Source organism: Anabrus simplex, chromosome 4 (assembly GCF_040414725.1).
Source record: "Anabrus simplex isolate iqAnaSimp1 chromosome 4, ASM4041472v1, whole genome shotgun sequence".
Taxonomy (NCBI): domain Eukaryota; kingdom Metazoa; phylum Arthropoda; class Insecta; order Orthoptera; family Tettigoniidae; genus Anabrus; species Anabrus simplex.
Window position 1 is genome coordinate 349,980,090 of NC_090268.1, and position 72,089 is coordinate 350,052,178.

Genomic DNA, 72,089 nt, shown 5'->3' on the forward strand with positions numbered 1-72,089 from the left:
TAGTTGTAGAGGATGATATTGATATATGCCTTTAAATCACTCCAGTAAAATATAAGTGTAAATATTCAATGAATAACTGTAGAAATAGTTTCCTTTCTACAGATTTCTTCACGTCGCACCAACATAGATAGTGGTGACATTGGATTAGGAAAAGGCCAGGAATGAGAAGTAAGCGATCGTGGCCTTAATAAAGGTACAGCCCTAGCATTTGATGGTATGAAAATGAGAAAACCACGGAAAACCATTTTCAGAGCTGCCAACAATAGGGTTCGAACATACTATCTGGCAAGATGGCCAGGCGTAGAGCTAACCACTGTATCTCACCAAGTACCGAGGTCGCACATAGTGGAAACCTTTACCTTAAACCCCTCCAATGGCCTTCAGGGGCTGTACGAAGATGGCTTGGCTGTGGTACACGAAATGTGTTCCACAGATGGCCGGAAACCGGGAGGAGCCATTATGGAGTTCTCAAGAGCGCCAATATTTTCTCACGGGACACTGGAGAGTAGTGAAGATACGGAAATTTTTGATCCACACAGGAATTACTATTAATGTATTTCAAAGCTTCATCGCTTCCAAACCATCTAGTCTATAAACGTCTCATGATAGTTTCGAAAGCTTTCAAGAAATGGTGCTTTTGCCATATGTGTTCTGTTTCAAAATGCGGTGTCTATATTCTGGAGCAGCTGTGGTTTATTGAAACACATACGGAGGGCAAATATTGTGCTCGCATTCTGTCTCCCTCCGACTCATGTTTTATTTAAACTAATATGTCTTCTGCACTCTCAGTCACACAGAACGACGAGGACAGTTTCACATGGTGGAGTAAATTGCACCATCAACTTACAAACTAAGGTATTTGAAGGGACTCGACAGAGCTCGTGCTCATCTCTGCTATATATGGAGGGATAAACCATTCTCTGCCTCATGATGCGTTAAACGAAGTTATATTTGACCTTTTGCGCAATATCTCCCATCTCCCCAGATATTTATTACCACAAGAACACATGAAATTCCATTTCTCAGCACGCCCATAGATTACATTCCTTTTTCTATGAAGTGGTTCTGAGTTGTGGCCTATAGAATATTATAATTATAATGACGTATTTATTTAATCGGTTACCCTACAGGGTTGTTTTCCCCCCAAACTCCGCGAGAAATCCTACCTCTACCACCTCAAGGGCAGCGTCCTGTATCGTGAGATGTTTTACCTGGGATAAAACTGAGGAGGAGGACCAGTACATCGCTAAGGCGGCCTAAAATGCTATGCTGAACAGGGGCTTTGTGTGGGGGATGGAAATATTGGATGAGACTGACAAGGAAGAGGGAAAGAAGAGGCCGTGGCCTTACGTTAGGTACCATCCCACAACTTGCCTGGCGAAGAAGTCGGAAACCACGGAAAACCACTTCGAGGATGACTGAGGTGGGAATCGAATCCTCCTCTACTCATTTAGATTCCCGAGGCTGAGTGGACCCCGTTCCAGTCTTCGTATTAGTTTTAAAATTTCGAGGCAGAGCCGGGAATCGAACCCAAACCTCCGGGGTTGGCAGCTAATCACAGTAATGATTGTACCACAGAGGTAGACTAGATTATAATATTTATTTATTTCTGGCTTACATTTGCGGTGACGTTAGGGCTCATGGCCGTCTTTTACACTTAACCATTATCAAAAATATAATTTAAAAGTGTAAACATAGGTGAAAGTAAGGTATAGTAATTCTACAAAAAAAAAAAAAAAAAATGCTACGGACAGACCAGTTTACAAATCAGTAAGGCAATAACAGTTCTAATAATAATAATAATAATAATAATAATAATAATAATAATAATAATAATAATAATAATAATAATAATAATAATAATAATAATAATAATAATAATCATAATATTAATAAAAAATCCACAGCCTATTTCCAGTCATTCTACAGGGTCAGGAATGGAATGAATGGAGCCCCCGTCTAGCGGCGAGAATTATAATTGTGCCGGCTGCCGAAGCCTGTCGCACTCCTCTGGGACAATAATTAATGAATGACAGATGAAATGAAATGATATTGGAGATTGTTGCTGGAATTAAATATTACAGGGAAACCGGAATACCCGGAGGAAAACCTGTCCGGCCTCCGCTTTGTCCAGCACAAATATCACATAGAGAAACCGGGATTTGAATCACGGAACCCAACGTTGAGAGTTCCGCGCTCTGCCACCTGAGCCACGGAGGCTCTCAATAATAATAATAATAATAATAATAATAATAATAATAATAATAATAATAATAATAATAATAATAATAATAATAGTAATAATAATAATAATAATAATAGTATTACTTGAGAACAGACAGTATGCTTTCCCCATTCAGGGATTGCCAAAATACAAAGCCTACGGGACACTTATGTTTTTTTAATTTAAAATAAGACAGTTTGGAAAATCATTTTTTAAAATTTCTTTGTAGTTTAGGGTCCGTTGAATGATAGCGTAGTATTGCAATTGAGACTTTTTGCTATTCGCTTTACGTCGCACCGACACACATAGGTCTTATGGCGACGATGGGATAGAAAAGGCCTAGGAATGGGAAGGAAGCGGCCGTGTGTGAAAATGGGAAACCACGGCAAACCATCTTCAGAGCTGCCGACAGCGGGGTTCGAACCCACTATCTCCCGGATGCAAGCTCACAGCTGCGCGCCCCTAACCGCACGGCCAAATCGCCCGGTGCAATTGAGCCCTTGATAGTAGTAATTGCAATTCTTAGAACAAAGACATTGTTCAGATGGAAGTCCTTGAAGAACTTTACGAAGCAGCCTGCGATCCTACGATTCGCACCGACCATTAAACCGATGACTTCGTGTACTTCATAAAGACATTTTTAACACATAATCTCTGTAGTGCAGGCCTTTCCACCTCGGCCCCTCGGCACCGTTTCCCTCCTTCCTCGCGCAGCAACCGATACTATTTTGCTACTTGCTAGTTGCTTTACGTCGCACTGACATAGATAGGTCTTATGGCGACGATGGGACGGAAAAGGGCTAGGAGTGGGAAGGAAGCGGCCGTGGCCTTAATTAAGGTACAGTCCCAGCATTTGTCTGGTGTGAAAATGGGAAACCAGGGAAAACCATTTTCAGGGCTGCCGACAGTGGGGTTCAAACCAACAACCGATGCGACTGCATGTGTGCGTGAGAAACAGTAAAGTAACATATACTTCGTTGCAAGGGGGTAACAAGTTGATTATCACATGTGTAGTACAATTGATGCCTTCAAAATGCAGAGGTTTTAGTTTTTAAATCAGCTTAAAGGCAGGAAATTTTGACAATGTTCGGTCATTAAAATCATAACTTATTCTACTTACAAAAATCTTGGAAAATACCAGACGTCATTACATATATTTACACGATGAATTCAACAACGCCCGATTCAAACAAATTACCGACATGGCACCTCAACATTAAATATGGCGCAATTTTCAGCGCGTCCCGAAAAAATCACCATCATATTTTCAAACAGAGCTGATACAGTGTGACGCAATCCAAAATGACAGGAACTAGCACTACAGCGGTGATTTAATTTCAATTTACAATTTAGGAATGCGAACAGATGTGTTAATGTATGAATTTAAATACAAGTATAACCAGGTTTGCGAATCCTAGACAGTCTTTTATTTATTAGCCCTTCGTGGTCCTTGAAATTCTTTGGCCGTTACCTTCATTTTTCGAAGTGTCTGACTTTTACACGTTTTCCCTCTGATTAGCGTTAACTGTCCGGCTCCATGGCTAAATGCTTAGCGTGCTGGCCTTTGGTCACAGGGGTCTCGGGTTCGATTCCCAGGAGGGTCTGGAATTTTAACCATAATTGGTTAATTTCACTAGCACGGGGGGTGGGTGTATGTGTCGTCTTCATCATCATGTCATCCTCATCACGATGCGCAGGTCGTCTACAGGCGTCAAATCAAAAGACCTGCATCTGGCGATGCATCTCCCGCCACTAAAAGTCATACGCCATTTAATTTAATTTTGTACTTCCTCTTAAACAATAATCATCACCACTGCCACCCTCTTACCAGATAAATAACAAACAAAATATAGCATGTATATCTAACAATGAGCCATCCAGAGCAATAAAGAATGGGTATAGCAAAATGGTGAAGAGCGAAATCAGTAAAAAGGGTATTAATTATGACAGATAAATGAACACTTGCAATTTTATACAAAACAATAAGGTAGGAAGGATATAAACGTTTCTCTTAATATACATACTGCATATTAGAAAATGTATTTCATTATGCTTTCTGGAAAGCCTTGTTTGTGGTGATTGCCCTGGCTCCTTTCATTAAATCAACAACTTCTATTTCGTTGTGGTGATAGTTATGTTTGTAGTTGGTTTGTTGGTTGGTTTTTAGTTTGTTTGCTTGGTATAGGTTTTTAATCCCTTGAGAATGTGAAAAATATGCCTAGAAAAACCGCTATGTGACAATATTTCGGCTTAGAACTCTGACCAGAAAGGTTCTGTCATCTGTGATTCAGTACTGCATAAAATACAACCTGTGACAATAAAGTGACAATGAAGTCAGAACGGTCGTTTCGGCAACACTGGCGACACACAACGATGCACTTGCGTAGCAGCAGGTTTCGACCACCTGCTCCCAACGTTGTTGAGTTGAGCATCGTGTTTGTCCCGTGTACGATCTATTTGACACAGTGCGTGTTTAGTGCGTTGGTTCTGAACGGCGAACAGGAACATGAACGACCAAAAGATCAATGTACAGTTTTGCTTTAAGCTTGGCATGACACAGAAAGAAACGCATGCGATGTTTGTACGTGTTCATAAAGATAAGGCACTGTCCTTGAAGTGTGTGTACCAGTGGTTCGCCCGTTTTCGAGGAGGCCGGGAAAGTATTTCTGGCAACCCCCGTAGCGGAAGACCGGCGACCGCCGTCAGAGACGAAAAGTTTGAGAAGGTGAGGACATTAATCACGATCGATCGGCGATTAACTGCACGCATGATAGCGGATGAACTGCAGATTAACCGTGAATCCGTACAACAAATCGTTACCCAGAATTTAGGGAAGAGGAAAACGTGTTCTCGTCTTGACTGACTATCAGAAGCAGGCACGTTTAGAGGCTTCACAGGATTTAGTCGAAACGGCGGATGTGACACCAAATTTCTTGAACTGAGGATGAAACCTGGTGTCTCAGATACGACCCTGAAACGAAACGGCAAAGCATGGAATGGCGTTCTCCGGAATCTCCTCGTCAGAAAAAGGTTAGAGCCGAAAACTTACGCATCAAAAAGATGCTCATCACCTTTTTCGAAATTCAAGGCATTATCCACAAGGAAATTTTACCTGAGGGAACGACGTTGAATGCTGCATGGTACATTGAAATTTTGACCCGTCTCATGAAACGTCTACCCAAGTACGCACAACAAGATTCATGGTTTTTTGCCCATGACAACGCTCGCCCACAGACAGCCAATATCGTAAAAAAGTTCATGGCAAAAAAGCGGGTGGTGCAACTCGAAAATCCCCCATACTGGCCAGATCTCAATCCTTCAGGCTTCTTCATATTCCCACGACTCAAATTCGCTTGAAAGGGAAGGAGATTTGGCGATATTCCTGATATCCAACGAAACGTGACGAGGCTTTTGAACACCATCCCAACGGAAGCCTTCTTCCAATGTTTCCAGGACATGTATCGCCGATCTCAGCAGTGCATATTTACGGGAGGGGACTATTTCGAAGGACAGTAAGGTCACTGTCATGCGTTGTCCATATATATTGATAGTACAGGACTATTCACCGAACTTTATTGTCAAAGGTATCAACGATTTTTCGTCCTGAGGGATACATGTGCTGCGGGCCAGTATTTCTTCCCTCAACATTGTCACATAACGGCATTTCGTGGCGCAGCAACGATATACAGTATTACATGCTTCGTTATCTGATTGTGGATTTTAAGCACTGTTGGGTCAAATAATAATTGTCTGTTAGAATCTAATAGCAAGAATTGTAATAACTGTAAATAGTTAAGTGCCGAGCTCGATAGCTGCAGTCGCTTAAGTGCGGCCAGTATCCAGTATTCGAGAGATAGTGGTTTCGAACCGCATTGTCGGCAGCCCTGAAGATAGTTTCTCGTGGTTTCCCATTTTCACACCAAGAAATGCTGGGGCTGTACCATATTAAGTCCACGTTCGTTTCCTTCCCACTCCTAGCCCTTCCCATCGTCGCCATGAGACATATCTGTGTCGGTGCGACGTAAAGCAACTTGCAAAATAAAATATAGGCAATATTAGAAAACAATAACATCCGAGTTTGATCCCTCAGTAGTTGATAGATGGGACAAATGAAAGTTCACACTAAATACTAAAGAGTTTCTAGGAAACACTTACATGAGGAATACGTTTTTATTACATCGAAACGTCACAAACATGCAAACTAAACGATTTATTATATGAATTTTTATTTAACAACAGTATCAGCTACCGGGAAAGTTGGCCGTGTGGTTAAGGGCGCGCAGATGTGAGCTTGCATCTGGGAGATAGTTGGTTCGAACCCCACTGTCGGCAGCCATAAGGATGGTTTTCCGTGGTTTCCCATTTTCACACCAGGCAAATGCTAGGGCTGTACTTTAATTAAGGCCACGGCCGATTCCTTCCCACTCCTAGGATTTCCTATCCCATCGTCGCCGTGAGACCTATCTGTGCCTTTGTGACGTAAAGCAAATAATAATAATAATAATAATAATAATAATAATAATAATAATAATAATAATAATATCAGCTACCAATGGATTATGCTGAGATATTAGTGCTTTATTAATATTGCATTAGCATTTCATTTTTATAGATAAATTTTGACATTTTTTGACATAACAATGCTATTTGTTCGGGGCGTCGACCTACGAAGATCTTTTGCCCCTACTTGCACCATACGTGAGAAACTTTCGAGTATTACGTAAATGGCGGAAGTGTTAAGTGTTGAATGTGTGAAAAGGAACGTTAAGGACGACACAAACACCCAGTCCCCAGGCCGGTGATATGAATCATTTGCAATTAAAAAACCCTGACCCGGCCGGGAATCGAGCCCGGGGCCGCTGGGTGGCGGGCGGACACCTTGCCCCCTACACCGCGGGGCCGGTCTGTAGATTATTTAAATTTAAAAAAAATATGTAAAGTTTACTTCAGATTCACCGATCATTATAATTCAAAAGTAGCACATATTGTGATAAATCCTGAACTTGCGCATACGACGTGATGAGATTGCAATAATGTATATTGTAATTCTCGTTAATTAAATCCAAGAAGAGCGGGCCTGTTAATTAGAGTTCGCTCCTAATGAGGGCCCCGTGAACAATGGTGAACGTCACATGACAGCGTTCGAACATCACTGGAGGTAAACCTACACCCAGCATACACGAGAATAACATAATTACGTCGAGGATTTTGCCCATTTGTAATACTCTCCTTCAAGCCTGAAATTTAAGATGATAAACATCCGTTGAAGGTTTCTGGAGCCAATTAAATTTCAGTTTCAGATTATCTAAAATAGCCTAATTTGGATATTAATGATAGTGGCGTGTGGCCGCCGGACAGGCCTGGTTCAGTCTTTCAAGTTGACGCCCTATAAGCAACCTGCGCGTATACGAGGAAGGGGCCCTACCTAGCATGAATTATAGTGTTGAATACAACACAAAATCCCAGCCCCGAACCAGAGGAATTCATCAATGAAAGTTAAAATCCCCGACCTGGTCAAGAATCGAACCCTGGCCATCATGGACGGAAGGCTAGCACGCTAACAATTTATCCACTGAGAATTTGAGTATTAAAAACGTTAAAAAAGATATGTGTTTAAGATTCACACTTATGGGCCCAAATACGGTTTCGAAACTCTAGACGTAGTCTATTGTATTCTTGTCAATCCTGCGGGACAGAGGTCTTTTTTCTTTCTTTCTTTCTTTCTTTCTTTCTTTCTTTCTTTCTTTCTTTCCTTATTCGTATCAGAACATGGCAATATTGAAGTATATAAACGTAACATTTTAAGTACAGCAATTAAATATTAGCATAATACAAATCTGGTCCGCCTCCGTGGAGTAGTGGTTAGGGTGATTAGCTGCCACTCGTAAGATAGGTTTCTCCACATGTAAAGAGTGCAGTTTCGTTCTCTCCCAGATATCCCCATTTCTGAAAATTTAATTTGCGTCTTCCCAGTCCTATTCGAAGTCAGTTTAAGATTTTTCCAGTTTTTCCAACAAAATTCATGACCTGGAGGATTGTTGTTCTGCCAGTAGTAACCATGCAGATATTTCTGCAGACTGGGCGTTTTAACGTTCCATTTTGGTTCTTTTCGAGCTTTTGTTGAGAACTAACTTATTATGGAAGAAATTCCTTTCTGTTATAAGTTCGCATGTGACGGAATATATCTATACAAAAGGGCTTTTCACTTGTTATGACCGAGCTCGATAATTGCAGTCGCTTAAGTGCAGCCAGTATCTAGTATTTGGGAGATAGTGGGTTGGAACCCCAGTGTCGGCAGCACTGAAAATGGCTTTCCGTGGTATGCCCTTTTCACACTAGGCTAATGCTGGGGCTGTACATTAATGAAAGCTACGGCCGCTTCCTTTCCACTCCTTGTCCTTTCCTATACCTTCGTCGTCATAAGACCTATCTGTGTCGGTGCGACGTAAAACAATTTGTAAAAAGAAATGAAAAAGAAAAGTATCACTTGCTATGGCCTTGGTTTCCTCCTGACACGCTGAAACTCCCCTTCTAGCCAATCGTTGCCTTTTGCCAATTGCCTTGCCTTACAGCGGGCTTGTCAGTTGGCATACCCCACCTATTCAAGATACTAACTAGAACAATGTTGACACACCACTGCAAGCCCATTTGGAGTACTGAAAAGTATGCAGGAAATAAACGTATTAATCACTACATCACAGCGGCGGCTTAATTTACGAATTTCAATATTATATGTTAATGTCAGAAATGAAAAAATAATATCTAAAGCAACAGGAAATGAGTTTACCTTTCGTTTGGGATCAAATCAAGAGCTGTATGAAAAATGCGAGAGCATTTCAACCTCGATTAGGAAAAAGGTGACTGACTTTCTATTGACATCTGAGAAGAATGGGACCGGAACGCCTGGCAAATAAGATCCTCATCTTCCAGGAAAGAATAAATTCCGAAGTACCATTGGTGAACGAAGTTCATCAGGATCTTAAAAAATGTGGTATTGAGGAGGGAGACATTAAAAACAGAACAGTGTTCAGAAGGAAAATTGCGGAGGTGACGGTTCTGTTCGTAGATAAACCCAAGAGAATAAGAAGGGTTTTCTCGGATGAAGAACGAGCAAAAGCGAGCCAGAGAATGAAGGAGTATTGACGTAAAAAGAAAGAAAGTCAACAGTCAAGAAAGTTGTGTAATCGTAACCCCTGGGATGTTGAAACGATCCTAAATAAATAAATAGGAAATCATGAGGAGAGTAAAATGTGTAATAACATGAACCTTGACCTTTTAATCCGTCAGACCATACCGGGATCATTCCTCCAGTGCTTTTTAATCAGGAGTAACTTAAAGCTATCCTCTCCGATAGATTATTAGGTGATAGTCCAGATGCCCCCTCACTTTACGACGAATGTTTCGATTATTCAGAAGGCCACAGGGGTGGAAAGCACAATAAGCTGGTTGAATAAAGGGATGCTTCACCTTGTTGATGCAGGAATTGAAAAGAGAGATCAGTGAAAATCGACGCATAGAGAGCTGTTAAATCGTACCAACCTAGCTGTATACCTGCATATTTGCTAGTGGTGATCTATCTTTCCTCCATCATTTCTCCTGTACGATTAAAGTCATGTTTTGATCCCTACCTTCTTGCCTTAACATAGATTTGGGTTCAACACATCAACCTTTTTTTTAATTTTCTGAAAAATCATTAAGCCTAATAAATTGCTGTCAACGTCTTTGCAGACTTTGTGCTAATGATTTTAGGTCGCATTACCCAGGCAGATTTTAGGGTTACGATGTATCAGGACAGGTCCATAAATGTGAAGGACGCGACCGTAGCCCCAACTAAGGTACAGCCCCAGCATGAGCCACAGAAAACTTCACGGCGGCCGACAGCCGGTACCCCTGTGGGTGGGGGCGGTAGAATAACACCCACGGTATCCCCTGCCTGTCGTAAGAGGCGACTAAAAGGGGCCTCAGGAGATCTGAACTGTGGAGCGTGGGTTGGCAACCACGGGGCCCTCAGCTGAGTCCTGGCATTGCTTCCACTTACTTGTGCCATGCTCCTCACTTTCATCTATCCTATCCGACCTCCCTTGGTCAACTCTTGTTCTTTTCCGACCCCGATGCTATTAGGTTTGCGAGGGCTAGGGAGTCTTTCATTTTCACGCCCTTCGTGGCCCTTGTCTTCCTTTGGCCGATATCTTCATTTTCCGAAGTGTCGGACCCCTTCCCCTATTTCCCTCTGATTAGTGTTAGATAGAGGATGGTTGCCTAGTTGTACTTCCTCTTAAAACAATAATCACCACCACCACCGACAGCCGGGTTTAAACCCACAATATCCCGAATGCAGTTTCGCAGCTACATGACCTAAAGCAGCCATCTTGCTTGATGCGGACCTTTCAATAATAATAATAATAATAATAATAATAATAATAATAATAATAATAATAATAATAATAATAATAATAATAACAATAATAATAATAATAATAATAATAATAATAATAATAATAATAATAATAATAATTTGCGCTTTTTTACTTCACACAATCGTGGGATCGTGAGTCCTATCTATGTCGCTCGTGTGGATAATTTTAGTCAGATGCTAACGGCCGGGCTGAGTAGCTCAGGCAGTAGCCTACTGGTTTTCTGAGCTCAAGTTGGCGTGTTCGATCCCGGTTCATTCCGGTGGTGCTTAGATACGTCAACCTCATGTCAGTAGTTTTACCGGCATGTAAAATAACACCTGCGGGACAAAATTCCTGCATTTCAGCATTTCAGAAAGCCGTAAAATGTAGTTGTTGGGACGTAAAACAGATGGTAAATATATGTGAAGGGATAAATTCAGTATTGCGAATTTGTAATAGGTTGGTGTGCAGTGTACAAATAAAGAGTTGCATATCGAAATCAAGGAATAAATCCAGAGGAATTTACCAGCCGTGAAATAAGACCTCCGGCATGGTCAGAAATCGAACCAACGGCCACTACGCTTACCGTTCAGTCAGCGGTATGAACAGGAATAATAATAATAATAATAATAATAATAATAATAATAATAATAATAATAATAATAATAATACGAAGAAGAAGAAGGAGGAGGAGAAGAAGAAGAAGAAGAAGAAGAAGAAGAAGAACCAATAATATTTTTGGTATTTGCAAGTTTGATCACGCCCTGTCTGAGGCAACGTCAGCAAGACAACCGAGAGTAGCTTTCTTCCTGGAAGTTGTTTTGCTAATGGACTTACGATTGAAGGAGAAAGAGGAATACAATTCTAATACTCACATTCCTTGTTAGGTTTTACGGTAACAAGTAAGTGTACTGTGAAGTAGTTATTTAAGCCAAAAGGGTGTTTATCTTTTACGAGGACTGATGAAATATCTATCACTCATAAATGTTAAATACATTGCATATTATTTAGTTTTTGATTAGTCTTTGCATGTCGTGTAATTTGGACCGTTGAAACTTCTTATTCTTATCCTTCTTTATCTGGTTACCCTCCAGAGTCGGTTTTTCCCTCGGACTCAGCAAGTGATCCCACCTCTACCGCCTCAAGCGCAGTGTCCTGGAGTTTCAGACTCTGGGTCGAGGGACACAACTGGGGAGGATGACCAGCACCTCACCCAGGCGGCCTCACCTGCTGTGCTGAACAGGGGCCTTGCGAGGGGATGGGAAAATGGGAAGGGATAGACAAGAAAGAGGGAAGGAAGCGGCCGTGGCCTTAATTTAGGTACCATCCCGGTATTTGCGTGGAGGAGAAGTGGGAAAACCACTTCCAAGATGGCTGAGGCGGGAATCAAACACACATCTACTCAGTTGACCTCCCAAAGCTGAATGGATCCCGTTCCAGCCCTCGTACCACTTTTCAAATTTCGTGGCAAAGCCGGGAATCGAACCCGCGCCTCTAGGGGTGGCAGCTTATCACACCAACCACTACAACACACCACACAGGCGGACACCGTTGAAACAGTTGTAATAATTACGTTTCTTCATCGTTTTACTGGTCATTCTAAAATGACATGTTTTATAATTTGAGGTCGTCCCCGCGGTGTAGGATTAGCGTGTCTGGCTCATAACCAGAAGCTCCGGGTTCAATTCCCGACCAGGTCAGGAATTTGTACCTGGATCTGAGGGCTGGTTCGAGGTCCACTCAGCCTACGTGATTACAGTTGAGGAGCTGTCTGGCGGCACTGTATGTGACAAGTATTATGATGACGACTGGATTCAGTACAATAGTTGCAAAAGGTGGGCTTAATGAAAACTATGCCAGACTTCAGGATGAATTTTTTTATCATTGTCCTGCACCCCAAACATAACGATCACATTTCATAGTGTCGTACTTTATTGCTTAATATTAAATAATAAATTCATTAAATAACTGGCGCGCGGCTGTGAGCTTGCATCCGGGAGATAGTAGGTTCGAATCCCACTATCGGCAGCCCTGAAAATGGTTTTCCGTGGTTTCCCATTTTCACACCAGGCAAATGCTGGGGCTGTACCTTAATTAAGGCCACGGCCGCTTCCTTCCAACTCCTAGGCCTTTCCTATCCCATCGTCGCCATAAGACCTATCTGTGTCGGTGCGACGTAAAGCCCATAGCATTAAATAACTCACAAGTGTTTATTTTTACGAGTCCAAATTATACAATAATAAATGTAGAATAAATATTACTTTATTTATTTATTCTCACCAAATCATTTGATAAATTGTACCAAATTATCGTGTATAAAAGCTGAGAAATTTTCATTAAGGTCAATAGAGTTATGGACGTTTAAATTTAAGTGGTCGAAATTACACGGTCTTCCCCTATTAATACGAATAATTTATGTTTTCGGCTCCCGAGTATTGGGCCTTCTGAAATGATGCCAGGTGAGTAGTTTCCCATCATGGCATGGTACATACTACTGTGATCCTCTGAGGCAGCGTCTTTTACTACGGGAGATGAAACCTCTACATCATGCCGCGTTATTAACACGCAAACAGGACGGAGAAATCAATAGAGATGTTTGTTTCCAGCTCTTCTTCTTCGCGGTCGATTAAGAGTTCTCGTTCTTTGTCTTCTTCCTTTACCCGCTTCGTGCTATCGGATTTCTTTTTCATTAAAATGAGAACCTGACGTGTCTCATACCCAGCACTATCAGTACTGATTTCCAAATCACAGAAGTTTAGATTGCTTTTTCAAACAAAGATGAAGTGCTCACTTAGATACTTTTAAGGATTGCACATCTTCACTTCAAAACAAAATGTTTGTCAGAATAAAATTTTCATTTCCGAAAAGAACCTAGAATTTCCGCGTCCTTCGCTTTGGAACTATTCTATAACAATTACTGCTGTCAAAATAAGAAACAATATTAATGTACCGTGCTGAAACAATCAGCAGCATTTTATTTTCAGTACTAATTGAAATTATCTGACTATAATAGATGACTGAGTGGGTTGCTTCTGCGGTCTTCGTCACATAGCCCTGAGCTTTCAAACGCCTCAGTCGTCAGCCTTGAAAATGGCTAATCGTGGTTTCCGATATTCATGCCAAGCAAATGCGGGGCTTACATTAATCAAGATATTATTATTATTATTATTATTATTATTATTATTATTATTATTATTATTATTATTAAATATTTTTAGTTCCGTTTGGGCCTGCTATGGACCACGTGGTTCTTATCTCCAGCAGCTTTCTTCTTTGACCAGTACTCCTTCATTCTTGCACTGTGAATGCCTTTTCGCTCCTGAGTCCATTCCACACCTTCTCGCGGACGTTCTGTTTTTTCTTTTAGTGACTGGAGAGATTCTGATGTTCTGATCAACGTTCTGTACCTATTCCTGTCATAAATTTCACTGGGAGCAATGTCTAATTCTTGAAGGTCTTTTCTGACGAGTCTTGCCCACTTGGCATTAGTCGCTTTCCCTCTAGAGATGGTGTGGAAAATTCTGGAGGTGAGCCTCTGATTGTCCATTCTCATGACATGACCATAGAAGTTCAATCTCCTGTTCCTCATAGATGTTGTAATGCTCTTCAATTGTTGACTACGTTGCCAATTACCTACAAATAGTTTATATAGGGTTTCTTATGTCAGAAGCTATTACTAGAAAATTTGGATACGTAACATAGCAGACACAGACTGAAATATTGTACAGAAAGTTCCTGAATCGTCAGGAATACGATACGACGTTCCAGATTTCTTAACAATGATTTAGAATGCTCAAAATACTCTAGTGTGTTCGAGAATTTTCTTGAATAATACTCAAAGTACCAGAAGATTCTCGAATCGTCTAGAATGCCGCAGAATTTATTAAACATTTATACAATGGTCCATAATATTCCTGATTTCCGTAGAATATTTAGGAATGGTCACGAATACTCTGTTATATCAGTATAAGTACCAAATGTAATTTTTATATTGATATATACTATTTGAAGTAGGAAAGATTTATGCTATTCAAGAATTCCAGGAATTTTAGTTCCTGTTTTAAAATTTATACTGGATGGTATACCCATACTTTGTTTCTTTTTTTCTTATTCTTTTCTTTTTTGAAGCCGCGCAACGCAACGAACTCGTATATAGGAACCAACCTAAGAATATTGGTACCAGGTCCTATACTGCCTTAGTACAACTGTACCATTTTCATGTTCGAAATTATAGATGAACTCAAAAGCGCCGGTGTTATTTCAATGACGTGAACATGAATATTTAAAGTGCTCACAGCTCTGAATAACACTACCTTACTTTTGGACAGGAACTGTTTATTAGGACTTCAAACAGATTATATACGTGCCAGTCATACGCCACAGACTTCTGTAGTTAAAGTGGCAAAATCATGCATTTTAAGGAGACAAGTTGCCGAGAAACAGGTTGAATTTCCAGGCTGAAAAACATTTATGTTTCGCTTTATGCCTATTTACAGTAGGTGTGATATGTACATATCGATGGCCTAGATTGAATACCTCGTATCTCACGAAGTTCTTTCTATCCAATATTTCTCTTAAGACTGGTCACGCCTTCCAGCCACATTTGGGTACGCAGTCCATCAGAACAATGTTCGTTGGATTTATTTTCCTATGCTGACGAGTAAAGGAAAATGAACCTTATGAAAATTATACTCTAGGAGTTAGTAAATACGTCACGCAAACATACTTTCCTATAGTATGGTACGGTAAGGTTCATATTCCTTCACACATCGGCGTAGGAAGAAAGAACACAACGAACATTCCTCTGATGGACTGCATATCCATGTGTAGCTGGGAGGCGTAACCAGTCTTGAGGGAAATAATGGATAAGAAGAACTTTGTGAGATACGAGGTGTTCAGTCTAGGCCATCGATATATCTACTTGTTCCAACTAGGTAAATTATTTTGTTGGTCATGAAAAGGACCGTTTTTAACGGATGTTGGGTGGCCGAATTGGTCTACGACAGATATATGTAGATAAGATGCATGGTACTCTGCATATTCAGCGTAGCAAATGCTCAAAATGTTTATCACTTTGGTTATAAAGATTTTCCATGGCTTATTTTTATTGCTGATACACAGGCAGGATGCAGAGCCATATCGACCTGGAGAAATTTGATGCTGGCCGAGTTTCATAAAATTAAATAATAAGAAACGGACCTGGTAAAAAGGAGCTAGTCCAGCGTTTGAACTGTACAAGCAATGAAAGGTAAATGCTTCAGAAGTACGTAAATGAATGTCAGAGTTCAGAAAGTTGTGTAATTTTCGGTTGAGCACGTTAACGACTGAAGGTAGTAAATTGCCGTCATTTTTCAGCCTGCTTCGGGAAAAATTAAAATAAATACAACTGGATTCCTATTCATAATAGACTAAAGAAATTTCACCACATACAGTTCATTGAGAATGTTCTTAACTGGCATTGTAAATTTTAATTCTATTGCAATTTTTTGGAAAACACACCAAATTTCAGTTTTCAGATAGTCACGTATACTTTTCTCAGCAACTATTTGAGACAGAACGATGATTTTTGGTGGTGAAAAGGAATTTATATTATTTATATTGAAAGTAGCTTATTTCGATTATATAAAGTTATATTAGCAAGCTTACATGCGAAATAAATGAGTTAAATACAAACAATTACTAAATAATAGGTTATTTTAAAAGTACTTTTTTCTTTATTAGATCACATATTTTATATTATATCCCATATACAATTTAGTAGATGTAGGTTTGTAATTTTAGGGGAAAATTGTACCTAAAGGATAGCATGAGTGGAAAGAAATTAATGTTAGGTATTTTTTTAAAATCCATTACAGGTGAACTAATTGTATTATGATATTTAAAATGTACAATGACAGTTAAGAATATCGTCGTTGCCGGGACAAAACCTCTTATGTGATAATATGTTTTGGAGATATACTGACCCGCAGCACATACATTGCGAAGAGCGAGAATGCGTTGACAATATGCACACGATATTGCACCTTAGATGACAGAACCTTACCAGCCAAAGTTCTAAGCTAAAATTATTTCACATAGGAGGTTTTGTCCCGGCAGCGACGATAATCTACATATACAGTACGTGGTGAAAATTTAATTGGGCTATTGTGAATAGGAGCCCAGATGTATTAGTTAGAATTTGGCCCAAATCAGGTTGCAACGTGACAGCAATTACCCACCTTCTGTCCTTAAGTTACTGAAAATGTGGAAAGACAATCCACAGAAGTGTATAAAAGCTCCTTGACTCTATCCCATCGAGTTGTGCTGCTATAATGAAGCCAAAGTTCTATAGTACAAGTGCCAAGTTCTGAGAGTCAGAAGCCAATATTTATTTCTGTTTTCTTTCTTTTCTTTGTATATAAGTAATTTATTTACTACCCTGACCGGACTGAGCCGGGTCAGTCAGCCAAACTCAGGCCAGAAAATCAGATATCAGCCACCTGAGCCACTCGCCCAGCATAAACACATCTCACCGAGGTGAATGTGGGATGAGTAGAATATGAGGGTGTTCAAATACATCAGCCTCGTACTAGGGCATAAAATGATTTCTGCGCGAAAAGAATCAGTCACCTCGGAATTTTTGAAAACCGCAAAAGTAGTTAGTGGGTTCTAAAAGCAATGACATCATTAAAAATTTTCACTGGGTTGAAAACTTCTTGCAGAAGCAGTTCAGACAGCAACACACATGAAAACATTCCTTCGGTCTTGTGTCCAAATGACTGCTTCATTATGTGTTTGTCAGTATCATGTTTACAATGCATGAGGAGTTCGTATCCTGGCTGAGTTGTATCATGGTGCTCAGGTTCACTTGGTCGTTAAGCACGAGACGAGTTTATGCTACAAGCTTGTCCCGGCGCCTCATTGGAATTCTCCGCAGCTCTACCACACCCTGGCCTCCCTGTCTCCCACCCACTATACTTGAAAAGAACGTGCAGAAACTGAATTGAAAAGAAAGAAATAAAAGAAGATGTGCAGAAGGCCAGCGAATAATCCCAAGGGGAGAAAGAAACAAGATTGGATGAGCAGCGTCTGCACAACGCTCTCTTGCACTAATTTCTGCAGTACAATCCTGTTTTCTGTCTGCTACAGAGCGCCACAATAAGACACCTTGTCACAGAGGTAATACAACATGAGTTACTGTAGATAGAAAGAAAGAAATGGAGATACGTATTAGTTATCCAAAACTTCTTACGTCATGAAGTTCATATCATCTCCAGTTGAAGTGGTGGCGGTTGTTTCTAGGGTGAATATTACACGATTACTGGTCTTCCTTCACGAAGAGCTCTGACACATCGAAGAAAGAAGAGATAATTACCTCATTGGTTTTACGTTCCACTAATTACTTGTACGGAATTTAGTGACACCTAGGAACCGCAAGTTTGTCCCACAGAAGTTCATTCATGTGCCAGTAAATCTACCAAAATGAGGCTGGCGTAATTGGGAACCTTCATTATTTATTTATTTAGCGTATGGATAACACATCACATTACATATAAATACAGTAGTAATACATAATATTTACGGTTTGAAGTATTTACAGGTTCAAATTATTTACATGGTCAACACACAAGGGTGAGAGCAGAAGGGTTTCCCAGGTAGGCAGTGAGATGACACTGCTCCACAATGTGCCGAACTGTTTGCTTCGCAGCACCACAACTGCACGCTGCCGAATTAAGTATTCCCCTTTTATGGAGGGAGTCGATACATCTGCCATGGCCAGTGCGAATCCTGTTGATGGTTGTTCAGGTCTTCCGTGGAAGACCAAAACCCTCTGGTTTGTTTTTTCAGCCATGGTAGATTGTGATATTCAGTTGGAGCACTGTATATCCATACTTTCATCCAGGCCTGAAGCAGATTAATGTTAGCGTCTGCTAGGTTTCTGGCTGTTCTAACTGTACCGGGCGGTACACCTCCACGCCGCTAATTCAAATATTGCGCCAATTAAAACTTCTCTACTGGAGAAACTTGGAACTTTAACCACTGAACTAATTCAACGGTTATTCAGAAGATGTCACTACTGTAAATTTGGTAATTATGAAGTGTTCTGAACTGTGTCTATTTTGATTTGTGTTTGTTTGCTCCGTATCAAGAAGTTTGGACAATCTCTAACAGATGTCTCTACCAAAACTATAATATAGCACTCTGGAGTAAAGGAATGTATTCCCCTAAAGAAATGTCGTATTCCTAAGTTTTGTTTTTACTAAATTTTGTTCTGTGGTTTGAGGGTTGGCAATATAAATCCTTTCTTTCCGCCTGCTTTGAATGTAGCCAATCATGAATTTCTGTAATTAATCTCCCACCAATAAGGTGTTTCTTCATCGTCTTGTGTATTAGTTTTTGCTGTTAGCCAATAAAAGTTTGTGGGCGGGTTGCTATCATTCATAAAAGGTCTCGAATTTTCCACGAGGGTACAAAAACGGCTGATTTTCTTGTCTCGGGGCCACTCCATCGACATCTTCCTTAGTGTGTGAATATGTAGCAGGGGGCGGGAAGCGCCTCTTTCTTCGGGCAGCAGTTCATCAACAAGGTAATGGCCGTTTATTAACTTTATTTCTTGTTAACTCAGCAGTTTAACCCACGGGGCAGGTTCGAAGTTTTTCTCATGTAAACTACCTTTAAAATGTAAAAGACATTTGGTAAAAATTCCGTCTCTTTAAGTACAATTTGGGATAGAGAGTGCCAAACCCTCTCGAGCTCCCACTCATATTGTTTTGAGGTGACTACGTTTTCATAACCATTTTTCTTCTTTTCTTAATGTAATAAAGTTTTCGTATACGAGTCACCTCCTTAGTATGGGATTAGCCCTTGTGTATGCGGCCTAGTGCCAAGTAGGTTTTAAAGGTGTATTAGGAGTGCAAGCTTCGCCTCCAGTCCATTTGGTATTTTGGGCCATGTAATTAACCTGTTCCTTTCTGAATAAGCCCAGTAGGTTGGGTATTAATTACCCCTGTTTCCTTGTGTGCCTTGAGGGCAGATTGAAGTGGAGTTTGTTGTGGCCTTTGAGAGGCTTGTAAAATTGAGAGCGGGTCTGCTCTTTTCATTGTAATTAGGAGCTGGTGCTCCTTGGCATGATAGGGTTCTCTGCCCCTTTGTTAATTTGGTAACTGGGTAAAGTTGAGCTAATCGCTCAAAGATTGTGAGTGTGGGGCTCGAAGCCCAAAACTTGGTAAAACAAAATCCTGAACGGGAAAAATCATTTTGTACCTGCCTTTCGTTGTTATTTTCACCTGGTGGAAATTGTTGAATGTTGTTATCTGTTATTTGTTGATTTTGAAAAGAAAATATAAACTTTGTTAAAAATGTTAAATTAACTTCAATTTGGTAGTTGAGACCTATTCCAACCCGCACCTTCTTTCACCTCTGATTACCACGGATATCTCCGTAACACTAACATGTGGGTGTCTAGATTTTAGCCTGTTAATAAGAGCATCATTCATGTCACCATGGATTCGAAACTGACTATTGTTAGTTATTATAATCTCGTAGGAGAGTATTTTCCTGACGGAAGTGAGGTGGTGGAATATGGGATGGAACAGGTAGCCAGAAAGTGGGAGTAGATCTAATTGTCCATGATATCATACGCATAGTGTGATTCAGCTGAGTGTCAATTAATATGGCGTGACTGCTGTTGAGCCATATCGATGAGCAGTATTCTGCAGCAGAGTACACAAAACGAAGAGCTGAAAACCATAGGGTAGATGCTAATGATCCCAAGGTGGTTCCACACAGCTTCTGTAAGATGTTCCTTGATCGTAACTTAGCAGCCGTATTCTGAAGATGTTTCTTGAAGTATAGAGTTCTATCAAGAGTAATCCCTAGATATTGTGGATGTCTGTTGTGGGCAAGACAAGTGTTCTCAAACTGAACTTTCAGTTCACGATTGGCCATTTTGTTACTAAAGTGAAAACATGTAACTTCACTTTTATTTGGATTCGGTTGCAATCTCAATTTGCGAAAGTACTGTCCCAAGGTGGTAAGATCACCTGTCAGTGTTTTCCATGAATTTATCTTGTACTGCCAAAGCTCCATCGTCAACATATCCGAATTTCCTAGAGCTAGTTTCAGGAACCGTCAAATACCAACGGACTGAGCCGGCGTCAAGCCACCAACTTGGCTCGGAAAACATCATTTTGCTTTCCTGATCGACTCAATCCGGCAAATGGAGTGGGGACAGGGTCATGCAGAGAGAGAGAGAGAGAGAGAGAGAGAGAGAGAGAGAGAGAGAGGGAGAATGAAATGCTTTCTATAGTCATAATGATGATGATGTTTGTTGTTTGAAAAGGCCTAACAGCTAGGTCATCGGCCCTTATGGTAATAATATTATAAACCAATTTTTACAGTTTTTAGAGACTCCAAGGTGTTCTTTTACGTGTAGATGAAAGAGAGTCTGGCTGGCATGTCTTAGTACTTTTAAATTCCACCGGATTTCGTGCGGGTCGAACACGACATCTTGGGCTGAGTAAAACAGTGTACTACCTGCTAAGACTTCCTGTGTCTTGCTGTTGGGCCCAGCAAAGAACTTCTCACCTAGTGAGGTCAAAATGTGGTATGTGACAACCAATTGGCATCCCATTAAGCTACCGTGGTTTGAATTGGAATTCTCGTCAATGCATATAGATTTCTTGATATGGTCCAGTAGACTGGATTCCATTTAAAATTGTACGTCGCCAAAGGGGGATTTTTAGGAAGAAAATGTCACAAGCATGCTAGAATACTTCTCAGTATATGGGACAGATCATCCATGAAAACTAAAAAGGGGTCCACCAAACGCTATTTTTTTGCTACTTGTTTTACGTCGCACCGACACAGATAGGTCTTATGGCGACGATGGGATAGGAAAGGCCTTGGAGTTGTAAGGAAGCGGCCGTGGCCTTAATTAAGGTACAGCCCCAGAATTTGCCTGGTGTGAAAATGGGAAACCACGGTAAACCATCTTCTGCCGACAGTGGGATTCGAACCCACTATCTCCCGGATGCAAGCTCACAGCCGCGTGCTCCTGACAGCACGGCCAACTCGCCCGGTCCACTAAACGAGTCAGGTATGCAGTATGGGTGGTGTACTTGGAAACGTGCATTCAGGAGGTGGTAGTTTGAGCCCCACTGTCGACAGCCTTGAAGATATTTGTACATAGTTGCTCATTTTAAAAATCAGGGTATTGCCGAGGCTGTCCCTTAATTATGGTCACGGCCACGAATGTGACAATGCTCTTCCTAACCATTATTTCTCTTAAGACTGGTCACGCCTCCCAGCCACATATTGATATGCTGCTCATCAGAACAAATTTCGTTGAGTTCATTTTCCTATGCTAACCTGTGTAGAGGAAAATGAACCTTACTATACCATACTGCAGGAATGTATGTTCGCATTACATATTCACCCACTCCCAGAGTATTTAAGGTTCATTTTCATTTACAGTACACAAGCGCATAGGAAAATGAACTCAACGAAAATTGTTCTGGTGGATTGCAAATCAATATGTGGCTGGGAGGCGTGATCAGTCTTAAGAGAAATAATGGACTGAAAGAGCATTGTCACATTCGCGATTTTGGCATAGGAGTGAAGATGTGTGACAGTGTGACGTTACACTATATGAGCATAAAAACGAATAAAAAGATCATGGGAAAAAATTGATAAATCCATCAAATAATTATTAATTCCTTCATCTATGCCAACGGCCGTAGCCGTGTTGAAATACCGGATCCCGTGAGATCTCCGAAGTTAAGCAACATTGGGCGTGGTCAGGAGTTGGATGGGTTTCCACGCGCTGTTGGTGGGGGGTAAGGGAATGGAGGAGCGGAAAGGAACTGGCCACCCTACCGCACGTAAACTCCGGCTCAGGAACACCTCTGCGGAGGTTCGGACCTGCCTTCGGGCAGAATAACCCTTACCTTACCTTCATCTATTCATTCATACAATACCATTGATGTGCATTTAGGACTGTAGCCGATGTGTCAGATTTCCTAGCAGCTGTTTACCAAGTCACTTCTTAAATTATTTGAAAGAAGTTCGAAGTTTATCGGACATCTCCTTGGTAAATTTATCCAATCTATAATTCCTCGTCCTAAAGACGAATATTTGCCGCAGCTTGTACCCTTGAATTCAAACTTTATCTTCACTCATTTATCACGTCTCTGCTAGATGCAAAACCAGTCACCCTGTTCCATAGAATACGGAGGTTACGTATAATGGGTGCTTTTAACTTCCATTGCACCAAGCGCTTTCATTGGCTTATACGGATATGACTTTACTCAACTCTGTATATTATGGGCGACTGATCATTACATATGGAATCCTTATGGGATCCATGAATGGAAAAGCATTATTCTTTAAAAACACTGCAGTAGATATTTCGAAATAACAGGGGGAATTTATATACTGAAAGGTGAAAGGCTGGCATTTATTCCTATGGAATATGACCTTCAGAAAACTGCATTTCTTCCAAGTTTTCGGTTTAAAGCCAGCCATATGATTTAGAATTAGCCTTCCTGTTGCTTAAACGCATACCCCAGTTTCGATTCTGTCCACTCGAGTAATATCAGTTCTGGACGGAGTGATGAATTTGGGTTCACACAATTTCCAGAGATTAACTGAGACGCTGTCGGGTTCGGTAGGCAGCTGAGCCGTTCAGAAAAGACAAGCAGTACTGTTCAACACGTAGCCGGTATCTGCAGCCCTAATGTGCCCTTAAGTTCCGAGGGTTCAGTTTAAAGTAGTTTCTTAATAGCATGACAATGTGCTGTATGGTGTACATAAACAAGTGAGCTTACTTTTGTTATTTAAACAACTTCTTCAACTAGTCCCATATATTTCTGGGCTTTCTGGAGCAACTATGGCTTTTTTATTTATAAAAAAATGCTATTTGTTCGGGGCGTCGACTTATGAATATCTTTTTCCCCTACTTGCACCATATGTGAGGAACCTGCGTGTATTATGTAAATGGCGGAAGTGTAAAGTGTTGAATGTGAGGAAAGGAACATTAAGGACGACACAAGCACCCAGTCCCCAGGCCAGGGATATTAATCATTTACAATTAAAAAACCCTGACCCGGCCGGGAATCAAGCCAGGGGCCGCCGGATGACACGCGAACACGTCCCCCCCCCCCCTACATGAAGCCGGACGCAACTATGGCTTACGTTGGATTATAACCGTTATTCCAAGTTGAAAATTCTAACCTGGGATCGACAGGGAATCTAAACCTCCACCTTTAGGGTAGAAGCCAGGAGCTAAACTACTACAGAAATCAGGTCCCTTGAGCTTGCTTTTCACATTTAATCCTTAGTAATGTTCCTTGCGTTACATTAGCGTAATGAAATAATACATTACCAAGATTGTTAAGACAGTTGTAGCGTTTTCATTTTCCCATTACTTACAGAACTTGTCAACGACGAGTGAGTCGGCTGAATGGTATTAGTCACCTACCTGTGAATTTGTATTCGGAAAATGATGGGTTCGAACCCCACTGTTGGCAGCCTTGAAGATGATTTTCCGTGTATTCTTATTTTCACACCACGACAATGCTGAGACTGTACCTTAATAAAGAGCACGGTCACTTCCTTCCCCGTCTTAGCCCTGTTCTATTTTATCGCCGCCGTAAGACCAGTATGTGTCGGTTGATCATAAAACATATACAGTGGACTGATGATGATGATGATGCTTGTTGTTTAAAGGGGCCTAACATCGAAGGTCATCGGCCCAATACAGTGGGCTCTCTTTAATTCGACCTCCAATAAGAATCAGATAAATCGAATTATAGAAAATTCGAATAAACCTAGAATGCCTATTTTAACGAAAATATACGAGTAGTACAGTGCTTTCTTGTATAAATACATAAAATAAATTGATTGTAATGAATAATTGTTACTGTACTATGCATTCTACCGTAACATAACAACTGCTATGTTGTCCTGTACTATAGATGAAAGTTTTCGCTTGAAAGTTTACTGCAAAAGCACTAGTAAAATAACAGAATTTACACAAAATTCAGCGCACGTAACATATAACAAGTTAGTGATTGTTTCTTTGTACTGTACGCACAGAGTTTTGACATTTTGAACACACTGAGGAGAGAAAGGTTCAGAGAACTTTTCCGGTGGCCAATTGCGGATGCCCGTAGACAAACGATGGTCAAGGCCATGCCAATTCTACACTCATTGACAGTTGTGGAGATAAAGGTTGAGTCTGTTAACAATACCAACTACCTGACCATAACTAGGAAAATGCAATAAAAATAGAGAATTCCTGGGACTTACTTGAAAGTTTCAATTGGAGACACCGTTACAAAATTAACTTGCGATAAAACCTTGACTGCGAGTTATCCAAATTTAAGCTTCGAAAATTGGAATGAAATGCAATTTTTCTTGCATTGATTAGAATGGAAGTCCGCCTCTGTGGTGTAGTGGTTAGCGTGATTAGCTGCCACCCCCGGAGGTCCGGGTTCGATTCCCGGCTCTGCCACAAAATTTGAAAAGTGGTACGAGGGCTGGAACGGGGTCCACTCAGCCTCGGGAGGTCAACTGAGTAGAGGTGGGTTCGATTCCCACCTCAGCCATCCTGGAAGTGGTTTTCCGTGGTTTCCCACTTCTCCTCCAGGCAAATGCCGGGATGGTACCTAACTTAAGGCCACGGCCGCTTCCTTCCCCCTTCCTTGTCTATCCCATCCAATCTTCCCCATCCCCCGCAAGGCCCCTGTTCAGCATAGCAGGTGAGGCCGCCTGGGCGAGGTACTGGTCGTTCTCCCCAGTTGTATCCCCCGACCAAGAGTCTGAAGCTCCAGGGCACTGCCCTTGGGGCGGTAGAGGTGGGATCCCTCGCTGTGTCCGAGGGAAAAAACCGAACCTGGAGGGTAAACGGATGATGATGATGATGATGATGATTAGAATGGAAGTTTCAAGGAAAATATTTTATTCAAATTAGCCTATTTTAGAATTATCCAGTGTCGAATTAACCGGGTTCCACCGTTATTCGTACTTACATAATGGTAATGTGAAGGATGTTGAAAAAATCTGGGAACAAGTTTCACCCATGGCTTCCTTTAGTGTGAAAAAAAAGGAAAAAATATCTTACGTTAATATGGAACCGAAATTCTATATCTTCAACGTCATACTGTCAAATAGGATTCTTGTGTTCGTCAATACGTCCATATGCCAGAATTAATCCCCGGACACTAATGTACACCTACACTACGTTTTGTCCATGTTGCAGTTACTCTCGTTTATGGAATTGTGAAGCCCTGAAGAAGGTTGTATTCAACCAAAAAATTGACGCTTCGAATATTTTGAGACGGAAATGTCAAATGCCTCACACACGTGTTTGATATAGGGCTATTCAGTGAATCAAAACAGAAGCTGAAGGAAATGTATCGGGGACTGGACATTTGCCCGCGGAGAAAGAGGACGCATGGGCAGGAGGAACCCCATCGAGATAAATAGACTCAGGTTCAAGGAAGTTTCTCACTTTTAGTACTTAGATTCTTGATTGAGCTTGATCGCGACGTCAAAGAGAGGACAGAAGTGGGGTGGGAATGCATTCGCACCGAGAGATGCTGTAATCAAAATATCATCGAAAACTAAGACAATAAAAAAAACCTTTCATTTCTGAAACAAACATTATGAGAAAAACTTGGGATTATTGTTATTCTTCTTACTGGGCAAGTTGGCCGTGCGGTTAGGGGCGCGCAGATGTCGCTCGAATCCGGGAGATAGTGGGTTCGAACCGCGCTGTCGCCAGTCCTCAAGATGGTCTTCCGTGGTTTCCCATTTTCACACCAGGCAAATGCTGGGGCTGTACCTTAATTAAGGCCACGGTCGCTTCCTTCCCATTCATATGCCTTTCCTGACCCGTCGTCGCCATAAGACCTATCTGTGTCGGTGCGACGTAAAGCAAATAGAAAGAAGAAGTTATTCTTGTTATTATTATTTATTTATCAATTCGAATTATTCTTACGATTTAAGTTTCTACCTGTCCATAAATACGGGATTTTAGTTGTCCTGTACAGGCACTATACGGGCCAAGATTTTCAGAGTTCAAACACGAGATATTCTGTACAATACGCGACGCCTCACAACCCTAGTCTGAAGCCACTAGATGTTCCACGGAATGACTGCATTTCGGAGCGTTATTCGCAACAGATGTAGCAGGGAGCATAGCTGTTAAAACTCCTCACTTCACATACATTCGCATTATGTCACATCAGGCGGAGCTGAAATGTCTCTCGTAACTTCCGTCACCTTTGGAGTGAAGTATACCGCTTATGAGGTCGCAACTTTACCGACACAGAGACCTACTCGGAAGATCATCTTGAAGTACCGTGAAGGGAAAATTTAATCAGAACATAGGTAAAGTATGTATACATAAATTTACCTTTTGTCCTATCTCAGTGAAATGTACGTGTCCTCCTGTTCTAAAGGTAATGGGTTCGATTACTACTGAGCTTGGTGGCATTTGAGTCTCCTCAGTTGTGACCACGCCTTACTGTAGTCCTCTCGTGATTTAAAGAACTACCGAGCGAATGGCTGCGCGGTTTGTACCACGTAGCTGTCAGCTTGCATTCGGGCGATAATGGGTTCGAATTCCACTGTCGGCGGCCATGAGTATGGTTCCCCGTGGTTTTCCACTTTCACACCAGACAAATGCTGGAGATGGACCTTAATTAAGGTTACGGTCACTTCCTTCCCACTAGCTCTTTCTTATCCCATTGTCGCCGTAAGATCTATTTGTGTCGGCTTGACGTAATGTAAATTGTAAAATATAAAGTAAAAATTAAAGTGAATGAACTTCTGCGGCACATAGTTCTGACATCCCAGAGTCTCGCTATGCCCACAGTAATCGAAGGAAAATGCTATTATTATTATTATTATTATTATTATTATTATTATTATTATTATTATTATTATTATTTATCTGTTTACCCACCAGGATTGGTTTTTTACTCGGACTCAGCGAGGGATCCCACCTCTACCACCTCAAGTGCAGTGTCCTGGAGCGTGAGAATTTGGGTCGGGAATACAACTGGGGAGAATGACCAGTACCTCGCTCAGGCGGCCTCTTCTGCTATGCTGAACAGAGGCCTTGAAGGGGGATGGAAAGATTGGAAGTCATAGACAAGTAGGAGGGAAGGAAGGGGCCATGGCCTTAAATTAAGTACCATCCCGGCATTTGCCCGTAGGAGAAGTAGAAAACCACGGAGAAACCACTTCCACGATGGTTGAGGAAGGAATCGAACCCCCCTCTACTCAGTTGACCTCTCGAAGTTGAGTGGACCCCGTTCCAGCCCTCGTACCACTTTTCAATTTTCGTGGCAGAGCCGGGAATCGATCCCGGACCTCCGGGGTGGCAGTTAATCACATTAACCACTACACCACAGATGCGGAGATTATTATCATTATTATTATTATTATTATTATTATTATTATTATTATTATTATTATTATTTACTTAGTTGGTAATATAGCACGTATTTCGATACATTACATATCTAAAATAGAGGTTAATCATAATTTACATAACTTTACAATGTACGCCTTCATTATTCTCTTCGTTGTAGAGGTTGCAGCCTTTCCAATTTATGGTCCGTACTGAGCATTTAGGAATGTCCTGACAATGTTGCAGGTCTTCAAAATTGCAGCCCTTTGTGCCACATTCTGAGTGTAGATGGGGAGATGCAGTATTAGTAAGTTTTCTGGAAATCATTTTGGTGTGAGTCCAGTGGGAGAAAGGAGAAAAGGAAGAATTGCCACTGTGTCCCGCTTCCCGATCCTTGCTACTTCCATAGTCAGAGGAGTATATTTATCAACTTTCTTCCTGTATTTCTGTTTCACCGGTCGAGTTGGCCGTACGATTAGGGTCGCGCAGCTGTGAGCTTGCACCCGGGAGGTAGTGGGATCGAACCCCACTGTCAGCTGCCCTGACGATTATTTTTGGTTTATCCCATTTTAACACCAGGCGAATGCAGGGGCTGTACCTTAAATAAGGCCACGGCCGCTTCCTTCCCACTCCTAGGCCTTTCCTATCCCACCGTCGCCATAAGACCGCTCTGTGTCGGTGCGACGTAAAGCAAATTGTAAAAAAAGAAAAAAAAGGGTTTCTCTTTCATATCATGGTCATTCGGGATAGTGATATCAATATGATATGTGTGTTGGTTCTATTTGTCAGTTAATGTTATGTCTGGTCTATAGTGCGGAGTTGTATTATCTGTTTGTATCGTTTGATTCCAGTAGAGTTTAAAATTTCCATTTTCCAGTACAGTTAATGGGGAGTATTGTAGTAAGAAACTCTATTGCGGATCAAAGATGGGGTCAAGGCAATTTCTTGATGTATAACTTCGGCTACATCATTATGTCTGTTAGTGTACGATGTTGGCGCTTGTTATCTGCATCTACCGATGATGTGCTCAATGGTTTCCGTGCATCTGTTGCATTTCCTGCACTCGTCATTCCCAGTAGTAGGATCTTTAAGGAAGAGTTTCCAACAACTTTCTGTTGGGATCACTTTATCTTGGAAATGTACCCGTGCTTCGCTACGGTATTCTACATTGTATTCGAATATCGAAATAAATACTGTTGTGATATAATGGCAGGCTCACTTGCCTACTGCCATTCACAATCGAGTTGGGAAGTTTACATTATAAATGCAGGCCCCATTGCCTACTGCACGGTCACAATCGATTTGGGGAATTTTCGTTACAATGGCAGCCCCCTTTCCTACTTCCAGACAGATAACAGTTGAGGAGTTTTTATTATAATGGCAGGCAACTACCCTACTATCAGTCGAAATTGAGTTGTGCAGTTATCATTATAATGACAGGCCCTTTTTACTGCTGCCAGCCAGCTTACTGCCAGTCACACAGAATTAGTGAGTTTCCATGAAAATAGCAGGCCACTATGCCTAATGCTAGTCAAATTTTAGATTGGAACATTTGTTTATAATGGCGGGCACCCTGGCCTAGAGCCAAACACAATAGGGTAGAGGACTTTCGTACAAAAGTGCATGATCCCTTGCCTTCTGCAAGACAAATCGAGAAGTGAATTATTCATTAAAATGGTACGCCCTGCTTACTAATGCCAGTTACACCGGAGTTGGAGAAGGACCCCATTCCTACTGCCAGCAGTCAAAGTCGATGTAGGGAGTACTGATTACAATAGCAGACACACCCTTTCTCGATCGCTACAAATCGACATCAGTGAATATATATAGATCGACATACGAAAGTATATGTGTGTTTACAATATTGCAGACCTTCAATTTCAGATTTTCTGCTGCTAATCGTACGTCATATCGACAAGGATTGTACCATAAGACGCCGGATTTAGTGGCCTAAATGGCTGGTCCTATGGTATCTCATCCATTCTTGGGTCATATTCAGTTAGAAACGTTGAACAGGGTAAAGTTTCCGTAAGATTATCTCACATTGCATTACTTTTCGGATAATTATGTGACAGCTACATACATAGCATTTGGCTCACATATTTCTACAGGGTGGGCCAATTTTCGTGAAGAGTTTGATGATTCTATATTTCCTATAAGTGATTGAAAGTATGAATTATGCATGTGAAAAGTCCAAATTTACTTAACATCGATTAACAGAGAAAAATCAAACGTAAAAAGGATACAGATACGGGCTACAAGATTGTGCAATCCGTTATGTGATAGGACTTCCCGAAAGTCTGCACCATCATTAAAATTGCCTCCATATTTCGATATTCTTCGGGGATAAAAAGTGAAAAATTTAAAGATCTTGGAAGTTTTCCGTTCATTACAGGATAAAAGGTATGATTTTGTCAAAATTCCATTTTCTTTTTCGTCTGGCAGATTATGCCGCAATCTGGATATTGGGCTAGGAGGGTAAAAATTAGGACTTTCAGGAAACTAAACCAAAAATATGCAGTTGGTCATTATTACCTCTTAAACGGGTAGCTGTGCAAAAATTTCGCCAAAATATTCAATGTAGAGGCACACAGTCGTTACGATTTTATTTATATAGATAGATGAGGAATGTGCTCCACGTACAACACCTTTTGGGCTATATCCGCTGGACTTAACCTGGAAAACAGACCATTCATGATATCTCCCTTATTAATCCTCCTGACGAAAAAATGCACATGAATATAAAGTTTTAGAGATGGAATTCCATCACGTTTGGTCGATTTCCAGTCAGGTTGGTCTTGTACTGTATATATTGTGGAAGAGTAAAATCACCATTTTGGTTCCCTATAAACCACCAGTCCTTTCCGGGGACATGAAATGTTATTGACCTTTAAAACCTACCTTTGGACAGGTGGATACTAAATATAAAGTTTGGTTCGAATATCTTCAGTAGTTTTCAAGTTGTAAGAAATGCGCTTTTCACGCACCTGCTCTTCAGTTAAGTCCGGTGGGACTTGTACCGAAAAACGGTCCGTTAATGATACCTCCCTTATTAATCCTCGTATCGAAATGATGCACATGAGAAAAAAGGTTTAGAAATTAATTTCCATGAAGTTCGGTAGTGTATATTTTGTGGTAGTGCAAAATCACGGTTTCGGTTTCATATAAACCCCCAGTCAGTTCAGGGATTTGGAAACAATATTTGCCCTAAAACGTACCCAAGGACAAGTGGATTCTAAACATGAAGTTTGGTGGAAATATATCTTGTAGATTCTAGCACTCGCGTACATACATAGTTAAGGAAGAAAACAATACAGTTAAGAAAGTTGAAATTAATAGAAAATGGATTATAACTGAGGACAGTTGTCTAACGACAAATATGTAAATGCCAAATGAATTTATTGAAAAATCAAATGCCCCTCAATAAATTATGCTGGTGTGAGTTATGGATATAATAAAGTGGTAACAGAGGAGAAATTTAGGCGCAGTGATTCTTAGGTAAACAGATAAGAAGATGACTAATGGTGTTATTATTTAATCTATTCGAAGGCGGTTATAACCTTCAACGATATTCCGCCAATATCCCGCAGATAGGCCGATTGACGCCTCTCTTGCCTTCTACTCAAGGGACAACCGCGATTTTAAAAGCATGACGAGGAAAATGTCAATACGTTACTTCCTTGCTGGCAAGCAGTCAGAGACTTTGCCATGGTAACCCGTAGGTTCGTTATCGGTCTCTCGTTCACTCAATGCAGAGCATGATAACCGCAGAAAATAGTAAATTTCTCCGTCATGTGAAGAGTAAGGTAAATTATGAACATAACAAAAGTTGTTCATAATGAAGAGACGTTTTACGTACGGTCATTGGAGTTTACAGAAAATGTATAGTGTAAGGGAAAATGGAGGAAAACCGTTCTGGTTTTCCTACAAACCCCCCGTTTATTCAAAGATTTTAAAATGATATGCATATCAAAATCTTTCCCTGGATGAGTATACTCTAAATGTGAAGTTTGGTTGAGATATATCCAGCCGTTTCGACGTGATGGTGGGACAAACAAACAAACAAACAAACAAACAAACAAACAAACACGAAAAGTAAGAACCACCGATTCGGTCTTGAGTTGACCTAAGGCGGATAAATATCTGAAAAATTGGCAAAACAAAAGAAATTACAGACTGCGGAACAACTACAACTATATTTATATAGATACATAGGTTGAATCCATCAGTTTCTGGAAATAACTCTCCTCTAGATAGCCATGAGTTTGAAGGTTGTGTTTGTAGTGCCTTCCATGAAGTTCTCTACTAGCCCATCTCTCTATCTCATCCCTGTGCAGGATGTTCATGTCTGTGATATTTATGTGGCGTTCGTCTAAATTCAGAGGGGTGTAGTTTAGATCTGCTTCAACCACACGTTTATGTAGAGTGCTGTCATCTGTCCGGCAGTTGAAGTCTTTCCTCAGGTTTATTACTTGTTGGTTGCATAGAGCTATAACATCAAGAATTCCACTGACCCCCACCCCCTCTTCGTGGCATCGTAACTCTCTCTATGCATGAATTAGGATGCATCATTTTGTGTTTAGTAAGCATTGCCTTTGTTGTGAGATTGATGTTTCGTAGATCTGTTTGAGCCCAATTTTGAATGTCAAATGAATGTGTCATTGCAGTTACAGCATATTATTATTATTATTATTATTATTATTATTATTATTATTATTATTATTATTATTATTATTATTATTATTATTATTATTATTATTATTATTATTAGCTCTTTCTGTGGATCAATGATTGAGTATTGGTCTCCAGGATCCAAGAATGACGGTTCAAACCTGGAAGAAGTAGTCGGATTTATTTTTGCAGGGCGGGAAAGTGTCCATTTAACACTGCAGGTCGTACGATGTCGGAATGAAAAGTACTTGTGGATGCACAGTTAGTGTTTACCCGACAAAATTAATTCAAACCCAGTTATAGATCGCCCAACGGATGTCTCATTTACTCTGTCATCTTATATAGTAACATCGAACGTCAAAACTGATGCACGAGCAGCTTATTGGTGTCTAATTAAAAGGTCTTAATGCGGTAGCTACGTTCTTAAAATAATAATAATAATAATAATAATAATAATAATAATAATAATAATAATAATAATAATAACCATCATCATCATCATCATCATCATCACCATCACATTTTTATTAGTCATCCCTCCGTCCCCATTCGTATGAGGTCGGTTCTCCTAATTTTTCAGTTCGTTCCGTCACGGGTTATTACTGGTTTTTATTAGGTGTCCCGCACGTTTTTATTTATAATTGTCATCCTGGTGTTACTAGATCTTTCTCGTCCTCTCATTTTGGTTCTTATTTTCATTAGTTTACGAATCATCTGGGCTTCTCATAAAGGTTAGCTGACGTTGAAACGGGGTGATCATTTTTCAGTTCGTCAAATAGAGTGATTACATCAGCATATTTCGAAATTTAAATCTCGGCATCATGTAACGTATCCACATGTAAACATTATCGTTAAAGTGCGACACCGTGGTTAGCTGGCTCGAGTCCCGTTGGTGGCCAAAAAAAAAAAAGAGAAACAACGTCAGAATGTTGGCTTTCAGGGTAGGGGTGTAGGTGGTGTGCAATTTCTAATCACTAGATTACATGCCAAACGCCTGAGTTCTTACCAAAACTCTCCGTAATGTTCATATAATATTGATTAGTCCGCCGGATGGGGATGTTAAACCCTCAGCAGACTTCTTGGTCTTCTTGGACAAGAATAGGCCATCACCATGTTTAAACACCCTCTTCCTACCTCATCATCGTCGTCGTCATCATCATCATCATCATCATCATCACCATCATCATCGTCATCATCATCACCACCACCACCACACGTTCATGCGCGCAGGTCCCTGATAGGTGTCAACTAGAAAGACCTGCAGCCGAACTCCCCGGAAGCAATACAGCAATGAATGAATGAATGAATGAATGAATGAATGAATGAATGAATGAATGAATGAATGAATGAATGAATGAATGAATGAATGAATCAATCAATCAATCAATCAATCAATCAATCAATCAATCAATCAATCAATCTCCGCCGGATGGGGATGTTAAACCCTCAGCAGACTCCTTGGTCTTCTTGGACAAGAGTAGGCCATCACCAGGTTTAAACACCTGCAGCAGTACTCTCCGGAAGCAACACAGCAACGAATGAGTGAATGAATGAATGAATGAATGAATGAATCAATCAATCAATCAATCAATCAATCAATCAATCAATCAATCAATCAATCAATCAATCAATCAATCAATTACAGATAGTGAGATATCGCTATGTTCTTAATATTATTTACATTCCTCCCCAACCATGGCATTATAGCCCTTACGGGCCTTGGCCTTTCAAGTGACAGCTGCTCAGTCCAAAAGCCTGCAGTTTACGAGTTACACGTGGTCAGCTTATGAATCCTGTCGGCTCTCTAGGCTTCGGCCTCATCCTCACCATCAGATATCTACTAAATAATTCTCACGTAGGTTGAGGTGGTCCTCGAATCAGCCCTCACGCCCAGATAAAAATTATGGGAATTAGGTAAAAGGCAGGGGCAGTACCTCTAACCCACGGACCTGGTCTTTAATATTTGTGCATCAAGACATAACATAATATTATCTAATGTACTTGGGTTGTGTTCTTGTTCTCTAGCGCAACTAACTTCTAAAGTTGCTTGGTAAATGTGGTGGGAGAAGTTTCGCACAGTAAGATTTGTATCTCGGCAGTCGCTATATACGATGTTATTAGTTCTGTGAGGTGATATGGTCAACATTCAAACATTGACAACGAGAGTTCAGGCTTCAGTTTGGTGACTGGAGTGATCGAACGAAGTATTTACAGCCTGCTCCCACATGCATTCGGTTGGTATAAAAGTAGGGAGAAAGTTTTGATTACATGTTGTTCGTCTCAGTATTTGAATTTCCATGCCATGTTATTGGAGTGTACAATCTTCTTTGTTAAAGGAGCACCGGCCTTTCCTTGAACTTGAAGTGCTTCTGTGTCCATCGACCTGTGTGCACTAAGCCTTCTGTCTGTTCAAGCTTCTGGAATACAACCTCGTTACTCATAGTAGAGGCATGATTTTTTCGCATTAATTTATGTTCGATTTCGCGAAAAGAAAACAATTTTTCGCGTTATTTCGCGAAATAGGGCTGACCTCATCGCTTTGATTTAACTTTAATTATTTCGCAAAATTATTCATAAAATGTTTAGTTCGTGAGATTTGTGAATTATGTATGTGAAATATAGATAGATAAAAAAATAAAGAGAAACAAAATTGATAATCATAAATTATGCCTTATGTAATCTTGATTAGAACTATAATATAGACCTTATCAAGACTAAAAACAAATTGCCCTAACACTATATATAGCCGCAGCTGTCACTCTACTGTATAATGCCATACCACTAAGGGATTTTACAATTTTAATTAATACGAAGAGATACTTCTGTCGAATTGAGGAGTCGTTATTCTGTCATCTGTTTCTCTTCATACACGAGATATTGGCATGGAATTTCAAGATCGTTATTTTCAATGAATTTCGCTGCATTTTCACACTTATCGCAAAATAAGTGCATTTCGCTTTAAACAGGCATTGCCGCTTTAATTCGCAGTAATTCGCGAGAAGAAGTCACTGATTTCGTAACCAGAATCATGATTCTTTAAAATATCTCAAAATCGCTTCAAAATATTTTTTTTCGCGTTTATCGTTAAAGCGAAAAAACCATGCCTCTACTCATAGGCGTTACCATAATTTTTTAATTCATCGAGTATGCAATATGTTGGGATTGACTGAGAGGCGCTCGAAATGCTCAGACCGAGCAAGTTGCCGCGCGGTTACTGTCACGTAGCTATCAGCCTGCAATCGGGAGATAGTGGGTTCAAACCCCACTGCCGGCAGCTCTGAAGATGGTTTTCCGCGGTTTTTCTTTTTCACACCAATAAAATGCTGGGGCTGTATATAATTAAGCCCGTGGTTGCTTCCTTCCTGACCCTAGCTCTTTCCTATCCCATCGTTCCTATAGTACCCATCTGTGTCGATGCGACGTAAAGCAGAGTGTGAAAAAAATTTGCTAAGAATAGGCAGGAAGACTGGCAGACAAGAATGTACATGTATAAGCAGACTTTGACGAAATTGCTTTCGACATTACTGGATTATCGGATATAACCACACAAGTCCGAACACTAAGGAAGATGGAACAACTTAAGACTACGCGCTACATCCACAGAAAATTACGATATGAAACTGTAATTGGAGAAAGAAATTGCTTCGTTGTTATCTAAAACATTCTTAACTAACCAGATTAAAAAAACCCACGGTACTACAGCCCTTGAAGGGCCTTGGCCTACGAAGCGACCGCTGCTCAGCCCGAAGGCCCGCAGATTACGAGGTGTCGTGTGGTCAGCACGACAAATCCTCTCGGCCGTTATTCTTGGCTTCCTAGACCGGGGCCACTATCTCACCGTCAGATAGCTCCTCAATTCTAATCACGTAGGCTGAGTGGACCTCGAACCAGCCCTCAGGTCCAGGTAAAAATCCCTGACCTGGCCGGGAATTGAACCCGGGGCCTCCGGGTGAGAGGCAGGCACGCTACCTCTACACCACGGGGCCGGCAACTAACCAGATTAACCGCGAATTTTTTTTTTGCTAGGGGCTTTACGTCGCACCGACACAGATAGGTCTTATGGCGACGATGGGATAGGAAAGGCCTAGGAGTTGGAAGGAAGCGGTCGTGACCTTAATTAAGGTACAGCCCCAGCATTTGCCTGGTGTGAAAATGGGAAACCACGGAAAACCATCTTCCGGGGTGCCGATAGTGGGATTCGAACCTACTATCTCACCGGGAAAAATATACCGGTGGCGGGTAAGTCAATGTCGTTAAGGCATCCATATGTCAGATGCGACTGTTAATAAATACTGTACATCAGTGTTGCCAGATGGAGGGAAATTTCCCTCGGTGCAGGAAACATCAATGAAAAATTGCAGGGAGTGAGCATTTTCTGAAAATATTTTGAAGTGTAGGGTGATTCCAGCGGTGTATTTTTAAATTTAGGATTGACAGATTATTTCCTGTGGTGCGAGAATAAAAAGGTAGCATTGATGTATAACAAATAGTGACGACATTTAGTCATTTAAAGATAACTCAGGGGTGAAAATGGGAAAGGGTTAAAGTGTCATAATGGTGAATGTACATTTTTCTGCCGAATTATAATCAATTTACGGCCTTTTGTAGATGGTATTATACTGTATTGAGTAGTAAATACAGGTTTGACACACGTAGCTATGAGCTTGCATTCGGAGTGGGTTCGCCGTAACCCTGGAGAGGCTATTCCGTGGTTTCCCATCTTCTCACCTGGAAAATACTGGGGCTGCACTTTCTCGCTTTCTTCCCAGTCGGGCTGAGTGGCTCAGACAGTTAAGGCGCTGGCCTTCTGACCCTAACTTGGCAGATTCGATCCTGGCTCAGTCCGGTGGTATTTGAAGGTACTCAAATACGTTAGCCTCGTGTCGGTAGATTTACTGGCACATAAACGAACTTACGTGGAACAAAATCCCGGCACCTAGCCGTCTCCGAAAACCGTCAAAAGTAGTTAGTGGGACGTAAAAAATACATTATTATTTGCTTCCTTTCCACTCCTAGCCCTTTCCTATCCCATCGCCTCCATGAGGTGAGACGAAAAGAACATTTTAAAAAGTTAACCGTTAAGCGTGTTGGTGTTTCTAGCGTTAACACGGCAGCGCTGTCTCAAGGGATTCTTGGATAATTTACTCGTCTTGTGTGGTGGGCAGCTGGAAAACAAGCACATGTTATTTTCTCCACGCGGTAAGAGGCCACTAAGAAGCGCTCTCCCTAGGCTTGTGGCAAAATAACAGCCTGACATTACCTTTGTAATGCACGAGTAAGGAATGTGGCTGTTCTCACGAGACGTGGACCAAGTTCTAAACTACATTCTGCCACTTTGACATCTTAAGCAAACATTTCTCCAGGCACTAGACCGCAGTTGATGGTCCTACAAAAGTTGTGCAGTAGACATCTACGTTTCTATTATGCTTCAGTGAGAATGTAGAGATCTTTCAAGTTGGTCAAACACTATTTAAAATTGATAACCTAAACAAAAGGTGGCCACATGGTCTAGGGGTAGAAAGATTACATCTAACATTGGGACCTTCGGTAAAAATTCTTGACCTCTTAGGAGTTGTTGAGGTCTATTCAGCCTGCGTGGAAATAATTGAAGAGTTATCTGATTGTTAGGCAGTGGCCCTGGTCTAGGAAGCCAAAGAATAACGGCCGAAATAATTTGTAATTTGCAGGTCTGCATTGTGGCCTTCGGTTCATAGAGCCCAGAGGACTTTAGTCTTGTGAGCTTAGTTCCTCTTGCTCGGGGTTGGGTATTCGTGTTCATCTTAATACATACTTTTATTTACTTATAACACACCAGATAACAACACAGAAACACATAATAGTTACTACATCTGTCCCTACAGAAGATTGGTGCCAGGAAGGGCATACAGCCGTAAAATTGAGCTTAACTGTCGTTAATACTGACTCTAGGTAATCGGGAAGAGGGTCAGGCAGAAGAAGAAGATAAAAATAACTGAATAATACTCCTATATTTACAAGCCCAATTTAAGACTAAACCCCAATATATTTTGTTTGTTCTTTTCTTTTACATTTAGCTTTATGTCACACCGATACAGATAGGTCTTATTGCGACGATGGGACAAAAACGGCTAAGAGTGCGTAGGAAGCGCCTGTGGCATGAATTAAAGTCTGCTATGAAAATGGGAAACCATGGAAAACTATCTTCAGGGCTGCTGACTGTGGAGTTCAACCCCACTATCTGCCGAATGAAAGCTCACAGTTGTGCGCCTCTAAACGCACGGCCAAATCGCTCGGTATTCTCCTTTTGCTTGTTTTTCTCAACTCATTGATAATCATGATTATATATCACGCCTGCATTTTTTAGACTTTTCAGGTGATAGGGAACGATTTCTTTCAATCAATTGCTCACTATAATAAAGGCAGATTTTAGAAGTCTCAGGCATTATTACTCATGCGATTCAGCCACCTACTGCTTTAGTAGGTAACATTTGGAGCGCTTTGAACTGATACCAGTATTTCACCATATTACGTGACTATTCTAGCGATTTGTCACTGGATAGATTGCAATTAATATGGACTATCGGAGTAAATGGATGCTCAACATTCAACACAGGTTACAGCAATATTGTTTCGTCCAATCTAACACTATTCACACACAGTAGTCTAAAATCTACGCACGTTCTGTACCAGGCACGTAGGGAGTAGGGAACCAAATTAGTGTGATATATCTATAACAGATGAGAATTGAGATAGACAAGGCATTGGGAAATCACTTATCAAGCAATTTAAGTAGACCCGAGTTGAAAATGTACGTTGATTTCTAAACAGGACACGGTGTATATTATTATTATTATTATTATTATTATTATTATTATTATTATTATTATTATTATTATTATTATTGGTAGTATTATTGTTGTTGTTGTTGTTGTTGTACCGGAGATACACCCAGTCCGTTTATTTAAAGTTAGCGCCTTTCAGAAGGCCATCTGTAATTTGAACAGTGAACTGTCTAGCTGAAGAATTTTCGAACTCTATCTTCAGGTGTGTCTACTGTCGACTTACGTGCCCCCTCTGGTGAGAGGACGGACAAGTAATTTCAAGAGAACTTTGGTATTTATGGGCTGCCTAAGCTGTAATGTTTGTGGATTGCATTTTGTGTTCTAGAACTGCTATCCCTTCCTTCTTCATGAAAATTTTCCACCAATCAGGAATTTTGAATACTTATTAAACTTGCCAATAGATATTAGGCGTGTGTACAAGGCTTCGGTCCAGAGAGTTCTGGAACCTTCCTCTCCGCTATAAAAGCTGGGACATTTTGGTCCATGTTGTCTTTACATCGCTCCAGTCTAGAGGTTTAGAGTGTATTCGTAGTGGCGGCAGGGGGTAAGCCTTGCCCGTCACCGGAAGGCCCACCAGCTCAAGGTAATGGCAGACATCTTTCAATCATGTAATAGTCTCAGAAAGCTAACTTGAGGGGAAGGTTTCAACATTCTTTATTAATGTAAATCTCAATATTTTCTATGTGACTGTCCAAACAAGTCTAAGGAATTCATTCTAACTTAGGGAATAAAGGTGTGAACCCTCTTTTAATATTATTCAACTTGGTTTTGGGGTGACGATGATGTTGTAAAATTTAAAATTTATCTCTTCTTTTAGAACTTAATGTTTTTCTCCACCTAGTCACCTCTGTAGTTTAGGCTTAGCCTCTGTAACTTCGGGCCATAAGCCCATATAGGGTTTTTAATAGCTTTTAAGTGTATTTTCAAAGGAAATCAAGGGTTCGCATCCTAGCCTTTTGATTTACGGGCAATAACTTTAACATTTTCTTTTTCTCTAAGGCCATATAGAATGGGCACTTTTTGCCTCTGTTAAAGTTTAACCATTCGCATTTAAATACAACTTAGACTGTCGAACGAGTAAGAGAGTGAAAATTGTTTGTATTGGATCTAATGCAAAATTTAGATTGTGCCTTGGAAAGGCTTGGTTGTGTACAGTATAAGTTTGGAGAGTAGATTATTAGGTAGTTAATTGTGTGGAGCAATGCCGCTCTTCTGAAATATTTAACTTGGGAGCTTCTAGCTGTAAAATTATTGTGTACCGTACTTCATTGTTCTAGGCTTTTCTAATATTGCTACTAGAGATCAAGAGCTAACCCTTATCTATCCAATCGTTATTTGATGTTGTTCTTCTAAGTTTCAATTCAGATAAAAAGGAAAAAGTAAAATTTCAAATTTTTAGTTTTAAAATATGCTTTGATCTTTTCTCTGTCCACCCATTCATACCCGCACCTTCTTACACCTCTGTAAACCAGGCAAATTCCGTAAAAATATTATTATTATTATTATTATTATTATTATTATTATTATTATTATTATTATTATTATTTTGCTTGTGGCTTTACGTCGCCCCGACACAGATACGTCTTATGGCGACGATGGGATAGGAAAGGCCTAGGAGTTGGAAGGAAGCGGCCGTAGCCTTAATTCAGGTACAACCCAAGCATTTGCCTGGTGTGAAAATGGGAAACCAAGGAAAACCATCTTCAGGGCTGCCGAAAGTGGGATCCGAACCCTATATCTCCCGGATGCAAGCTTACAGCCGCGCGCCCCTAACCGCACGGCCAACTTGCCCGGTTAAATTATGTATTATTATCATTATCATTATCATTATCATTATAATACTTCAATACATTGCAAATAGGAGATATCCCGGTGGTACTGCCTCGTTAAAGTGCAGTAGTACAGCAGCGAAATGAACTATTATTAAAACATATATAACAAGAATAAAATACACTCACTATACATCAAAATACTACAATGATTTGTAACAAAACATCTCAAATAACAAATGAAGGAATAAGATGAAGAATTAGAAGGAAATACATTGTAACTAAAGCAAGATTGTATCTTTAGGCTCTGTTGTTGTCATGATCAATGCCACGGACCCTCCACTTTATCTCAACTGCAGCGACGAGATTTTTATTTCAGAGATCGCGTATGCACTGACCGGAAAACGAACCACTGTCGCCTTGGTGAGAAATTGGTTTTAATTTCGTGTGGCTATTTCTATTCCGGTGCAACCTTTGGAAGGCAGACCCTCCGATGAGGGTGAGCGGCATCTGCCAAGTGTAGTTAACTGCGTGTTATTGTGGTGGAGGATAGTGTAATGTATGCTGCGTGAGTTGCAGGGATGTAGGGATCAGCAAAAACCCAGTTCCCGAGCCAAGGGAATTAACCAATGAAGAGTAAAATCACCGACCCGGCCGGGAATCGAACCAGGGACCCTCTGGACCAAAGGAACCATTTACCCATGGAACCGGATGTGAGAAGGTGGTGACAACGCCACATGGTCGATCGGACACGAAATACATTAAAACTATAAACGAAAAAATAAACGCATTGCTATTAAAAATAAATTGAGAGTATCTAGTATAACAGAATGGCACAAAGTAATAGCATAGAAATACATACAAAATTTCAGAAATAAAATGTCCTTACATGTAGTGTAACAGAAATACAATGCAGTCACTAAAAAGTTCACTCAAAATTTACATAATATAAAATATTGGAATTGTGTAGCATGATAATTAGAACGCGAACACACAAACAGACATGAACACGAACAATTGCACTTATATCAATTTAAGATGGGGAACACCTCAGTCACATTTTATACACCAGCGCCGGTTTTTGTAGGTTGCAGGTCTGTCAACACATGTGAGTGCAGCCCCAGTACACTTTTCAGACGCTACTCGCGAACACTTGAACCATACGTTCCCGGAGAAGTGGCTACGAATACGAAATCCTGATACGTGGCCACCTCATCCTCCCCCCCCCCCCTCCCCCCGTAGATCTGATCCCACTTGATTTCTTCTTGAGGAGTTCTGGGAAGAGTCTTGCCTGCGAGACACATTTAGATACTGAAAAAAGAGATCCCGGCAAGAATTCTCACTGCTAGTGACATCGCTACAACGACGCCAGAGATGTTCGACCAGATACACCACAATTTACTGCAATGTTGTGGAAGCTGGAGGACACTATTTTGAACAGCTGTTGTACATGTCCTTGTGGCGTATGTATACAGAGCAGGTAAATAAATATGATGCATCTCCACACAAAGATTATTAAGTTCATTTAAAATCCACGTTCATAAGCACCCCACAACGAACTTTTTTTATACGCAGCCACTGAGACGTTTCCCTATCTCGAACTGTTACATGTACACCAGCGTTCTGTATCATCAGAACGGAAATACCCTCTACATTTACAATGATATATTTCAATATCGTAACACTGATATATAGGTTGATTAAAAAATACATGGCAAAGTTGCAGAGTTGGGTTCCTCATATGTAGAGGAAAACAAAAAGAGTTTATAAACATGGGTCAGAAAATTGGTAATATCTGAAATATCAGACTGTCAAGTATCATGAACTGGAATGATATTTGCTGTAATTTAGTTTCAGTTTTCTGTATTATTGCATTGTCTTGATTACTTTACTGTGTGTATTCGAAATATCCATCCGTTGTCATACTCTAGGCTTCTGCTCATCATCGCATTGCGTTACGAACACACTCAGAAATGTCCGGTGTTGTACATATCACGTGACAAGTTTGCACAATTCTTCCATGAAGGTTTCCTTCATCTTCTCAGCAGCTGCGTAAATTATTTACTTTTACTGGTGGTGGTGGTGATTAATTTTTAAAGAGGAAGTACAACTAGACAACCCTCCTCTGTATAACACTAATCAGAGAGAAAAGTGGAAGGGATCCGACACTTCATACATACATACATACATTATCATTATCGACTGTTATGCCTTTCAGCGTTCAGTCTGCAAGCCTCTGTGAATTTACTAAACGTCGCCACAATCCTCGATTTGCAACTAGTGATGTGACCTCATTTAGTTCTACACCTCTTATCTTTAAATCGTTAGGAACTGAGTCTAACCACAGTCGTCTTGGTCTACCTCTACTTCTCTTACCCTCGATAACAGAGTCCATTATTCTCCTAGGTAACCTATCCTCCTGTATGAATGTATAAAATGTGGCTGAGGTGTTTCCGGGCCGGTGTTCCCCATCTTAAATTGATATAAGTGCAGTTGTTCGTGTTCATGTTTGTTTGTGTGTTAGTGTTCTAATTATCATGCTACACCATTCGAATAGTTTATATTATGTACATTTTCACGAAGGGCGTGTAAATGAAAGACTCCCTAGCCCTCGCAAACCTAATAGCTTCGGGGTACGAAAAGAACAAGTGTTGACCAAGGAAGATCGGATAGGATAGATAAAAGTGAGAAGCCTGGCAGAAGTAAGTGTAAGCAACACAGCTAAGGTTCCCGTGGTCACAACCCACGCTCCAAATTTTAGAGCCCTGGGGCCCCTTTTAGTCACCTCTTATGATAGGCAGGGGTGGGTGTTATTCTACCGCCCCCACCCGCAGAGGGATAATGACTTTTATGTAGCCTAACACCATACAAGGAAATCCAACGCAACATTACATTGTAGCAAATAACATATCAGTTTACGGTACTTGATAGTCCGAAATCTCTGATATAACTAATTTTCAGGCCCACGTTTATATAAACTCTTTTCGTCTGAACTATATATGAGGAAGACCAACATTGCAATTTTTCCGTGAATCTCTGAAACACCATGTATAGCAGACTGACAGGTACCATAACTTCCTACTACCTTAACATTCAATTTCAATACAATTGTATTTACGTCGCACCGTCACTGACAGGTCTTATGTCGACGATTGAGTAGGATAGGGCTAGGAGTGGGAAAGAAACGACGTGACCTTAATAAAGGTGCAGGCTCAGAATTTTCTTGGTGTGAAAATGGGCAACCACCGAAAAACATCTCCCGAACTGCCGACAATGGGGTTCGAACACAGTAGGCTATCTCCTGAATGAAAGCTGGCAGCTACGTGACCCGAGCCTTGCACAGGCTTAGCATTGTAATTACATCATGACATAGATATTTACACAAAATTTAGAGCAAGTAAGAGTATTCCCTTGAAGGATAAATAGGGACACCGGTTGCTGTTGTATTGTAGAATTCGACTTAAGAATTCAACTGACGTCACTCGAGACGACTTATATTTCTTTTTACTTCGTGAATTAAATTCATTCTTCTTACCACTGAGCCACTATTATTCCTTTCCGTCGCCTTTTTACGAATAAATTTGAATTGACGCCTATCGGCGTGTTTGTTTAAAAGAACACCACGCGCTTGAATCGCTGAAAGGAATGAAGGAAACTCGATAGAAATATTTGTTTGTGATGTAGGTGCTTATTCCAATTGTTAATTTTTTGCTATAAATTTCACGTCCCGCTAATGCAGGTAGATTTATGCAATGTTAGTATAGGAGAAAAATACTAGGACTTAAAAGGTTGTGAGCGTTGCCTTACTAAAGGTACATTTGAAATATTTACTCAATGAGAATGGGAAACTAGGGCCTTGATAGCCGAAAGACAGCGCCGTGGTTTAAATCCCGGGCAATACATGTAGGATGTTTGGAATGAAATATCACATCCATGTGCTTTTGTGTTCCTCATAATAAACTCTCAAATAAAACGAAAACTTTTCTTCCTGTTAAAACGGAAAAAAATGGAAGGTCCCCTTCAAAACTGCCGTTGGTGAAATTCGAAATTATCTTCTACCGAATGCTGTAGCCAGAAATCGTGTGTGTTGGTTACGATGCGGGCAGTGTAGCTGTAAGTTTTCGAGGGATGGTGGGTTCGAAACTCATCATCGGCAACCCTGAATGTGGTTTTCCCGTGGCTTCTTCATTTTTATATATCAAGCAGTTGCTGGTAATGTACAATTAATGTTATGGTCGCTACTTCCCATCCCTGCCGGCGCAGCTGAATAAGCTTTAACTGAAATGAACACAGATATTAGTTAAATAATTGCAAATATAAAAGAAATGTAATTAATGCAAAAAAATGTAATTTATGATTTATTTGCTGTATATAGTACATATAAACCATAATCAGTATTTGTCTAAAAATCAGGCACCAGAAATCCACTCATTCTCTATTTGTGCTTCTATTTACCGCTTCATTCCGGACTACGTGGTGTTTGCTGCTTTGAAGGTGGTGTTTATAATGAAGTCTCCTTTGGTTAATAACACTTCATTGTTAATAACACTTTATTGACATTTCACTACCAAATCTCACAGTTCATCTTCAACACCCTATTATAATGGAAGAATAGAGTGAAAAACTGGTACTTAAGTGTTGGACGCTGAATTCTAGGCTTCACTAGTGACAATAAACACTGGTTATAAGTATTTTCGAAAATACGAAACATGTGAACAACTTGCAGGTAGTAGACTAATTTGTTCATCCAGGGTCACTTATTAAAAACACCAGTGACTTTACTGCCTAAATAAATACAAAAAGGAGTAGTTATTGCCAAAACTGCTATCAGAGATAAACGATTCTAAGCAGATACTGCCACTGTGATATTTCCTAATTGCAATTTATCTCAATAATGACAACATCAATAACAATAACAAAGAACTATATGACTTTGGTCTAAGCCTAATGCCATACTTTGAAGGAATGTTCCGTCCAGCGAGTGAAAGTTGCAGACATTGTACTTTGACGTGCAAATCTGTCCGCACGAACGGACTACCTACAGACGAATATTTACGATTACCGAGCCAGGGATGCTTGTTCTGTAAGTTTTAAATTGCAATCAACAGATGCCATGAACTACCTGAACATCATTTCTGTATCATAAACGGTAACTCGCTCCTGGAATAAGAAAAATATAAAGCACCTCACCGCGTGTTATTTGTAAACAAATATGGCAGCGGCCTGGAGTGGAGCGGATGGGCTTATTCATGATTGGCTTGAGAATATTGATGTTGAGATTCACTATGAAAGTGTGTGAAGTGAAAATAATTCATCTTCACTTGATATTGGTGAAGGTGGATTTGATTCTATTTCCGAAGAGCGAGCGCAAACGGATAATTCAATAGTTACACAAGGTACAAGAACAGTAACAGGTAGGGACGTCAGTATGACTAGAATCGGGAACTTGTAGCTAATAAACTTTCTATGTCACATGTAAGCCAGGTTTGTGAAATTCATTCCGTGGTAAAGGTAATGTTAGAAGAGAAGGAAAAAAGATTATTCAGTAGAATTTTAAGTGGTTAATGTCTAACCACACAGTTCTGGGATCATGTGACAAAAAGAACCCATGCTTATGTCTGTAAATATCTTGTATCATTGCCAAATTCCCCTCACATTGGCAATATTCCCTTGAGGCCTCAGGGTTGATATACTGGCTACTACCAATCAAAAATGGCTCCAACTCAGAAGAAATTAGAGCTATCCAGGCGATGTAGAGTGGTAGATCACGGGGTCTCTGCAAGGATACCTCATTAAGGGTACCTCAAACGAGAGGTTGCTTTGCATGTAGACACCTGTTTGTCTTAGTGTAGAGAACTTCTTCAAACCATAAATGTATGGTGGAATGCAAAAGGGGTTGTTTATATGTGTGTAACATCCGTGTATATATTCGTTTGCTTTACAGTACCTTAAAATAACTGAAAAATTAAATAGTATGTAGGGGCACAATATTTTCCAAAAAATTGGCAAGTCAAAGGTTTCTCATCTCCTTCAGAAAGCAGCTGATGGCATGACAGCTGTCTTCCTTCCCACATAATTGGAAGGCATAGTGTAAAACAAATGAAAATACACGCTCATTTCCTGAAATAGAACTAATATTGAATAAACAGTACATCAAATAACACAGTCGTTGAAGAGAGTGCGTGATGTGTCATATCTTTTCATTTCTTATAATCTACGTATGAGATCAGAGTTCGAATGTCGTTGAACGCCCGCGTTGCAGTATTGGAAGGTTCTCGTCTTTCGGCGCTACTCCAGAGAGGGCGTTGCTCCCTTTACCCGCTGTTTGTATATCGCTCAAGGGATAGGGTTGAAAGACCTCGCTGCTGGGCTGACACAAAGGTCAAGAGAAGTTCTAGCACTGTAATAAAATAGATGGATTGAATGTGAGGTCAATGAAAGGATGATGAACTGTCCGGAAGTACGCTAATTATAATAATGGAGATAGCCCTGGAGATACGGATTAGTTTTTATAAACATAAAGGGAATAGCAAGACAATAATATTTTGTATATAAAAAATTAGTCATTACGAAAGTCTAACAAAAATATATCCACATCCATTAAAGATATTGACATTCTGTTTTCAATTTCTTAAATAATATTGATGTATGTTGAAAATAACACTGTCGCATTTTTCATGGAATTATTAATAACACAGAAATCGATACCAACTTCGTAATACTACACACATTTCATCTACCAGCATAACAGTGCTGAAGACAAACCAGTGGTTTTCATTGCCTTTCAATATACAGTTATTTTGGTAGTAGATCAGCACTGGCAACTACCGTATACCCTTTCATTCGTGGCGCGTTTCTTTCTTTTTAACAACTTCCTTTACGGCGCACCGACATAGAGATATCTTATGGCAACGATGGGACAGGAAAGGCCTCGTAGTGGGAAGGAACCGGGCATGGCCTTAATTAAGGTACCCCAGCATTTGCCTGGTGAGGGAATGGGGAAACCACGGAAGACCATATCTTCAGGGCTGCCGACAGTGGGGCTCGAACCCACTATCTCCCGGATGCAAGCTCACAGCTGCGCGACCCTACCTGAACGACCAACTCGTCTGGTAGGCGTGTATGTTGTATGCTACTCTGAAGCAATGGTTCTGTCGAGTAAATAAAAATGAAATGGCGTATGGCTTTCTGTGCTGGGATATCCCAGGAAGGGTTTGGCTCGTCAGGTGCAGGTCTTTCTATTTGACCGCGTCGTGATGAGGATGAAATGATGATGAAGACAACACACACACCCAGCCCCCGTGCCATTGGAATTAACTAATTAAGGTTAAAATCCCCGACCCGGCCAGGAATCGAACCCGGGACCCTCTGAACTGAAGGCCAGTACGCTGACCATTCAGCCAACGAGTATTCTGTCGAGTAGGAAAGAGTGACAAAATATTGGCAAGATTGTAGTGTGACCTGCACGCCTGAGGACGACTTCTGGGGAATTAGAGCAATGTAAAAAAAAATGCCTGCAATTTCTCTCGTTTTACATTATATAAATCCTAAAATAAAACCGCGAAAGCGTCAGTCTTCGAAACTTTTCGGAAGAACGAGGTGCATTCATGATCTATTTACCCTCACAAGTTTCTCCATTTCCTCCTTCCTAACTTCTTCTACCTTCCCTTCCTTCTTTTCATTATTTCTTTCTACTTTACTCCCTTCACCCCTTCCTTTATTTCTTCCTTCGTTACTTCGTTCATTTTTTCGATCCTTCCTTCCATCTTAATTGTATTTTTTATTTATTTTCCATCCTACCAACCCCTTTACTTCCTTCTTACTTTATGTTTCGTTGCTTCCTTCCTGCCTTCCTACTTTATCTTCCGTTCCTTACTTTCATTGTTTCTTTCTTTTTCTTTCTTTCTTTTTTACTTTTCTCCCTTCTTTCTTTCCTTCCTTAAATTCGTCCTTCCTTCCTTCCGTCTTTCTTTCCCTTTTTATTTTCCTTCCTCACTTATATTCTACCTTCTCTCTTTTCTTCATTCATCCCTCCCTATACCTCTTCTTACCGAGTGAGTGGCTGCGTGGTTTGGGGCATGTAGCTGTAAATTTGCACTGGGTTCGAACCCTACTGTCGGCAGCTCTGAAGATATTTTTCAGTTGTTTCCTATTCTCACACGTGACAAATGCTTGGGCTGAACATTAATTAAGCCACGGCCGCTTCCTTCCCACTCCTAGCCCTTTCCTATCCCATCGTCACCATAAGGTACAACGTAAAGAAAATTGTAATATGTATTCCTTTCTTCCTTCCCTCCTTCCTTCCTTCCTTCCTTCCTTCCTTCTCTCTTTATTTCCTTCTCTGCACCGTACCCATTTACATCTGTTGGTCTAGGATTTAAGCCACGGAGCGGTGCACACCGGGACACAGTGCCTTACAATGATAACTGATAATTGTACTCCATTTAATTTCGCTGTCTGTAGAGTTGTCACTATCGATCGTGAGGCTTGTGACGCACTAAATCACTGCGCATGGCAAGCGGGGCGTTAACATAGTCAGCTCGAGATCTTGGTTCTTATCTACCATCTTCTATTAATTCGTAACACGCGGTACAGCACTTCATCGTCGACCTGAGATTAATCTTCATGATGAACCAGAAAATAATCACTTGATGCTATCACCCGCTAAGAACTAACAGGAGCTACCGGAAAACTGTTTAAAGGCGTAGGACGTCTCTGATCATGAACTTAAGTTGGCATGCATGTATGTCTATACCTTGGTCCCGTTTACTGATACGGTGTCGAGGATGAGGTGAGAATGAAATCATATGGCAAGTTTGTCCAGCCTCAGTTGAAGAGCTAATGAGGAATGAAGGTGAATGCAATTGGGTAAGGAGGTGGAGGGAATCGGTTATGAGTAGGAACTGTCCGGGCATTTGGCTGGTACTGAAAATCCAGTATTCGGGGGTTCGTGGGTTCGAACCCCACTGTTGGCAAGCCCTGAAGATGGTTTTGCGTGGTTTCCCATTTTCGCATAAGGCAAATTCTGGGACTGTACCTTAATTAAGCCCACGGCCACTTCCTACCCACACCTATACCTTTCCTATCCCTTGGTCGCCATAAGACCTCTCTGTGTTGGTGCGACGTAAAGCAACTTGTAAAAAAATAATTAAAAATAAACTGAAACCACAGAAAACTATTCTAAGGAAAGTCGATGGAGGGGGCTCAAACTCACTCTTCTCCCGAATGCAGAGCTTGGCTCCATAGCCGTAGCGCGTTAACACGTCCGCCTCATCACTCGTTTAAATGGTTATGATTGTATAAACACTGTACTAGGGAATCCTACAGCAAGTGAAGATACCAAGGCGTTTTGGATCATGGTGAACTTTCTAGGACACTAAATAAGATACTCTTCTTACTTCTAGCCTTTTTACCATATTAGCCGGGTTGAGTGACTCAGACGGTTGAGGCACTGGCCTTCTGACAGTAACTTGGCAGTTTCGAATCCGGTTCAGTCCAGTTGTATTCCAAGGTGCTCAAATACGTCAGCCTCGTGTCGGTAGATTTACTGGCACCTAAACGAACTCATGCAGGACTAAATTCCGGCACCTCGGCTTCTCTAAAAACCGTGATATTTAGTGGAACGTACAGAAAATAGCATTCATTATTAATTATTTTCCATATTATTCGGGTCTTTACTTCGAGTGGATTTGACGCAGTCTTTGTACGGCTGGATGCCCTTCCCGATGCCAAATCTATCTGGACCGAGCGGTTGGGATCACACAGTTTTTACCTTGGATTCGGGAGATGGTGGGTTCTAATTCCACCGTCGGCAGCTCTGAAGATGGTTTTCTTTTCTCACTCCAGGCAAATGCTGGGGTTGTATCTTAATTAAGGCCATGACCACCACCTTTCCAGTCCTGGCCCTTTTCCATCCTTCCATCACAGAAAACCTTAAATACAGGGTGTACCAAAACTCGACGACAAAATTTTAGGAATGGATTCCTCACATAGAGAGAGGAAAAAATGGTTATGGCAACATGGGTCCGAAAACGTATACTTACAGATTTATTCAAACGTTTGTACATTTACACCGTGCGTCTGTAACAACAGCTGAAACACCTTGAGCATATATCAGAAAATAACATTAATTATTAAGGACCTTCAGCTTGAATGCAAGCCTCCGCTCGTCGTCGCATGAAGTTATGCATGCGATCAAAAATGCCTGGTGTAGTGTGTAATGCCTGAGAGGTTTTTACAATGCGCTCACATAATGTTGCTTCATCAGGAGCAGGAGTCACATACACAAGAGGCTTAACGTGCCCCGCCCCCCCCCACAGGCAAAAGTCCAGGTGGTTCAAGTCAGGAGAGCGTGGTGGTGGGGAGCACCGTCATGCATGAAAAATATTTGTCGACGGGATGCAAGTGGCATGTCTTCCAAGTAATCAGGCAATGCAGTACGCAAGAAATTCGTGTAGTTCTGTCCCCGAGCCAGAGCAATTAACAAATGTACACTTAAAATCCCCGGCCCGGCCGGAAATAAAATGCAAGTCTCTCCGAACCGCAGGACTGTACGTTTACCAAGTCCACAATCCAGACTAAATAGATGTTATTATCATCGGAGTGAATAAATGAGAATATAGGGATAATTTATGACCACAATATGTACTACCTGCAAACTGATTCAATATAGGACACCGAACAGTAGCCTGTTTGACGGAAGAAAATTCAGATTAAGAAATAACACAATCCCTATCTTCATAGACACATAACATCAGCTGACTCAAAAAAAAAAACAATAGACGAATCGAATGTTCTAAAGGAAGTCAATGAAATGAAAGGCGTATGGCTTTTAGTGCTGGGAGTGTCCGACGACAAGTTCGGCTCGCCAGGTGCAGGTCTTTTAATTTTGACGCCCGTAGGCGACCAGCGCGTCGTGATGAGGAAGAAATGATGATGAAGACGACACATACACCCAGCCCCCGTGCCAGCAAAATTAACCAATTAAGATTAAATTTCCCGACAGTGCCGGAAATCGAACCCGGGACCCTAAGGCCAGCACGCTAACCACTTAGCCATGGAGCCGGATAAAGAAGTCAATGAGCAACGGAGACTGATAACGGATATGGAAAGAGGGAAGTTGAGACTTGTAAGTCATTTCCTCAGACATAATGACTTCCTAGGGAACGTCTTTGAAGGAAAAATACTAGGAAAGAAAGGAAGAGGAAGACCAATAAAGACATACTTCGAGGATGTAAGAAACATGATGGGATGTAAAGACTACAAGGAGGTGAAGAGAACAATCGGACTGAGAGAAGAAAAGTTTTCAGCAACAAGGTTTAGACTTTAATGTAGGATGATGAACATTAGCTGTATATTTAGTCCATGTTACGTTTATTTTATTATAATTAGTAACAACAGGTTTCATATTAACATTAACATTCTTTATCCGAAACTCTCAGAAATGGAAAATGAACCTAAAATTCCAATTAGCTTAATAGATACCTTTGGAACTCATCCTAGGTATTTCTTTCTTTGCAAGTTGCTCTACGTCGCACCGACACAGATAGGTGTTATGGGGACGATCGGAGAGTAAAGGACTAGAAATGGGAAGGAAGCTGCCGTGGCCTTAATTAAGGCACAGCTCCAGTATTTGCCTGATGTGAAAATGCGAAATCACGGAGGACCATCTTCAGGGATGCCGACAGTGGGGTTCAAACCCACTATCCCCCGAATACTGGATGCTGCTCGCACTTTAGCGACTGAAGCTACAGACCTCGGTCCTAGGTATTATCAGAGTCACAGGAGCCACACTGGCTCTTAGAGTTTTGGCCGGAGGTTCAACGACCGAATATCTTACACGAAACCGCATAATTATTCACATGAAAATAACAGCCTTAGATCTACAGGGATCGGAGGTTGGTATTCTAGGAGAGACGACAGCAGCATATTAATAAGAGTCACGAACGGTGTGATCAAACGTTGCATTCTCATGCAGTAGAGTAACCTTACACTTATTACCGCTTCTTATTTCGCACCGTAGTGATATTTTTGCCATATTTAATTATGACAAACAAGTACTATTTCTAATTGCTAGTAAGCATGATGTGGTGGGTTTATCATAAGGATATTTTGTAAGGTTGCGCATCATAGTCGGATCTCAAATTGTTACGATTAAAATTTGGATAAAATACCAGTACAGTAGTATAACAATGGCTCATCGGGGACACAATTTGCTTAAAGTGATCTCCCAGACCCGACCTCTCGTTACTAAAATATACCGCATTTATTTTGGAGCATCCACAGTATATATAGTGGCGAGATCTAGTGTTTACAGTGCACTATGTCTTCTGGTATGGTCTATAGCAACTGTATTACTTTCATTGATCTGTTTCCGTCTTATCCTTGGTTTTGACCATATGAAAGTAACGAGGTATGCGGGATGCTAGTAATGTCATTGCTTATGCAACCTGTCCCTGCTATGAATGGTATGAGAATGTTGCTCATAGAGACGGATGGTGCATGCATTTCAGTGTGCTTGGTAGACTGATAATGTAATAGCAATTTTGGCTCATTGAGGAAAGCAACGGGAAACACCACCTCACTTCTCTTTTTTCTAGTACGCCTCCTCAGTGATGCCTAGGCCATCTATGACAGCTGATGGTTGAACTGTGTAGGATACAACCAACATTCGGACTGAGGACTGAACAGACAAGCAGAATGTTGCAAAATTTCTTTAAATCTAATTATAGACTATAGGCAGCCTCGCTCGTTGTTACTGATTCAATCATCGTCTTGTTCTTTCCGACCTTTTCGCAAATACTTACAGTCGGCATTTTGCATGGATTGAGCTCAGTTTTACGATCAGTTGCCTTTCACGATGTTGAATATAAATATATGTGGAGGGATGTGCTTATAATTAGGCGCTTCTGTGGTGGCTGTAGTGTGATGTGCTCTATATAAATGAAGGTATGTACAAATAAGAATAAAAGCACCAATCCCTGAGCTAGAGGAATTAACTATACGCTGTTAAAATTCCCGACCACCGGGAATAGAACTCAGGGTCCTTTGAACCGAAAGCCATTACACTGACCTTTCAGTCATGAAGCCGAAATTTGTTACTGATTCAATATAATAATCAAAATCACTGAAATTATGTCCTATTGTTGAACAGGAAATGAAGATCTTGGTGTTGGTGGTGGTGGTGATCGTTATAGGGAGACTGTCAGCCCAGGTAGGCAAAACAAAGATGATATTATTTCTACCACTCGAAGAATGAGGCCGGCTGCTATCACTGAGAAGGTATGCGTGAGGTAGATTACCAGTGTATTTATTCAAAAAACATCAGTTCACCTACAGTGAACAGCTACACGTATTTTGTTCCAAATCTGTACCTGGTGGTGGCCATGCATGAAATAAAAACAATTGAGGGAAAATAATTTAAGGCTAGAACGAACCTAGGGAGATTGGAGAGAAACCATGAAAGATACGAGGATTTATAAGCGAAAGATAGCAACATCGGACAGAGTTGGGAGAAAGTGATAAAGAAAATCATTAATGTTGCAATTATTGTTAGCTACTGGTGAATCATAATCTGTTTTAGGAAAAATATATCCAGGGCTGCCTGTCTCTCAGTTACGCGATCCACATTGTGTAGCCAAGTGGCTCTGTTGTTCCAGATGTGTTTTCATGTAAAGATTATGTCCTGAGGTAATGTAAAGTTTTTTTAGCTAAGCAAGTTCAGTTAGTTCACAGTTTTATGTGGCAGTGATTTGTCTCAGGCCTACACCTCTTGTAAAACTCCACCACCTTGCAGGGATAGCGCCACCAGATATTCGTCGCGAGGTAGCTGCCAATGTGGAGAGAACTAAACAGGTCCATCAGCAATCCCACCCGCTATACGGTTATGTACCCCTAGATTGAGATCCAGGAGAAGCTTCCTGAAAACCACTGCAGTCTTGCAAATTAGGTCTACAACGACTACAGCAAGAAGACAAATGTAATATTCTCGGCTTGAGAATAACTGTACCTGGCCTCACCCTTCGGAAAGCCTTCCACCTGGGCATAGAACAAACTTGGAGTGTGTGGAAATCACTCAATCGTCTTCGTTTTGTAGTTGGAAGATCCAAAAGGAAACTCCAGAAATGTCACATCCGTTTCGACAACGTTAACTGCGACTACGGAGAACCCCAGAACATGAAACATTTGCTGGATTGCACGCTGTGCCCTGTATTTTGTATAGTAGAAGATCTTCTCCTTGCGACACTAAACGCTGTTGAGTTTGCAGGTCAACGGTCTACCGTGGTGTAACTTACGATTGTCATTTGTGTGTCTACAAATTTTGTTTGCTTCTGACTGGAATAATACATGTGTCAGTGAAATTTGTTATAATGAGTTACAATCGAATGTTGGCCAATCACAAGGAGACACGAACAGCAGCTGCATGTCATGGAGTAGAAGATGCTTCGCTGGCCAATGGAGCTGACTAGACTTGACCACATCAGAAATGAGGATGTTCGGATGGCATTTAGTGTGGCCCCAGTCCCTGAGAAATTTGTTTGCGATGATATGGCCACGTGCTACGCAGAAACGGTTCTTTAGTTGCGAGAAGAGCATTAAATTAAGTCTTGATGGTGGCAGACCACGAACGTGACCAAAGAAGCGTCCGTTATTTGGAGAGGGAGAAGAAGAAGAGACAAGCTTCCAGAGTTACCAGTATTCGTACAGAAGCTGCTAAGAAAATCAAGGAAAATCATACGGTTCTGGTGACTTTTAGGTAATGAATCAGGAAGAAAACGTCATTTGAAATTTGCTTTAATTTTCCTGTCTATTATAATTTTACATTTACATTCAATTTTCTTCCATAATATTCTGCCAAATATAACAAATATAACAAAATTTGTATGGTATATGTATCACAGCTATATTAGGAAACCTGCATATGGGATTTTTGGTTGCAGAATGTTTCAAGTAGTAGGGATTTGTAAGTCCAAAATGTTAGACCATAAAAATTACACAACATTTAGTAAAATATATCTCCTTATATAAATTATGTACAGAAAAATCGATACGTAGTGCTTTTTAAAGAAGTATTATCTACCTAATTACAAATTCCCATTAACATATTAATTCCATTTCATGAAAAAATAGAATTAAAAATTTCAAAAAATTTCAAAACAATATGAAAGAAATGTTCGTGATATCTCTACTTTTGTGTAGGCGACATTCCCAAAAAGTTTCGTGAAAATTCATGCATTAGGTAAAAATATCTGTTTATCTCAGCAGTGTCACCTTAAACGTAAGTCCTGAGGGCCACAGATCACGAGGGAGACCAAGGAAGCGCTGGCTCGATACTCTGATGAGGACATGCATGTGGCAAATGTCTCTCTTGAAGATGTATAAGACCGCATCAAGTGAAGAAAGAAGTGTAGAACAGCAGACCCTGTAATTAAGGAGGATAACTGCAAAGAAGAAGAGGAAGAAGAAAACCAACAGTTTTCCGTGGATTCAGAACCATAGTGCCACGATATTTGAATCATTTCACGGATTAGCTAGGATTCGAACAAAATTTGTCATGATGAAAATTTAGTTACCACCATCCACCGTTCCCTAGGCGAGGTGTGAAATGAAAGCCCAGCCTCTTGGTACAAGGATAGAGTGCCTGCCTCTTATACAATGGCCTCGAGTTCGATTCCCGACCAGACCACATATTTTATTCTGGATTGAGAGCTAGAATCGAGAGATAAACTGAGGAGATGTCTGATACGAGAAGCTGGAGACACAGTCAAGTTAATAAAGGAATAGTCTGAATATGTCGTTACGCTGACCATGTGACACTTCAAAATATGCAGGCATGCGATTGGGCAGCAGTGTTACGGAAAGTCCAAGTCCTAATCACTTGCTGCATTAAGGTGTTTTAATGGTGAAATGGAAATAAGGTGCTTCGGGACACTAGTATAAATTTCCTTCGATGAGTATGTGTAAACAATCAACTTCTAGGTTTTTGTTGAAAACATTTCTCAGCAGACAAAGTGGGGTCTCCACAGTACGAAAAACGTAAAATTAAGCAATTTCCTCACTTGTGCCGAAAGTTAAAGGCAAAAGGGCCAGGAAATATTTCAAATTGTGAGTCTTGGATGGATCTATCACAATTTTAAAAAAAATTGACGATCACTTCTAGCCTAAATGCAGTTCTGGAAAACAGCCTAAACGTTATTAGTTTTCTTTTTTATTCAAATCCTAGCCGAATTAACCTATTTACATAATTCTTTCTCTAATGGGTTCCTTGGTTCAATACCCTCAAGCGTTTCTTGATTTTTTTAAAATGTCCACAACGAATGTCGTTATAAGGCCTTAAGTGAAACTCTGCATTGACTCACTTTAGCGCTCGTAGTGGTGCTTAAGTTAAACAATGCTTTGACTCACATTAGCGCTCGTAGTGGTGCTTAAGTTAAACAATGCTTTGACTCACATTAACGCTCGTAGTGGTGCTTAAGTTAAACAATGTTTTGACTCACATTAGCGCTCGTAGTGGTGCTTAAGTTAAACATGCTTTGACTCACATTAGCGCTCGTAGTGGTGCTTAAGTTAAACAATGCTTTGACTCACATTAACGCTCGTAGTGGTGCTTAAGTTAAACAATGCTTTGACTCACATTAGCGCTCGTAGTGGTAGAAATAGGCAAACTGCTAATCTATTCGACCTGATAACGATGATTAACGAAAGGATTGAAATTTTTAGGAATAAATAAAGAATATTTTCTCATACTTCGTTATATTATTTTATTTACCTACAATTCGTTGCTCATATCCCTAGCATGTTTTCAACATTGAGTTGCTTGCTTGATTTTTTGCTGTCACAGCCAGGATTAGAATTTTGGATCCGAAGTGGTAAAGATTGCTCAACTGTTCCTCTGTGTGCCTGGGCTCTGATGGAGGATACCTGCATAATTCTCTATGGATTTTTGGTAGCCACACTGTGTGTACATATTTTAAAAAATCACGAATTACACCGCTCAGTTTGCTAGAAGGCAATCAACCTTGACTTTCCTAGGTGGTAAGGACTGTGCAAGTCGAGTTTACAGCACTTAACAGGCTTACAACAGCTGCACCAGGTTCAAACATAAGCTCTCTAAATGAGTCAATACCGATAATGAGCTGGCTGAAAAGGCTGCGCACAACCTCCTTATGTCTTCTTAGGACTTAACAAACTGTTACTATCTACATTATGTACAGAATCTGATTTAAAATAAGTGCGTACTGAAGGAACGGAGGATAGGTGAGATGACTGTTTCAAAAGGCAAAACTAGCTTATAACTAGGCATGTAAACATAATTGACAGAGGAAGGAGAGGCGTTATCGTTTTTCGAATAATAGAGGCAGAAAATCATGAACGTTAAAAAATGCACGACCTTCTACGCTTCGCAAAACCAGTATAGTTGAGCCGGAAAAGAACAAGAATTCACCGATTGTGTTTGGAGAAAACATGGAAGTGCCGACCTGAGCGGTTCAGAGGGTAGAGCACTAGTTATCAGAGTCTAAGTTGGCGCGTTGAATCCCGTTTCAGTCTAGTGGTATTTGAAGATGCTGAATAACTTCAGACTCGTTTTGATAAAATTACCAGCATGTGAAATAAATCCTGCAGGACTAAATTCTGACACCTTGGCGTCTCAGAAAACTGTGAAAGTAGTTAGTGGAACATGAAGCCAATAACAATATTCTTAGTCTTAACGTATGAAAGTAAGGTGTCCGGCACAAGTAGCTAGGAGTCAGAAAACTGAAGGAAGGAAGGAAGGTCCAATGAATGATTAACGAAGGATAGAAAAAGAAAGAATAATACTGTAATGAATAAAAGAAGTTTAGAAAGATGTTGGGAAGGAAATAAATAAAATAATAATAATGAAAGAAAATATGAGATAGAAGATAATGGCAATAGAAGGGAAAATGGTTACAAAAGAAGATAAGGAGAAGGAAAAGAAAAACATTGCAAAGTAGTGATCGTAAATATCATAAATATTAGATTACAAAACATTATTTATGTATTTCATTCGATAGTTTCTCAGTTGACTTAAAGATGAGCATACATTTTCAGTAGTTATTTACAAAGAAAAATGGATACATATACAGTATAATGCAAAGTAACAATTCCCAAGCTTACGCAGGATAATTCTTAAAATATAGATGAATTCTTAGTTAAAATATAGCTTGATAATTGATACTTTTCTATGGTAAAACGATCTCTGGAAGAACAAAAATGGGCTAGCTTGTAGATTTAGGGAACAGTTGATTTTGAAACCATAACAGCAGGACTTACAATTTTACGAGGTATCTGAACACCAGGGACGTGACTTGATTTTTTCTAAACACATTAATTGACCGGTAATAGTTATTTACGTTTGAGGACCCGAAATATGGCTTTACGTATGAGTAGAGCTGTTTACGACCCTTCCGTCAGACGAGGCCGGAAACACTTCTATCCGTGGAACATTCGAATCTTACTTAATACTCTAGTTAGTTTATTTATTTGCTTTTAAACAATATTTAGATGAAAATATTATGCTCATTTAAGGACCCACCACCCATCATTCACATAGTCGACTTTATCCCTGCACAAATCGATATCATTCAAGAATTAGTCGATAAATGTATTGACTCCTTCACACGACTCACTGTAGCCATCTAAGTAGCTGAATTATATTAACTGAAGAATATTACTGATGCTATGTTTTAACGTAGATTTACGTTCCTCGATGACGGGTAAATGGGAAGAAACATTTTAAGAGACTTTTAGTATTTGGATGGAATAAGTGTATAGCCAAGAGTATTTGACTTACGGTTATATTTAATGTCTCAGTTGACAGATAAAAGAGAAGACTACCTATTGCAGAAAAACATGAAAATCTGAAACCAAATTTCATGAAATAGCGCTTTAAAGTACAGCAAGGCAAAATTTGTGCAAAAAAATTGTGACGTCACACGCATACTCTGTTATAGGATGGCGCTGTGTAGACTCCCGTGCTTTAAATTATTTTGAAAGATTTAAACATACGAAATCCAACATATCATGAAACAGAAGAATGATGGTGGTGTTGGTGGTGGTGATCTTAAGAGGAAGTACAACTTGACAACCATGTTTTGTTAATCCTAATCAGTAGGAAAATGGAAGAGGTCTGGCACTTCTAAGACTGAAGTTATTAGAAACAAAAGGCGTGAAAATGAGACTCCCTAAGTCTCGGAAAACCCAGTTCCATCGGGGTTGGAAGAGGACAAGGGTTGGCCAAGGGCGGTCGGATAGGAAATATGAAAGTGATGATCCTGACACATCTAAGCGGAAAATGTTCAGCTAGGGGAGCCGTGGTCGCCAAATCACGCTTCAAAATTGAGAGCCCCTGATTTTCCTTTAAGTCACCTCACACAACAGGCAGCGGACATTGTTTTTTACTTGTTTAACGTCCTACTAACACATCGAAAGTGTTTGGCGACAAAAGTATCGTAAATGGTTAGGATCTGGAAGGTAGTGATCGTGACCTTTATTAAGATACAGGCCCAATATTCACCAGTGTCAAAATGTGAAACCGCGGAAAACCACCTTCAGGGCTGCCGACGGAGTGATTTGAAATAACCATCTCCAGAATGTAAGCTCACAGCTTCGTGATCCTTAACCATGCGTCCAGCTCGCTCGGCCGTGGATATATTCTACCATCCTCACCCACAGAGCGATGGAATGAAACAGTTTAACATTAATGTCACCGGTTTTAAGTTCCATTAAATATTCTTACGACCAAATACGCCGGAAAATTTGCTCACAGAAGCTCTTTAACGTGCCGAAAATCTATCAACTCAAAACAGGCGTACTTGAGCACGTTCATATACCATCGGTCTGAGCCGGAATCGAACCTGACTCTCTGGCCTCAGAAAGCCGAAGATTACCACTGAAAGTGGCAAGAGGAAGCAACTGCTGAGTTATGGAAAGGACAGAACTTGGGAGATGATAGAGTGCTGTATGCAAACTGGTGAACAGTATGTGCAGTAACCACGCTATGAGGCGTGTATTCCCAGGACATTAGCACCTACATTTTAATATAGCTCAGATTCAGGAGATAGAGGCGGCTGATTTCCATAAATGACAAACCTGAAATTTGTTTTGGATAGGTTTTAGGTTTCACTCCAGGAAAAGTATAAAATTTTTACAGACACAAGTTTATAAATCGTAGCTAGAACCCGTCTGAAATGACAAATGACACACATGCAGTCATGTAATGCTACGACCTGTTCATAACATACTGAGATATACACGATTATTTTCAGGGCATGTGTTACAACTGAAAATTAATCAACACACTGCACTGAATTTCTTGAATTGTCTTCAAAATCATCTAGTTTATCAAAATTATGTGGACCTTCGTCCCTCTAAAAAGACGACAATGCGTTAGTCCGCATGCCTAGATGCAAGGAAGTTCAATCACCAATCACTCAACAAAGATCTGCATTTAGTGCAGTCGCTTAGGTGGCAGTTTATCTATCCGTTGGTTATCTAACCCTGTCTTAAATAATTGCACAGAATTTGAAAATTTATTGAACATCTCCCTTATTCGTCTACTAACGTCATTTCAGGCCATCTCCTCATTGACACCTCGGACTTCGTCGAGCAGATCTTATCCTTACACACAAGATTTCATTCTTTTTGTCGAAAATCACCCAGCTTCCTTTCTTTGGATTTTTACAGTTCTAGAAACAAGTAATCGTGGAGAGTGTCCCTATACTCTAGTTGGATTCTTACTAAAGACTTACATGCCCTCTCCTTTACGTTCTTACTGCAATCCTTAACACCCTCATAATCATGTTCAGGAATCTGTACGCTTTATTTAAAGTCCCGTTTATGTGATTACCCCAATGACGATCTTTGCTTATATAAACACGTAGGTATTTACAGTGATCCCCAAAAGGAACGTTCACCCCACCAACGCAGTAATTAAAACTGAGAGGACGTTCCGTATTAGTGAAACTCACAACGTGACATTTAATACCGTTTATCATCTTACCGTAGTCTATTGTCCATATGGCGTTATTGTAATCAACACGTTTGTCACAAGCGACTTCTCGCAAACAGTGATACATTCAATATTCCAATATAACTACGAAATGAAAGACCTCTTTTAAATGCTGCAATGATGATCTAACCTCTGCCCGTGAAGGCCTCGTTCGTGCTTTGACCGCTCAATTACGCGAGTGGGAGCGAGTGACCGCACTGATCAATTTAAAAGATTCTAATGTCGTTTCTCTTTTTGTTCAGAAATCGACGGGCTAATAAATATAAGTAACATTATAGCGAATACGAGTGTACAGATTGTGAATAAGTGATGGTGAACATCAAATATTTGTAATTGTTTTTAAAAATGGGCAATTTTGACCGTTTAAATAGGTTATCAATTCCATCTGAAAGCGTTCTCTGATTCCCAGATAATGATACAACGGTTGCCCTACGACCCTTAGGGGCAAAGTTATAAGAAACCTAAAGAGGTGAGAATGTCTTAATCTGCTTCATATCGGCTTCTGGATGTAAATTGCGTTTCATGGTGTGTGTATAATGAATAGAAAATCTTACTCCGGAAATAACGGTTCCATTGCGGTAGACTTAGAGCCATTAGTGTAGAAGTTGCATGGTGTATGACAATTTGAAAATTACTAAATATCTTGGAATGTGCTTGTGCTATGCAGTTAGGCGACCTCTCATGTAAGTTAATTCACAAAAATAATGTCAATAAAACATCATGCATAAAGGTAAAATCGGTTAATTGTTTTATTTTATTTACTATTGATGTCACAATTGAATGCTACTGTGTCATTCGTCCCTTACAGTAGTTACCATCTGCCACATTTTAGCACAGTTCTATTGAACTGACCATCTAATGTTTCTTTCAATTCACCAAGGGCAGACTTGCGCCGGGCAACGTTGTCACGAAATCCCATGGGACAGCTCTTCGCGTGTTCCCATCAGTATTTCAGTGTCCTAAAGGCATGGTAGTCGCAGGGCGAAACGTTGGGGCTGTATGAGCGATTCACCAGAATTGCTGTAGCAAATGTTGGCGCACTGTTGTCACATGAGGGTAGGCTTTGTCATGGAACATGGTCATCACATTAGATCGACGATACTTGACGGCACCATTGACAACCTCATTGAAAAATGAAACCAATTTTCCCTTGAGAAAATCAATTGATCATAAATATATCTCCGGGTCACGGCCATCCATCAACGGCAGCTAATTTCAAATAGCAACCAACCATAAGACATAGCCTGCACGGTTAGTAGGTAACATTGTCTGGCCATCCATCGACACCTTACATCAGGGCCTCTCAGGCAATGAGCACGGTGCAAAAGACGACTTCGCTTGGTTGACCAGAGTGCAGACCCCCACTCCTCGATTTGGAACAATAGCGCTGTCTCTCTCTTGTCTCACGCCTGTCTCGCTTGCTCTTCCTCACTTGCTCCGTAGCGCTCCAAATCCGAGCCAAGTTGAGCCGAGCTTAGCCGAGTAGCCCAGAGACAAAGCGTTGGTCCGAGCCGAGCCGAGCCGATTGGGACCGATGCACTGTGCACAGGAACTCTGCGCGTCAATTTGCACGCGTGAGATTTTGGGCGTTTGAGAGGCCCTGCCTTGCATGATTGTCTACACGTTTGTTATGGTTACACTTCCGTTACACATGTTGTCGCGTTACATTACACAAATTTTCGGACGACCCACAGCCATAAGAAGTATTAATGTCGAAATGCACGCTGGGCGCATATGCACGAATATATGACATGGACGTACTAAGCTCCCTAACACTTCACCACGATACGGGGTTACTTCCTGACATGTCTTTTGTGCCAGGGAGTAAGAGTTTAAGTCATGTTACATCGGGCCATCACAGTACAAGTCACAGATTTTATGTGTAACAGTTAACAGAAGATAATGATTACTGTATTAATAAGTGAACAGACAATTTTCTGAAATATGTTGATGTAGGCTTATTAATTTCAACCCCTCTAAAATTAATAATATCTCTATTTTTGAAACTTCAAACTTACGTTCTAAAATGCAGCTACTTCTTACTAATACTGTTCAGTCCTGGCACCGAAAGATACGTAGCCATCTACTGGCGCACATACAGTGCTCTGTTATTTAGATTGATGCTTCCACGGCTCGTAATTATAGATATGATAATAAGCTTTTGGGCTTTTCCCGTATCAACAGTCCCTCTCACGTATCTCCAACTGTATTTCAGTACCCTGAAGGCATGGTCGTCGTAGGGCAAAACGTTGGAGCTGTATGAGCGATTCACCAGAACTGCTGTAGCAACTGTTGGCGCACTGTTACCACATGAGAATAGGCTTTGTCATGGGACAAAGTTACCTCCCCCGCTCCTCCTGAGTGACTCACACTCATTTTTCTCGTCTTTTCCTGCTACACACACTTTTATTTCCATCTTCACGTCTATTCTGTTCTTCTATCCTGTTAGTCTTTCGTTGCACTTTATTTTATTTTAATTTTCATTTAATTTTACTTTTAATTATTCTTCTATCATATTCGTCCCTGATTCTTCTGATGACTTTGATGTTTGCTTCGTACGCACATACGATGGAACGAGAAACAATTTAATTGGAGCTCGGGAGGCTAGCGTACAGTGACCCATCTTGTGACGTATGAAAGTACCACATACTACAGACCAACCGTAAAGCATTTTTGAATTCAAAAATACATTATTGCTCGTGAACAATAGAGATTTTCTTCTGAAGACGCGGACCAAAGTTCTCTGCGAAACAAAGAATTGCACCTTACTTTCTAACACGGCAAAAGCTCAAAAACAGTCTTCTGTTTCTTCGTGTAATGGCACTTCTATAAAATCAGTTTATTTTGAGCATCCTCAGACTGGGTCTCGCCCCATAAGTGTCCGCGGCTGGTCCGTGGTCCAACAGTTCTGCACTCTGACCGGCCAACTGAGCAAAGGAGCGGTGGCCACGACTCTACTGCGGTTCTACGCCTCTGCATTCGAGAGACGGGACAGAGCTGGACCTCACGGATGAGCCCAACCGCTGGCTGTGCTGAGAATGGTTTTCCGTGTTTTTCCATTCTCCTGTACTAAGGCGAATGCCGGGACATTTCCTCGTATAAGCCACGGCCTCCAACCCCCTCACAGTTTCCAAGCACATCCTTCATCATAACAAGTCTCCGGCCTGAGAGACGGCGTCACCGTCTAAGAGGCCCGCCTTCCCCTTCAGGGGAGGAATGAAAACATTTTAGTATTGGTAGTAGTAGTAGGAGAAGATCAATACTTTCAAAATTAATCATCATCATCGTCATCAGCGTTCACCCGCTGGCGAGTATGAGAATTGTCAATATTGTCGATTATGGTTTGTCAGACTGGTAAAGACGCCAGTATTCTATAACTGCGAGTACAAGCTGTGATAAAACACTGGCACGTCAAATGTACGAAAGCTCCTTGCCGTTGTAAAATCTGGTGATCAGTCCTCTGATTTTCTCTTTTTTTTATGACCTCTTTTATTGGACTCATGCCCCAACCATGCTTATTGTATTCAGCGTTTTATTTTTCTTCCAATCCACCATGGGATCCCAACCTAGGAGCGTGGGTTGGTGATCACAGTTCCCCTAGAAGATTCTGACATTTCTTCCACACATTTGTGTCAGGCTCCTCAGTTCATCTTTCCTATTCAATCTCCGTTGGTCACTTATTGTTCTCTTCTAACCTCGCCGGTATTAGATCTGCGAGGCCAGGCAGTCATGCATTTCCACAAATTTGCTGACATTTCCTTTTCTTTTGATGATTATATCATTCTTCGAATTGTCGGACTTCTTCTAGCGTTAATAGAGGATGGTTGCCAAATTGCACCCCCTCTTTGAATCAATAAACACCACCACAATCACCATCTCCGAAGTGTCGGACTTTTTCAGTTTTCCCTCTTATTAGCGTTAATAGAGGATGGTAGCCAAATTGCACCCCCTCTTTGAAACAATAAACACCACCATGGCCACCATCTTCGAAGTGTCGGACTTCTTCAACTTTCTCTCTTATTAGAGTTAATAGAGGATGGTTGCCAAATTGCGCTACCTCTTAAAACAATAAACACAACCACCACCACCACCATCTTCGAAGTATCGGGCTCCTTCAATTTTTTATTAGCGTTAATAGAGGATAGTTGCCAAATTGTACTCCCTCTTGAAACAATAAACACCACCACCACCACCACCACCTTGGAAGTATCGGGCTCCTTCAATTTTTTATTAGCGTTAATAGAGGATGGTTGCCAAATTGTACTCCCTCATAAAACAATAAATACCATCATAGATGCCTGCACGCGTTCGTTATTTGGATCTCATTTCGTTTCATCTTCACATCAGCTTTTTTACTAATATACAACAACAAAATTAAATGAAGTTATTCGTGTCTTCCAACAATTAGCGTGTTGTTCATTGACTCGTGATGTGTAAATCATGATAAGAACTCCGCTAATAAATGAGCAAGGAACAGTATTTTGCTTTTATAGCGGGTATTAATAAAACGATATTGTACATGCTAGTGGTATGTCGTCTAGTCACGAAAGGTAAAGGTAAGCCAACAGCGCCGTCTAAATGCATTCTTCCATACTTGGGTGCCGTGCAGACGTTAGAAAAGCTGAGCTATTTATAACCCTAAATGAATGGCCACCTGTGAATGTGTAATTACTGTCTCTGGTTTAATTTTAGCTTTGGGTAAAGAGTTTTTCAATCGGGACTCTTAGACAACGCTGCAGATAGTTGAAGGAGAAGCTGACGGAACTACAGTATATGGCCTGATGCTCGCAGTAAGAGCACAGAATATGGATAATCTATGACCTACGCACTCATAATATAGGAGAAAGTTCAAGCAGCATTGGTATGTACTGGACACGTCAAAAGTGGTACAGCGTGACCTGTTTCAATTATTGTGTAACTGTGTTTTGCATGGTATAAGTATCATGAGCTGGGCTCATGCTCCACGATAAATCACGCCAATAAGCTGGCACATGCTACAATGAACACTTGAGGCTATTTTCGCTGGGGTCTTACGAATCAACCGCCTTAGAGCGAAGGTCCCTCCCCTCACAGTCATCACGCCTTTGGTCCGTTGAAGAATGTCCAGAAGAATATTAGTTTTAACACCAATCAAGCGGTTCGTAAAACTGTGAGAAAGTGGTTCAACCTGCAACCAACGTCCTTCATTGTGGAGGGTATATAGAAACATTTTTAGTGTTGAAATTGTTCCCTAAAAAGGAGTGTTGATTGTCTCTAGACTCTCTTGAATTGTCATCAGAACGCTGTCATTGTCATGGTCTATATATTTTCCAACACATACAGTGCAATTTTCTAGAAACAATCCTATATTTCAATTGAATGTTGTATTCAAGCAGACAATGGTGTAACACAGAAGCCGAAGTACAGCGTAAACTGAACAACTGGAATATGTTCAAACAATTAGATCTCAAAATAATTCCCTCCAAACCAGCGGTTCTCTCAGTTAGTCGACAAAGCAGGAGACTGGATGGAATAGCTTGGCAAAGTGGATCACCTCATATGGGGCAATAATTTGACAGCTGGTATGTTAGAGTTGGCCTGATAGTGCCAGAGATGACAAACATGATGATGTTCAGCGAGACGCCGAGTTTCTTCATATGCCAGCTGTTAAGCCATACATTAAAGTACCACGTAGTGTGGTAACATAAAATGAACTATGTCATAGAAAGACTACTCGGCAGTGTGGCCGTGGGCTTAATTAAATGTATGATTATTATTATTATTATTATTATTATTTAATATACAGCATCCATAATACAGATACAATAGGTATTGCAAATATATCATAAGAACATAACTGAAAAAGTTATCGACAGATCAGGGAGGACACAGACCTAGATTTGCATCTCCAAGTCTTTCAATCAATTAGCAACGCAACGAGGTTTCGGCAAGATTCTCGCAACTGCCATGGTGTGCATTAAGATGCATGATATGCGAAAAGTCTGGAAATATGCTCCCCAGTCAGATCAAGGAGAGCTTTGGAAGCCCCAATTATGCTGTGCGAAGGCACAGTTCTGAACCTGCTAAGAGATGACCACACCCTTCATGGAAGCTGGAACATGATTTGGAACAACGATGCTGAATCACTCTGCAGCTGCATACGTCCATTGCTGTCTTAATTCCCCTGTTTGATTGACGCCAGCATAATATCAGATTACGAAGCTCTTGGATAAGAACATTTTAGGGACGCAAGCTCAATGGGGCAATAATTTGACAGCTGGTATGTTAGAGTTGGCCTGATAGTGCCAGAGATGACACACATGATGATGTTCAGCGAGACGTCGAGTTTCTTCATATGCCAGCTGTTAAGCCATACATGAAAGTACCACGTAGTGTGGTAACATAGAATGAACTATGACAAAGAAAGATTACCAGCAACGCCCAAAGAGGATCACATGCACACTATCATTCGCGAAAACTTGTCTGAGATTCCCATTTCCGAGTAAATGAAATACCTCAGAACAGCGGCACAAAAGCAAGGAAGAGATCAAATTAGTCTGTAAGTCAGTAGGCCCAAGTTAAAGTCACTCATTGTAACACAATCTAAGACAGTGACAATGCTAATCGGCTAGCCCGCCAATAATAATAATAAACATTGAAAAGACAGAAAGGAAGATCTTGAGGAAGATACTAGGGCCCAGGAAAGTGGGTCAAGAATTTAGACTGCGACCAAATGAGGAACTATACAAAAGGACCGAAAAAATCACAACATCCTTCAAGAAGAGAAGACTCTGCTTCTACGGACACATTAAAAGAATGCCACCAGAGAGAACAGCCAAGCGAATTCTGGAATACATGGAGAACAGGAAGACACAAACTAGCTGGCTTAAAGGGGTCAAGGAGGATATAGAGGAAAATAATACATCACAGCAGAAAAATCATCAACAAAATTAAGGGATTCCAAGATCAAAGTAGCAAAAACGGACCGGCAACAGCTGGTCACGAGAACGTAAAGAAGCCCACTCCGAAAGGATGAAGTACTGGGCCGACCGAAAGAGGAAGAACCGTAAATGAATGATGCTTAACGTGGTCAATAGTAGACCCATTCGAAAATAATAATAATAATAATAATAATAATAATAATAATAATAATAATAATAATAATAATAATAATAATAATAATAATATCAATCTTCAGTTTTAATTGACTATTGATATGCACGTTTATGCGGAATCCGAACTATAAGGACATAAGGTTTCATTTAGTAATTTGGTTTAGCCGGGTTTCGAACAGTAGCCACTTTGATGAGAATGCGGTGACAATGCCACTGAGCTATCACGGAAATAATAATAATAATAATAATAATAATAATAATAATAATGAAGAAGAAGTAAAGGTACAAATCCCTCCCTTACCAGACACATTCGGACATCACGGTACAGTAGTGAAACCAAATCAATCAATCAATCAATCAATCAATCAATCAATCAATCAATCAATCAATCAATCAATCAATCAATCAATCAATCAACCAATCAATCAATCAATCAATCAATCAATCAATCAATCAATCAATCAATCAATCAATCAATCAATCAATCAATCAATCAATCAATCAATCAATCAATCAGACACAACTTATATGCATTTATGGCTGTCGCCCAGATGGCAGATGCCCTATAAATTGTTAACGTAAACTTTCCTTGTTAGATTTCAAAGAATTTGCATTCCTCAGTTATCCTAATCTTTAGTTCACCTTTCTAAAAACGAACATTTCCCCAATTTGTCATCTTCAGATCCACCCTTATCTTCATTTTATGCTCCGTCCTACTTTAATAAGTCCCATTAAGCTTGATCGTCTATTTACATCATTGCATGCCACCTTTCCGCAGACGGCTCGGAACATACCACTTAGACGAGCAGCTCGTCTTGTACGTGGCAGAAAAGGATTCGTGGAAATATAAATTAACTAAAAACCATCTGGAAACGATTTCTCATTCAGCTTGACTTTTACGTCCCACTAACTAATTTTATGGCTTTCGGAGACGCCGAAATGCCGGAATTTAGCCCCGAAGGAGTTTTCTTAACTGCCAGTAAATCTACCGTTATGTGGCTGACGTATTTGAACACCTTCAAATACCAGCGGACTGAGCCTGGATGGATTCTGCCAAGTTGGGGTCCGAGGGCCAGCGCCTCAAACTTCTGAGCCACTCATCCCGGCCAGCTTGAGACACTGTTCAAACTGTCTCCCACCCCAAAGATGTAAAATAAATATTGTCCATTATGTAGTTCCTGACATTCCCGAGATTGCCCTGACGGAGGGTGTCATCGTAGACTATACGTTCGTATTTAGAAGATCTTTTATTTCAATCGCTTTATGTGCTACTTCAGTGTCTACGCAACCAAATGAATCACTCTATAGATATGTTATGAAATTAGGTACATTAGGTAGATATTACTCTTTACTGTGTTGGAAAACTGGTCTATATTACACAATATGTCTGTTAGAATATGTCTGTTACATTTATCAGGATCTTTGAGATTCAGACTCCCTCACCATGCTGTGTGTCGTCTAACTTTAGAGATCTTCTGACACAACAATATGTCGTAAAACTACACAATTTATACTTTTGCACAGTCGCCTATTTTATATATACTTCAAAATGTTACAAAAGTAATGAAATCCATTCGCTGGGGCTCAGTCTGATATAAAATTAATGGGCAAGTAAATAAATGTATTCTAGCGAACATAAAATCAATCGCACTTTTGAACATTCGAATTAAATTATTGTTGTGATGTAACATTTTGTTGCAAAGGCTCAAAAATATGCCTCCTGATTCCAGTAGAGATTTGGCAGTGAGCATTCAATTGGTCATTTTCATCTCCTATGAAATAGATTTTGAGAAATTTATGGTTATTGCTGGGAAAGGAAGCAAGGACTGTGGTAAATTTGTACCTGAATTTTAAATATCGGCACAAAATGCTCTGCTATAACGTTAGCACTGAATGAATTCATCTGAAAACAGGAATTGTAATTTCTTATGTTTATGAGGAAGTGTTTTGAATCAACAGTCATTCAGGTAGATTCACTTTTCCGCTCGCGCAGCACATCCCCGGGGTTTCTCGTTTAAATTTCATTGCTGTGCAGTACGGACAAACTTTGTCCATTTTTCTAATTTGAACGAATTTACATGAGGTACTGTATCGAATATCCGGTTGGTATGAAAAGCAGTTCGGTGATAATTATGAAGCTCGATCATTCAGATATTGCAACTGCATACGTCTTCGCTGTTGATCTAAATGTTCTTGGCGTTGTTAAGATTATTGTGCTACACTTCTTCTTCTCGATTCGACTCGTAAGACTCCAAGTCTTTCTTCCCGCTCATCTACCGATTATTCTGCTTGCCTTTGAGAAGTTCTGATTCTAACACGTTCATTATCTTGTCGCCTAAACGTTCTTGATCAGTGTGGTTTGATGTCCATTAACGTTCTGTGATTGCGTGTTGAAAACGGCGTCCTATGTTAGAACGTGGGCGAGGTATTACAGATGATTAATGAATGTAATACTATAACTTAAGACTAAAGGCTGCCGTACTATGACTAAGAATATTTTATTATTAGTTAAGTTAAGGATATGAAGTACGATCATTCACATATCGCAAGTGTATACGTCTTAGCTGTTGATCTCATTGTTCCTGGCGATTGTGCTGCTCTTCTTCTTCGCGATTCAACTCAAAACTCGTACTATGGCTGGCGAAAACACAGACGATGATCGAATACTTTTAGAGTTTCACAAGC